Below are 63134 nucleotides of genomic sequence, written 5' to 3' on the forward strand. Positions count from 1 at the left end.
CTCGGTGAGACCCTGTCTCTAAATAAAATACAAAATAGGGCTGGGGATGTGGCTCAGTGGTCGAGTGCCCTGGAGTTCAATCGCCAGTACTAAATAAATAAATAAAAGTAAGTTTGTATTGCTAGTGGCAATTTGAATTCTAGCAAAAAAACTTTACTTTTTATTATGAATTCACCCAACATATACAACATCCTCTTTTACATGGTCTGTTACCATGTCAAACTGCATTCTGAAAACATTAAATGGAAAATATCAGAAATAATTTTCATTAAATTTTAAATTGCAAGCAACTCTGATTAGCAATGGTGAAATTTTATACCCAAGACTGGACTCATGCTTTGTCCAGTGTATCCACAGTGTATAATTCCTATTATTCTTAGTTATCTGTTATATCATACAACTGTCACAATGCTTATGTCCAAATAACCCTTATTTTCTCAATGGCCCCTAAGTGCCAGAGAAAATCTTGGTAATTTTATTACAGTGTTAACTGATAAGAGGACTGGAGGTTAAGGGAATAATTCTATAAAATGGGCCCACTGTGCTGACTCCCACATGCTTTCTTTTCCAAGGAATAATTTACCTGCAGCCCTACCTGGCTTTAAGTGGTCAGGATATATCATATTCGTTAGCAAAGTTACCTGTTACCTGCAGTATGTCATATACTGCAGAAATGAGGGCCCAAAATAATGTCCGTAAGAGTAATTCAAGCTACCCTGAAGGGGGAGATTATGTGACCCTTTTCATAGGCCAGATCCTGAAACTCAGGAAGAATTCCTCTATCTGTAATGATCTATAATTAAGAATTATATATAAGTCAGCATGGGCCAAAGTGTAGTTTCATGGCAATGGGGGGAAGGGGGACTTGAAAATCTGATATCATCCTAATGCCAGTCAAAAGTGATGAGGTGGACCTGGTCAGGACTCTTATGGAAGTCCCCAATAAAACTGGAGTATAGGAGGGCTGGTGTTGTAGCTCAGTTGGTATAGCATCTGTCTTGCATGTGTGAGGTACTGGGTTTAATCTTCAGCACCACATAAAAACAAAGGTATTGTGTTTGTTTTAAACTTAAACTGGAGTATAGAAGCACACTGTCCCTTTCCTCTGAAAACCCACTTTCTCCCTTGAGTGTATCCCTTCTAATAAATTATTCCTGTTACTCTGAGCAATACATCTGAAATCTGACTTTGTCATGAGCATCAGGGTTCTAAGGGAGTTCTTGCTGCCTCAGTTTCCTGGTAGGCCTCAACCCTGTAAACACAATCATAATTTTTATTCTTACTATTATGCCAAACTTTTGAATTAAGCTTCATCCTCTATATATGAATGAAAAAAAACTTTGGTTTCAGTACTATAAGAGTACCAGAGATCTTGTAAGTAACCCCAATTGATAATGGATGGCTACTGTATATGTGAATTGACCAGAAACAAAGAAGGAAATAGTACTCTGTGCATTTTCCCCTAAGACATGACTTATGTCTATAACCTGGTTGTAAAATTCAAGGCAGGATTTTCTTATAAACACAAAATTCCAATTCATAGAACTAATTTTAAATAGAATTTCAGAAGAGGATAAACCTTAATTCACTTTCAAAGAATTTAAATTAAGAACCACATTCTAAAGTGATAACTACATTAAACATGCAATTCTGAGTAAACACACACACACACACACAAAAGGTTTAGGTATGATTATATAATTGTCATTTATTTCCCTATAGGTAATTTTTCTAGTTTCAGTATTTTCGAATCAAAATTAAATGGGAAAAAAAAAATCAAAAAGTTTAAAACTGGATCACTTGGCCCTTTCTCTTCTTGTCTCCTCCCAGTTCGAAATGCTTGCATCTCTTGATGGCCAGCATCCTCTTGGATCTGCAGTTTGGTTCAACGCATTCAAGTCTTAGAACAATCTTCTTCGTGGTTTTAGCCTTCTTGCGGAAAATTGGCTTTGTCTGCCCACCATAGCCACTCTGCTTCCGATCATAACGCCTCTTTCCTTGGGCGTAAAGGGAATCCTTGCCCTTCTTATACTGGGTCACTTTGTGAGGCTGGTGCTTGCCACACTTTTTACAGAAAGTCCTTCGAGTTTTAGGTACATTGACCATCTTTACAGCAGAGGTGTCTACGCGATGAAAACTGTAATAAAGTATTTAATGTACCACACATTAAACATTTTGAAAAGTGAGACGTTTTATACAAATATTTACAGAAAAAAAACAGCATTCATAAATCAGTAATGTATAAATTTAACAAATACTCATTTTCTCCATGGATAACTGTACATACAAGTGCACACTTTTAGAATGTTTAAAATTATTGGACAAGGTTGGGAATGCAGCTTGGTGGAACAGCGCTTGCCAAACGTGCGAGCCCCTGGATTCAATGCCCAATACCTTATGCATAATTAAATTACTGGATTATTTATAGAGCTACTCACTAGTAACACACGAGCATCGGCACTGGGAGTAATCAGTACACACAGTTGTCTATAGAAAGTGTGCTGCCCAGAAAGAAAAATGCAGTGTTTACCCAATTTTCTTCCAAAGAGGGTAAAGACAAGAATTTCCTTACGACTCCCTCCCCCCCCCTTCCTCCATTTTCCAGCTCCCGGGTGACTGATGCAATGCGGGATATAGTAGCTTCTGCTACGATCCGCCCTGTTCCTTCTCCAAGAATCACACCGGTCTGGTTTCACGATTTCCCTCCTAAGCACCGTCACCCGTCAGCATCCCTCAGGGCTGACGTGTCCTTAGCCAGGCGGCGTGCCTCGAGGCCCAGTAGCCGCCATGCCTACACACCTTTCCTGACCAGAGAAACCAATTCTTAAACTCACCCAAGCCAAAGCAGCGGGTCTCGCCTTCCCTTTCTTACAAGGTCCTTCCCCGGGTTCTGAGCAATGGAGACTTGTGTTTAAACCGCTACAGTTCAGATGCTAACTTACCCGGAGATCTCGCGGCCGCGGACCTCGCCTCGCCACGCTCGCGCCTTACAGGAAAGGGAGGAATGGAGCGGAAGTAGGAACTGAACTTGAGCGACAGGACTGCGAGCCAATAGGCAGCTGGCTACTACGGCCAGTCGCCTCCGGACGCGTCTGGGAAGCGCCAACCAATGGCCTATGGGGAGGGCCCAAGGGGTGTGGGCCAAAGGGCCGTGGCGCTCCGCGGGCCAGTACCGGGTTGTCAGAACGATCGCCGCGGTAGTGGGGCGAGGCTGCGTCGTCGCTCAGTCTTGGTCGTCCGGGACCCGAGTGAGGATGAGAGCGCAGAGGACACAGGGCCGCTGGAGGCGCAGGTAACGAAGCTGGGGTGCGGTGGGCTTGCGGCTGGGCTTCTTCCGGGACCAGTGGTGCTGAATGGAGAGGACCGAGAAGACGCCGAGCCGCGGCTCCTAGCGGCGGGGCCGCTGCAGCTGCCGGGCGAAGATGTGCGGATCCCGGGTGGCTTGGGGCAGCTGAGAGCCTTCGAGCCCCAGGACCCCCGAGGCCCGAGATGAGTTAGCGGGGCAGCCGCGGGGGCCAGTTCCTACCACCACAGGCCGGGGCGATCGCCCTCCCGCCCCTTCCTTGCAGAGGCCGACAGCTCCTTTCCGCGCCCTCCCGCCCGTGCCCTCGGCTCTGGAGACCATGAGGTTCCGCATCTACAAACGGAAGGTGCTAATTCTGATGCTTGTGGTGGCAGCCTGCGGCTTCGTCCTCTGGAGCAGCAATGGGCGACAAAGGAAGAACGAAGCCCTTGCCCCGCCGTTGCTGGACGTCGAGCCCGCGCGGGGCGCGGGAGGCCGGGGTGGGGACCATCCCGCGGTGTCGGTGGGCATCCGCAGGGTTTCCAACGAGTCGGCGGCTCCACTGGTCCCCGCGGTCCCGCAGCCGGAGGCGGACAACCTTACGCTGCGATACCGGTCCCTCGTGTACCAGCTGAACTTTGATCAGACGCTGAGGAATGTAGATAAGGCTGGCACCTGGACTCCCCGTGAGCTGGTGCTGGTGGTCCAGGTGCATAACCGGCCGGAATACCTCAGACTGCTACTGGACTCACTTCGGAAAGCCCAGGGCATTGACAACGTCCTCGTCATTTTTAGCCATGACTTCTGGTCGACAGAGATCAATAATTTGATCGCTGGGGTGGATTTCTGCCCTGTTCTTCAGGTGTTCTTTCCTTTCAGCATTCAGTTGTACCCCAACGAGTTTCCGGGGAGTGATCCTAGAGATTGCCCTAGAGACCTGCAGAAGAATGCAGCTTTGAAATTGGGGTGTATTAATGCTGAGTATCCTGACTCCTTCGGCCATTACAGAGAGGCCAAATTCTCCCAAACCAAACATCATTGGTGGTGGAAGCTGCATTTCGTATGGGAAAGGGTCAAAGTTCTTCGAGATTATACTGGCCTTATACTCTTCCTAGAAGAGGACCACTACTTAGCTCCAGACTTTTACCATGTCTTCAAAAAAATGTGGAAATTGAAGGAGCAAGAGTGCCCTGAGTGTGATGTTATCTCACTGGGGACCTATACTGCCAGTCGTAATTTCCATGGCATTGCTGACAAGGTAGATGTGAAAACTTGGAAATCCACAGAGCACAATATGGGTTTAGCCTTGACCCGGGATGCATATCAGAAGCTGATTGAGTGCACAGACACTTTCTGTACCTATGATGATTATAACTGGGACTGGACTCTTCAATATTTGACTGTATCTTGTCTTCCAAAATTCTGGAAAGTACTGGTTCCTCAAGCTCCTAGGATTTTTCATGCTGGAGACTGTGGAATGCATCACAAGAAAACATGTAGGCCTTCCACCCAGAGTGCCCAAATTGAGTTACTCTTAAATAATAACAAACAGTACATGTTTCCAGAAACTTTAACTATCAGTGAAAAGTTTACTGTGGTAGCTATTTCCCCACCTAGGAAAAATGGAGGGTGGGGAGATATTAGGGACCATGAACTCTGTAAAAGTTATAGAAGGCTGCAGTGAAAAAAAAGTCAATACAAAAGCAAAAGTGACAGTCTTCTATTTTTGATATTTGTCTCAACAGGATATACAACTGAATAAAAGATTTAGGAACTGGTTTCTGCTTTAATACAAAAAAATTTTTTTTCTTGTAAAAGGTGTCCAAATATATAATAATCTTTTCCAGTTATATCTGATGAAGATGTAAAACAAGTTTTCATTTTGGGAGTTGAATTTTAAAGCTCAGTCTGTCTCTGTTAAAAGTAATGATTATTGTTAATTGATATGAGGGAAGAGGGAAAGTTTTATTTAAATTGCATCTGTTAATCTTTTTATCTGAAACTTTGTATACTTTTCCACTTTCAAAAACTTATTTTAAGTACAGCAAATTTAAAATTGATAGCAGTAAAAAAGTGTTACAATGAAATCACAAGAGTATTAATGGAACAACCCAGTTTCACTCTTGACACAGTTATTAGGAAGGGATTGCTTCACTGGTTGAATAATTCAAAAGTTATATTTGCTAAACACCCTGTCAGAACAGAAATTTTCAGTATTACTGATTCCTGTATATTGTGTTAAGATTTGCCTGTGCTTTGGAACCTTCATAGAACACACTTTCTTTTGGAATGTATTTGATTGATAAGCAAGTTTAAACATTGTTTTCACCTCAGTGTAGAAATACAATGGATTTGATTTTTTTTTCTTTTAGTGTACTAAAATAAAATACTCATTTTTGCATAAAAAGATTCCTAATCATTTTGCAGAACAAGTTTTGTTTACTCCTTACACCAAATTTAGTAAAGATATTTTAAAAGTTTTGAACTTTTAAAAGCATTACATCTTAATATTTACTATCTATACATTGTATAATAAGTTTGAAATAAAACCCTGCTCATGACAGTGCATTCGCTGTGGAAGAAACTATTTAGCTTTCAAATTAGGCAGGCATAGATAATAAACAAAAAAGCTGCTGTGTAAGAGAAATACAGCCTATATTGTTTTTTAAGGCCAGAAATGATACAAAGTTCAGTTGTGCCAAAGTGCAACACATTCTAGTGCCAGCTTTAACTCACCCGTCTCCAGTATTAGGGATTGAACTCAGGAGTACTCTACCACTGAGTTACACACATTTCCAATCCTTTTTATTTTTGTATTTTTAGACAGGGTCTCCCTAAGTTGCCTATGCTACCCTTGTGATTGAACTTGTGATTCTCATGTGTCAGCCTTCAGAGTAGGTAAGGTCACAGGCATGCACCACCATGCCTGGTAAGGTACTTTTTAAAAAAAAGATGGATACAGTAAATAATAGGTAACAGGCTTAAAATTTACTCCATATTTTGTGTACGTTTCCCTTATTACTACATTCAATAAAAAGTTACTCATCAAAAGCTATATTCTGTGTAGATAATACTATTGGTTGTTTCAACCTAAGAAAACTTTTTTTTTTTTGTTATCAGTACTGGGGGTTGAACCCAAGTACCTCATGTATGCTAAGCAAGTGCTCTATAACTGAGCTATATCCTCAGCCCTCAACCTAAGAAAACAGTCTCAAATTTTTATTGCATCAACTTAAGAATGTGGTTGAAAAATATATGTGCTGTGGCTGGGGATGTGGCTCAAGCGGTAGCGCACCCGCCTGGCATGCATACGGCCCTGGTTCCATCCTCAGCACCACATACAAAGATGTTGTGTCCGCCAAATACTAAAAAATAAATATTAAAATTTCTCTCTCTCTCTCTCTCTCTCTCACTCACACACACACACACACACACACACACACACACATTCTCTTTAAAAAAAAATATATATATATGTGCTCATCTAAGGTGAGACAGTTTTCTTCCTTTGTGAGCTGCCTTTTTACTACCTTCACATCCCAATCTAGTGCCAGTATTTTTCTTTTTTTGGTGGGGGGTGCGTAAGGGAGGTACCAGGGATTGAACTCAGGAGCATAAACCACTAAGCCACATCCCCAGCCCTATTTTGTATTTTATTTAGAGATGGGTCTGAGCTCTTTAGTGCCTCAATTTTGCTGAGGCTGGCTTTGAACTCTACATCCTCCTGCCTCAGCCTCCCGAACCTCTGGGATTACAGGTGTGCACCACTAGTGCCAGTTTTTGTCTGGAGATTATAATTACCAGGCTTTATACCAGTTTTTGATCCCTGACCTGACATCTCCAGTTTAAATGACTAAAGAAATTAGGCCATTTCCAGAATTGAGCTAAGACCAGAGTCTGAATTAGTAGCCATGTCTAGAACAGGACACATCAGCCAGTGGCCTTGTGTTTAGTGATTAGATCAAGTATTTTCCTGTTTTCATGGTATCATAATTTTTTTTTAATGGATACCTTTATTTATTTATTTTTATGTGTTGCTGAGGATCGAACTCAGGGCTTCACGCATGCTAGGCATTCTACCACTGAGCTACAACCCCAGCACCACTGTCCTAAAATTTTAGTTTTTTTTTAAAGAGAATTTTTTTTTTTTTTAATATTTATTTTAGTTTTTGGCGGACACATCTTTGTATGTGGTGCTGAGGATCGAACCGGGGCCGCAGGCATGCCAGGCAAGCGCGCTACCGCTTGAGCCACATCCCCAGCCCTCCTAAAATTTTTTGTGAGAAACACATTAGGATTTCCCCTTTGCCTCATATTTTAGTTGGGTTATTAAAAAATTGATTATAAAAGAGTAGATTTTGTTTTGATGTGATAATATAAGTAAAATAATTTTTCTTTTCAAAACAAATTGTCAGATTTTTAAAAATTAAACTGTTCTAAATTCTCAAATGTATTCTATAAAACCAAAAGATGTTTTAATACTTAACTTGCAAGAAATTGTTTTTAAAAACTGAATTTTGAAAATAATTAAAAACTAACCTCATGTAGTTTGTGCAACATATATTAGCAAAATATAGTTAAAATGCTAAAAATTCTATTTAGATATTTGTATTGTAATTATTTAGATTATCAATATGGGTAAGTTCTTTTCCCCTGCAAGCTCTTGTTTCAGCAACTACACCCTATAGTGAGACTTATAAAACAAACAGGTTTAGGATTCTACTCCCATACTTGGATTCATATTTCTAGTTAATTGCATTCTTGAGAATTACTTTGTGTGACAAACACAACTTGGTGAATATTTATTTTGAAATTTTAAAGGGAAGCAGAAGCAGCAAAAATCACACAGAAGTCTATACACACACACACACACACACACACACACACAGATTGTATTAAAACTGTTTTACATCTCTACTTCAAAAAATATACATCTGCTAGAGGAATTGTAAAACATCTCCAAAATTAAAACTATTTAAAGGCAAACAAAAACAAAACTACAGTTTACCCATTGGAATTAAAATTCCAAATTTTAATTGTATTCTTTATTGACTACCTTTTTTAATGTTTAACAGAAAGAAATTATTTTAGGTCCAAAATTTTTTTACTCAACATTTAAATTCCGAATAATATAGAATTAATCCAAATCATATAGCAAAGAATTCTGAAAAGTGAATGCACAATGAGTCACATGATCTTTAATAATCTGTACAGTACCATCTTGCATATTGGTTTCTTTTATGCTATCAAAATCAGGTATATTGTGAACTATAGTTTTGTTCAAATTGGGATGTCCATCCAATTCTTTTTCTTTGGTTATTACCGGTTCTTTTAAATTATCTTTGTCCTCATTTGAGTAAGTAGAACCTTTCTCTTTAATAAAAGTAGGTTCCATTTTTGCTTCAGGTTGCTTTGATTTTCCAGATAGCATTTGAGAAACATCAAGAGACTCTTGTTGAAATCCTGCTACTGAACCACAAGTATTTATTTCTAGTGCTTTAACTGCTATAGATGAATCAGAGTCAGTTGTAGAGGTGGTAAAATGTTCTACATTTTCTTTTTCAGTTAGTTGACATTCTTCATTGATTTTTTCCTTTCCTTGAAGCTGATCAGGATTACCACATTCTTGTAACTGTGTCAAGAGAAACAAAAAATTAATAATTATTTGAAATAACAGCAATTAAATTGCAGTAACCTGAAATTTGTTGCTGTTACTAAGGATTGAACCAATGTCACTTTGCCACCCTCAGCCCTTTTTATTTTGTATTTTGAGACAGAGTCTCACTAAATAGCTGAGGCTGGCCTTGAACTTGCAATCCTATTGCTTCAGCCTCCCAAGTAGTTGAGATTACAGGTGTGTGCTACCACAATGGAGAAAATAAAACTTTTTGTGTGTAGGGGAATTGAACTCAGGGCTTCACATGTGCTAGGCAAGCACTCTACCACTGAACTACATCCCCAGCTCTGAAAATCAGATTTTTTAAAAAATAGTGTAGCTGCCAAAGGAGAAGAAATGTCCCTGGAGAAGGGTACAAGGAGTTCCAAGAGGAAAGGGGGAACTCAACTCAGGACCAGCAGGGTTCTTGGCATACAAGGCAGCAAAGAATTTTGTGACAGAAAATAATTCAGCACAAGCCAAAGGTACAGACAGGTTTATTTAGGAAGACAGATACACATTAAAGGGAGAATGTGGGAGAATGTGGGCTATCTCAAGAGTGAGAAGACCTGTCCTGGGTTGGAGGTCCAATATTTATAGAAAGGCTATATCAGGGGCCAGGGTGGAGCTGCACATTTTTGTGCCAGTTTGCCCTACACTTGCATATTTCCTTCATATTACAAGGGCCTGGGCTAAGATTTACAGCTGTTTTCTCTGCATCTCAATGGCTTCTGGGTATTTCCCTTAAGATTCAGTACCTCTTCTCTTTATCCTAAATCCCTATCTCATTGTGATAACCCTTGCAAACCTGCACATATGCTTCCAGGCATCTCCCTTGACATCATCCTCCAAATACTGCCATTTTTTTTTAACTGGCTTTAACTTTCTGATTAAATCTTTTCAATCACTGTCTTCTCCTTCAGAACAAAATGATCCAAGCTTTTTTAACATTGCCTACAAAACCTTTTAACAGACATTCTTATAAGGGAATTGTTGAATTTCTTGAGTTTTCTTTAATTTCTATATTTATCAGTTACCCTTCCCCCAATTCACACATCACTCAGTGGTGTCAAGTTACTTTTGCATCCTATATTAAAAGACTGGGTTCAACTGGAAAGAATGAACAAATTCTATGACATTATCTCCACAACTTGGGAGGAAAAAAGACTTATATTCATCCCTGGGCAAACTCACACATCCTAAATATTTGATTTTAATTGGAGGATTATTTTGAGATTAAATAAGGTTTAGCACAATCATTCTGCCCAGTTATTATCTACATTTTATTCATAGTTATGAGATTAAGGAATAATAATTTCATCTATTAGGCTTCCACCTTTCCAGTAGTCACTTCTCTTAGAAAGCCCATTATAATCTTACCTCTGTGTGAATTTGAATCTTCTCATCAGTAACCTGAAGAACTTCAATTAATGGTGGGGACAGGGGCATTTTCTGTATGAACGTACAGCACAGGACCTCTTCAAGAAACTCATTAACATTTTCTTCATTAATAAACAACTTTTCCTAAAGGAAAAAGGAAAAAAATATTCCATCTTATAAGTCACAGTGGACAGTTATACTTAGGAAGGCAGCTCACAAAAATTTTCACACATATCAGGGTTACACTTTTGAAAATGTTTATCTTAACATTACTTCTAAGGGATATACTGAAAAAGAAAATTTACTACTGTACAAAATAATACAAACTGTACCAAAAGTGTATGTATAATTTATTTTTTAAAAAACCTGAAAAGGGGGGAATAAAGCCTTGGTAGTTTTTCTAGGTTTATTAAATCTGAAGTATATTTCCCTACTAGATAATACTACTTACACATTATGCTTTTTTCCTCCTAATATTTCTTAAGAATAACCTCACTTCTAGAGTTGTAAGTGCAAACTCCACTACAAATTACAATTTAGTTTTGCAATCTGTTCACATTCATGTTAAATGTTATAGTTAAGGTGTGGGAGGAATAACCATATTAACCATACTTAAAATTACTTAACTCATAAAATCAGTTTACTGCTGCCCCAAATAAAATTAATTTTCCTGACCTTTTTTAATAAACAAATTTTATAATTACAAAATAAACACAGTTCATTTTAAGTTCTTTTTTTTATATATTATATGTGTGTGTGTGTATGTATGTGTGTTTACTGGCAATTAAACCCAGGGGCACTTTACCACTGAGCTTCATCTCCAGCCCTTTTTGTTTTTTATTTTGAGACAGTGTCTTGCCAAGTTGCTGAGGCCTACTTCAGCCTTCAGAGTCAATGGGACAACAGGAGTATGCCATCATGCCAGGTTATATTAGACAATATTTAAATCTGTGAACACATACTATACAAAAGTGAACCTTGGACTGGGCACAGTGGCACACATCTGTAATCCCAGCAGCCTGGGAGGCTGAGGCCTAAAGATTGAAAGTTCAAAGCCATTCTCAGCAATTTAGCAAGGCCCTAAGCAATTTAACAATACCCTGTCTCTAAATAAAACATTTAAAAGGGTTAGGGATGTAGCTCAGTGGTTAAGCACCTCTAGGTTTAATCCGTGGTACCAAAAGAAAAAAAAAAGTGAACCTTGAAAACAAAATTTTACATTGAGCGGGGTTGGGTGCAGTTGCACTTCCCTGTAGTCCCAGTGGCTCAGGAGGCTGAGATAGGAGGCTCAAAAAGTTCAAAGCCAGCCTCAGCAAAAGGGAGGCACTAAGCAACTCAATGAGTCCCTGTCTCTAAATAAAATACAAAACAGGTCTGGGGATATGGCTCAGTGGTCAAGTGCCCCTGAGTTCAATCCCCAGTACCAAAAAAAAAAAAAAAGAAAGAAAATTTTACAGTTAGAGTAATTTGCCTTGCTATAATTTGAAGATCCAGAATAATACTGATTACAGAATTACCCTCATCAAAAGCATTTCTAAGGTTCATTTTTGTTGTTGTTGTTTTTTGCAGTATTAGGGATCCAAACCAGGACCTTCTACATGGTGGGCGAGTACTCTACCAATGACCTATATCTCCAGCACCTTCTAAGGTTCATGCTTCTGAAAAGGGGATTCATCTTTGCTTCACTGCAAAAAATGCACCAAATATTTTTAGATAACCCAAGGAAGATATTTATAATAGAACTGGTTATGATTAAAATGCAGAATACCTACACAAGTTTGACTTCTAATGATTGACTTCATTAAAAAGATAATGATTTCACTGGCCCTGAAGTTCTAGGAAAATTCTCAGTGAATATTTAAGATTTAAATAAACATATTTAGTTATTTGTATATGTGTAAAATAACAATACTGGTCTCGAAGCACAAAAGTTTCTAAATTATGGTTATTATACATAATATCCTTATATATGGCTCACTACTCATGATTTTTAAAATTAATGTACTTTAACACTTAAAGCCTGGTCCTGTAAACAAGCAAAGCAAAAGAACTGGACATCAGCATCATAACAAATATGATGACTAATGGAAGTAATTATTATAAATCTATTTCAAGCTTCAAAGAAATAATTCCATTTTGATTCAGTTTCCTTGCTAAAATGTTAGCATGCTAGAAAATCAGATTAAAACATATTCTTGAATATTCTTTTAACTGCTTGTCCATAAATTTCTTCCCACATCGAGTTATTTTTATTTGCTAAAACAATTACAGGAAAACCACTGCCCTTTCCTAAATTTCCCCCTTCTGCTGACATAAACAGATACTGAATTTCATATTTTATATTCTTACAAAATATCTTCCTCAACTATTTATTTTACCATTTTTGGAGGGCTTCAAGTTAACCACTGCTCAGATACCCAACTCATAAAATACAGAGCTAACTTATTAGCAGATTTATAGAAAAACAATAGGAAGAAGTGAAAATTTCTGACAGGTTAAAGGCCAAGGTCAAAAGCTTAATATTTAATATACAAGCTGTGCAATTAGTGTTTCTGAAAACTTGACTCTTGATACAAACCTTAATCAAAATCACCAATTGCTCATTTGAGGTTAAAGACTCTTTAGAATTTTAAGTATTCTTTTCAATATTTTTCGTAACAGTGGAGTATTAAATGTGAAATTCAAGAACTTAATAACCTAAAAAGCATAGAAGAACTACAACAGGACATAAGTTATTCATCAAAATTTATCCTCAGTAAACTAGATAATGCTCAGTCCAGTTCTAGTGTTCTGTGCTATTCAGCTCAACAAATACTACTTACACTTCATTAAATGCCAGCCATTGTGCCAAATACTAATAGGGTCCTAAAGATGATTAAAACAAAGGCAAAGAGAAACTTTGAACACAATATAGCACCCACCAGAGGTCCACCTCACCAAAATCAGTGACTAAAATTACTAAGAGCACCCTATAGAGAAAATTGTCTGGGATTTAGATTAATCCAACATCTGAGTTTGCTTTCTCACCTAAGAACTATGTGGCACTTGCCGAGTTACTTTTCTTCTCAGAAACAGATTTATTATTACTCACTTTCTAAGCTTGGAAAAAGTGATTTTCCTACTTGCCACTTTGGAGTGCTTCTTAAAGTTATTTGGGTCACAAACCCTTTGAGACTAAAGTTAGTCCTTTTCTCCAAGAGACATTACTCTCAACTTTTTGTATTTAATTTTAGAGTTCCAGGAATCACTGAAAATCCTTTCGGTCTCTTTCGGAGTCAATGGAGCCCAAGAAAACTTTATTACCAACAACTTTGAGGATTTGAAACCCATCCATCAGGGAGGATACGTGTAAACCTTCCTGAAAATACGTTTAACAAGTACCAGCATAACGTGAAAAGTTATAGAAAATGCTTTGTTTAGGCTAAATTGAGAGGGAGCCTGTAACAGTAAATTTTAGAAGAGAGATGGAATATTTCAAACATTAAGACTCTAGAAAGAACTGTTACCTCCAAAGAATCTTTGTTCAAACCATAGTACCACTCTCGCCAACGTCCATGGCTCTCTGGAGATTTGGCCAGTACTATCACTGCATTGTTTGAAGAAACGCTAATCTCGGGTTCTTTGGTACTTAATTTATTTTCTGGAGCAAACTGCAAGAAGAAGGAATAAACCGAGTCTTGTGTGGAGAAGCACAGTTTGTACCAGAGGGGGTTCAGATTCCACTGAAGACTTTGAGGCTGAATCCGCGGCACTTGAATTAGCAGAGTCAAGGATTCTTCATCCTGATTACACTGCATAGGAGGACACAAAGGTTCCCTGCTGTCGGTGTCGGGGCCACCCATTGCTGGGTCAGAAGGCTCGCCACCCGGGCCCTCCAGGTCCTCATGTGTCTCTACACTGATATCTCCGCACGCACTCCCTCTTCCTACAGGAGACTCCTGGTCAAGGGCCAGGGATGAAGTACTGGGGGAGCATACGCCACCATCCCCAGGTGAGCTCCCAGCTCCTGGGGACGACTTCTCCTCTAGGCCTGGCGGCGACACCGAGTGCCTACCCAAACCTCGCTCTTCCGGCTGGAGTTCTCTTTCCTCCCCAGCGCGCGCTGACAGAGACGCCACCTCAAGGGCACCTGGGGTGGCGATCCCAGCGTCTACCACCTGGATCCCGTTGGGATCCGGGCTGGATCTCAAGGGGCCCGCTTTCCCCACGCTAGCGGAAGCGCAGGCCACGCCATCAGTTCCGGACTGGCCCCCCGACTCTTCCGGCGCCGCAGGGGGCCCGCGGCGCGCGAATGGCGCCACTGGTAGCGTGACCACCAGCTGCCGCCGGGCCTTGTTGAACTGCGCCTTGCCACGGCTGTCGTCCACCGGGTAGGGGAGCGAGAACCGCAGCCGGTAGTCGGGGTTCCTCGAGTCAAGACACAACAGCTTTCCCGTCACTTCCAGCGCCGCCTGTTCAGCTGAGCGCAGCAGCGGCAGCTCGATGGTGACCACCAGCTCGTGCGGCACCGAGCTCGGGGCCGAGTCCCGGGAGCACCGGTAATCCTGAAGGTCCACGTGGTGGCGCTGCACCACGCTGCAGCGGGGCTCGGTGGGGGCGGGCTGCTGAGTCTCCGGCGCAGGTTTGGGAACCTGGGGCCCCGGGCCGACGGAGCTCTGGGCTGTCGCTGGGTACCGGTAGGGATAGGGAAAATCTGAGAGAGGATCCTCCTTCCTGTTGGGTGGGGCCCGGACGCTCCCCGGAAGGGGCGTGCGCAGCACGGCAGCCTCTGGGGTCCCCTTATATTTAGTCTTCAGGGTCTTGGCGTTCCTGCGGTCCAGCTTGACGCCGAACTGCTTCTCGACTGCCTCCAGGGCCGTGGCGTCCAGCATCTGACAGAAGCGCTTGTTGCGCCGGGCCAGCGCCAGCGTTTCTGGGTGGAACACCACATCGTAAACCTTGTAGCGGGTGCCGCTGCGCCCCGCGTACTCTCTGCCAGGCGCCAAGCTGTACGGCAGGGACCAGTGGCTACCCATCGCCGCGCCACCGCCGTCCCCCGGGCCTGGCCGGCTGCTGGGCGCGCCCACCAGGTCGTTGCTGCATACATTCACGAAGCAGCGCAGAGCCCCGTCCAGGCTGGTACGCAGCACGTGGCCTGGCTCCGGGTGCACGAACCGCACCTCCACTCCGCGCTCACGCTCCAGTGCGGTGATCTCTTCCTCGTAGCGCCTCCGGTTTTCTGGGTCATTGAGCTCCTCGGCGTACTCGGAGAACATTCGCCGGAACTCCGGATCCTGGAAGGCGGAGGTGAGCCGCTGGACCTCCTCTCCGCTCAGGTCCAAATCCTCCAGCGCCGAGGAGGCTGCCGCTTTGGCCATGCTGCCCCGCAGCTCCTCGCCCTCACCCCAGGGGTGATCAGTCCAAGACTGGTTGGGCAGGGTGCCCCGCAGAGTCTCTGGTACGCGGAGAGCGAAAGGGCTGAGGTCGGTAACGGCCGCAGGATTGAGCCTTGAGCAGCGCGTGCTGGTTGCCACGGTAACCCCCACTGACACCCGGAAGGAGCAGCAGCAATCAGCTGGAGGTGCCAGAAACGGCCTCATTATTTCTTCAAAACAAGCAACTACTTGCCGTTTTTTAGATGCTTATGCCAAGATGCATTTACTTCTGCTGTCTATGGTAAAATTGTCATAATTGCCAGTATTGTGTACAAGATCTCATTCATTGTTGACTTTTAAGTTAAAATTTTCACAAACGAGAGACATGAGAAGTTACCTGATCAAGGTTGCACAGCCAGTGTGTTCACAAGCTGTGATTTTTAACCTGACTTACATGTGTTTTTTCACTTTACTAAAACATTTCAATCTTAGTTTTCCTCCTTTTTATCTTCTGGATAATCTGCCATACAGTTTACCCAGTAAAAGCTCATTTAGAGCAAAAGATAAGGGCAGGGTATTCATAAACAAATATGCCAATGAATGTAAAATGTAAAGCTGTAGTTCAGTGGTAGAGCACTGGCCTAGGTTCTCACCCACTTTTATTTAAAAGTAAATAAAATAAAGATATTATGCCCATTTTTGGTAACAGGAATTGAACTCAGGGGCACTTGATCACTGAGTCACATCCCCAGCCCTAGCCCTTTGTTATTTGTTCTTTGAGACAGCGTCTTGCTAAATTGCTAGGGCTGGCTTTGAACTCTTGATCCTCCTGCCTCAGCCTTCCAAGCCGCTTGGATTACAGGCGTGGGTGTCATCGCAACCGGCTACAACTAAAGAAAATTTTTAAAATAATGCAAAATTTAAGATGCCATGTGTCACCTATCAAAATGGCAAAGCTTTCATGATTATTGTTCTCCTCAGGGTGGGAGTAGAATTTTAAGTGTGCTTTTTTTTTTTTTTAAGCCCATATACCCATGGAATAATTGACCCAATACTTATTAAAATAGTATGATTCTAAAAGTTTGGGAAGAATCTAATAGTTCAACAAATAACTGATGAAACAGATTTTGGCAGAGACATATAAGGGAGTTTATGTGGCCATTGTAAAGTATCTTGTAGAAATCCCTCCTCCCTCTTAGGTGCTGGAGATTGAACCAAGGGTCTCATCCCTATAGCATAGGATCTACCACTGAGCTACATACACTTCCAGCCTCAAAGTGTATTTATTGACGGGTAGTTATTTATTCATTGGTAGCTGGCCTATCATTTTTCTATTCTCGGCAACATTTAACACAACAGATGTTGGCATTACCCCAGTGATAAGACCCTTTCTAGATTTTTCTCCTACCTTATATGCTTTCATAGTCTGTTTTGCAAGTTTATTCTGTTCAGTTTCTAAGTAGAGATGCCCCAGGCTGGGACCCTATTTTTTCTCCACCTATACTTGCTCCACAAATATATGTATGCTTACAAATACCAAACTTATATTTCTGGTTCTAACTCTATAGACTCCTTTTATCCAGCTGCTCAAATTTGAGTTCTCCATTTGAACAAGTAATCCTTAGGTCTCTCAGGTTTGAAATGACCAAAAATAGAATTCCTAACTCCTTTTCTTTCCCAAACCTAGGCCTTGATCTCTCAGCAGCATTCAAAGCAGCTTACTATTCCCGTTTGGAACACATTTTTCTCTTGGTGTATAGAACTCCAAGCTCTCTATTTTCCTTCACTTGTCCCTCTTCTGCCAGTTCTCTAAATGTGCTTGTTTATCAGTCCTCTTATCTAGTCACATATCTTCCAAGATGATCTTATTGAGGCTCATGCTTTTAAATGGCATCTATGTTCAGATTAGTTCTTTGAACAGGTTATTTATGCAGTTATTGCACCTACTACATAGGAAAGTAAGTCACTGTTCTAGGCACTGGCACAAAAAAATCATTGTGCTGCAAGGATGTCATGCAACTAATAATCTTGGATGAGTATCACTAACATAATATATTGAAACAATGTAAAATAATACAGATGGCTTGACTCCATTATCTATTAGACAAAATTTGGCTAAACAAATCTCATTGTTAGAAGTCAGGCTACATAACTATGTCAATCAATAACATTAACAGAAAAAAATTTAAAAAGATCTAGTGAGTTCCCTTTTGAGGGGGATGGAGTGTTGTCACAAGAAGGAAAAAGGGGGAATTTCTGGGGTAGGACTGTATCAATCTTGTTATATTGTTAAATTGGCTGTGCAGTTTGTTAAAACTCATTGAGGTGTCCAATGATAATAGGGGACTTTGTGTATCTCATATATTAATTTAAAAGTTTAACAAATTGTTTATAAAAACAAAAATATTTGCCCTCATGGAACTTCAGTGACACCGACACATCTTCAGTCCTATCTGACCACTGATCCCTAAGAGATTTTTCTACCTGGATGTTCAGTAGGCATCTCAAATTAACATGAGCAGAACAAAACTTGATTTTCTCCTCTCAAACCTGTTATTCTCCCAGTCTCAGCAACTAATATTATCCTAGCTATTTAACACCAAAACCTAAGTAATCCTTGATTCTTCTTTAACCTCATCCTGTACTGCCATTCAGTTACAGTTGCCCACATTTTTTTAATCTTCACCATGGTTTTGTAGTTGGTGTTTTCTTCTAGGGTCTGGCTCTATTTATTTGAAGGTAAGCAAGATGAAATCTAGGACTTTGCCTTTCCGGTATTCCACTGGATTCTCTAGGACCTAGAACATGTTAGGTACTCATTTAATGAATAAATACAGCACAGTGAAGAAAAAAGCAAGTTTATTATATAGACAGTGATTCCCAAAATATCTCTGCAGGGAAAAAAAAATGCACAGAAAAAAAAAAAAACACATTAAGAAATTTGACAAGGAAGAGAGCCAGCGAAATGAGACTCCGATGAGAATTATGGACCCAACACATACACACAAGCCTGTCCCCACACATAATTTCACATAAAACTTTGAAGGAGCCAGAAACTCAAGGCTGTTATATCCAACAACCAGTTTGTAACTTGATGCATTTAAATAGTATGTTGTATTTATGTTTTAAAATACCTTTACTAAGGTCAGACTTGTCCAGAATTTTGATGTTTCAAAGGTGATTTAATTTAATTTGATTTACACTAAGTAATTCTTGGGTATGCTCACTGGTATCAAGGTAATAACAAAAGAGTGGGGAAAAAAAAATAGTGACTAATACCAAAATTAACTTCAGATGTTTTTTGTTTTGGTAAATTAAAAGTGCCTTTATTCCACTGATAAGCTAACGTTAGTTTTAGTTTTAGTTTTTAAATGCATGCTTAATTAGAAGGGCCTTTTTTTTGTACCAGGGATTGAACCCAGGGGTGCTTTACCATGGAACCACATCCTCACCTGCCCTTTTTTTTGAGACAGGGTCTTCTGGCTAATTGCTTAGGGCCTCCCTAAGTTGCTGGGGCTGGCTTTAAATTTGAGTTCCTGGCTTTGAACTTGCCTCAAGCTCTCAAGTTGCTGGGATTACAGGTATGCACCAGCTCAACCAGCTAGAATATATCTTTATACATATCTACATTTTGTTGTTTTGCAGTGCAGGGGATCAAACCCAGGGCCTCTTAAATCAGCATATTTTTTTTTAAAGAATGCTGGAAGTGTTTTTCCTATAAAAATTTTCAAATGTACCACTGTATTTGGTATAACAATATCAAAATTTCATAAAATACAAATTCAAGAATATTTTTAAAGTTTACCATAATTTAATAATAATATCAAAATCACTTAATACATAAAACCAAGCAGAAAACTGATGCTTTTTTTTTCATATGGTCTTTAAGACTCTCAGAAGCCTTGAAGTTTGCTGAAAATAGAAAAAAAAAAAATGAAATTAAACATTTTAGAAATCTGTTCTTGTACATTTCTTAATTTTTAGTTATAGCTAATTAGTTTTCAAAATAGATCAACATTGTTCCAAATTCAGAAGGCAACACTAAAAAAATTTCTGTTTTAAACCCTATCTCTGTTCCTCAGAAGCAAATGTACAGCTGGGTGTGATGGTGCTTGCCCGTAATCCCAGCAGCTGGAGAGGCTAGAGCAGGAGGATCACAAGTTCAAAGCCAGCCTAAGCAAAAGCAAGGCACTAAGCAACTCAGTGAGACCCTGACTCTAAATAAAATACAAAATAGGGCTGGGAATGTAGCTCAGTGGTCAAGTGCCCCTGAGTTCAATCCCCAGTACCAAAAAAAAAAAAAAAAGGAAATATATACCTTATAAAGGTATTCTAATAAAAAGGAAAATAAAGTCTAGTAATATACAGGCATGTATGTATGGGTTTGTGCTTTAAAAATATGTACATGGTGGTACATAACTGCATAGTGATACATATAATAATGTATACTATTCTAGGCCTTTTTCTTTTTTTTGTGGTGTTGGAGATCGAACCCAGGACCTTGTGCATGTAAGGCAAGCACTCTACCAACTGAGCTATAACCCCAGCCCTTCTAGGTCTTTTTCAGTTGGTATACACATCTGTAATTCCTCTATGGTTTTGAAATTTAAATAAATTCTGAGTAAGTACACATTTTGATAAATGTTTTCATTCAGACCAACTGTGAGAATGTGCATTTCCCCCACTGTATCACCAATACTGGTGAAACAGAGCTAACCTTATCTACTTTGCCTACATTCTGTGATTAACTCCACAATGTGATTTCACAAATATTCCAACAAATGGCCTCTTCTTAGGAGAAACTAAGCAGACAGACCAGAGAATTTCAGTCTGTCTTGATATTTTTTTTCCAGTTCTCTAAAAAAAATTAATGTACATCAATTTGTTTGATGCAGCACTCAAAAGAATTTTCAAGTTACCAATACCAAATTATAGTTTGGAAATTTTATGTGAAGGCTTTTCATTATCCGAAGCCAGACAAAATACAGAAACCAACTGTTTAAATTCAACAACAAATAAATCAAGTATTATGCTAGAAATCCCCACCCTCTCCCCACACTGGGATTTGTACTAACTAGGCAAACACTGACACCGACTATATCCCTAGCCCTTTCTCTTTTTAAATTTTTTAAAAATTTAATTAATTTTTTAAAAAAAAACTTTAGTTGTTGATGAACCTTTATTTTATTTATATGTAGTGCTGAGAATTGAACCCAGTACCTCACACATGCTAGGCCAAGTGCTCTACCACTGAGCCACAACCCCAGACCTAAAATTTAATTTTAATTTTAAGACAGGGTCTCACTAAGTTGCCCTGACTGGCTCTGAACTTGAGATCCTTCTGCCTCAGTCTCCCAAATCACTGCGGTTACAGATGTGCACTTCAGTGCCCAGCTTTTACTAGAAACTTAAGAATGACTGTACCGGGCTGGGGATGTGGCTCAGGGGTAGAGTGCTCGCCTAGCATGTGCAAGGTCCTGGGTTCAATCCTCAGCACCACATAAACAAAATAAAGATATTGTGTCCAACTACAACTAAAAAAAAAAAAAAAAAAAGAATGACTGTACCTAAGCAGTGTGGAGATTTCTTGGAAAACTTGGAATGGAACCACCATTTGACCTAGCTATTCCACTCCTCAGTCTATACCCAAAGGACTTAAAAACAGCATACTAAAGGGACACAGCCACATCAATGTTTACAGCAGCACAATTCATCAGCACAATTCATAATAGCTAAACTGTGGAACCAACCTAGATGCCCTTCAGTAGATGAATGGATAAAAAAAAAGTGTGGCATATATATACAATAGAATTTTACTCAGCAATAAAAGAGAATAAAATCATGGGGCTGGGGATGTGGCTCAAGCGGTAGCGTGCTTGCCTGGCATGCATGCAGCCTGGGTTCAATCCTCAGCACCACATACAAAACAATGATGTTGTGCCCGCCAAAAAATAAAAGTATTAAAAATTCTCTCTCTTTCTCTCTAATAAAAAAAAAAAAAAACAATGAGAATAAAATCATGGCATTTGCAGTTAAATGGATGGCACTGAGAAGTTAGTTAGCCAAACCAAAAAAAAAAAAAAAAGCCGAAAAATATTTTCTCTGATATAAGGAGGCTGATTCATAGTGGGGTAGGGAGGGGGAGCATGGGAGGAATAGATGAATTCTAGATAGGGCAAAGAGGTGGGAGGGGAAGGGAGGTGGGCAGGAGGTTAGCAAGGATGGTGGAATACAATGGACATCATTATCCAAAGTACATGTATGAAGACACGAATTGGTGTCAATATACTTTATACAACCAGATATGAAAAACTGCTGTATATGTGTAATAAGAATTGTAATGCATTCCACTGTCATTTATTTTTTAAAAAGCAATTAAAAATTAATAAGTAAATAATGACAGGTACTTAAAAGTATTAAGAACCAAATAGAAAAGAAAACAGTTCTTCATGGCAAATAAATGTAGCTGAAATGTCTTATGCTATCATAATAAATCAATTTCCAGCTGTAATTGTTTATATCCCAATTCATTTTTAAGAAATATATAAAATGATTTGCAGAGATAGATATAAAGATAAAAGTAAGCAATTGAGGAATTTCAGGAAAAGGGAAAATATAGAGAAGATATGAAGCCAGGGCTGACTCGTCTACAAATAAAGAGATGGGCTGCATATTTGGCTAGTGCTTCTCTAACAGTTAAAACAAAGGAAGACAGTCTTTCTAAAATAAAAATTGTGCTTGGGACAGACAGATTTGTCTTGAGAGCTGTTGAGATCCCAGTATTGGTTTTCATAACAGACTAAATTTTTTACATGTAAAATTTTTATACCAAATCTCAGTTTTAGTGAAAGTCAATCTAAAAAACTGTTGTAAGACAATATGCGGGCTAGGGATGTAGCTCAGTTGGTTTAGTGATTCCCTTGCATGCACAAAGCTCTGGGTTCAATTCCCAGAAACAAACACAAACACACACACACACACACACACACACACACACACACACAAATACAGACTATATGCTCCAGACTCACAGCCCTCTGTGATGACTTAATCTTGATGTGAGGAAGTCAGATGCCCTCATGGGTAGCCAGATATAGACAGACAAGAACTGGAGAAGAGCACATGTTCTTAACCTAAAGGCATTTCATCACTTTTTTTCCATATACAATGTGGGCTAGGTAAAGTCAAACACATATTAGACTTATGGAATTAGAGGCTAGAATATCTGTGCTCTTTTGAGAATCTGTCTGCCTATATTCCAAGAATTAAGAACTATCAGGAATATAGTAAAAACAAAACATGTCAAATAGGTGAATCCAAGAACAAAATTGAGAATATTTCATAGAATGAATATCCTTCATGAATACTAAGCAGTAAGAATATATGCATAAATTATTATTATTTTTAAAATTTTATTATGTGGTGCTGAGGCTCAAACCCAGCACCATCCGCACATGCTAGGCGAGCACTCTGCTGCTGAGTCACAACCCCCAGCCCTGCATAAATTATTTTTAAGAACTACATAAAGGTCTGGGGTTGTGCTCAGCGGTAGAGCGCTCATCTAGCACGTGCAAGGCCCTGGGTTCAATCCTCAGCACCACATAAAAATAAACAAATAAAGTAAAGGTATTGTATTCATTTTTATTTTAATAATTTGTTAATTACAAAAAAAAAAAAGCCACAGTTGGGCTGTATGTTCAAGGTTATACTTTGTGAAAAGAACCTAGAGGACAATTTAGTCACTTGTTCTTAAACAGAAGATGTATATGTGATTTGCTTTACCAAAATAGTTACCTGAGAAATCACACATTAGGATGCCTGAATCCAAGAGAAACTGTTAGAAATGCATATTCTTAGGACCTATAACTAGAGAGCCATTTGATAAGTTTGGAGAAAGATTTTTCAACCAGCCCACCACCACCACCACCACTGAATTCAGGGCACTCAACTAGTGAACTACCCCCAGTCCTTAATTTTTATTTGGGAACAGAGTCTCTCTAAATTGCTGAGGCTGGGCTGGCCTTGAACTTGTGATCCTCCTGCCTCAGCCTCCCAAGTAGCTGGGATGACATGCATGTGCTACTGCAGCTGGCTAGAATTTAACATTTTCAACAAGGACCCAAGAGGATTCTGATATGGGTGATTAAATCACTACTCACCAGATGATGATGATTCTTTCTTCTTTCCCAAGACCTTCTTTCAACTTCAGCCCTCACCATCACAACACTCACACCCAGCTCCTCACTATTTATTTGCTTTCAATTTAAGCTGATAAGGCTTTAAGAATCAACCATGCAGAGGTCAGGGCTGACCTCTACAAGAAGAGCATCCTTGGAAGTTGGCCTACAAGAACTAGCTCACTTCCACAGTTGGCTTAAGGTTGCACTTAGCAAACAGTTCTTGATCTATCTCAATACAAACATCCTACCCAGGTACACTGACTTCGGTGCCACCAGCGTGACCACAGTAAGTTCAGCCTAGAACATTTCCAATGGGCCAACTGTCAGCACTTAAAAATCTCAGCACACTTATAGAATATGTGGTTGCTAGCAATGTAACAGAGAAAGCCCCTTGGTGTGTGTGGGTTTTTTTTTTTTTTTTTTTTTTTTTTTTGTGAGTACACTTACCTGTCTTCTACTGTTTTGTTGGAAGGGTAAAAAACTTTGAATGAAAATCCACTTCTTGGAAAAGAGCCCTTAGGGGGAGAAAAATGCCTGTAAGTAACTAATCAAATTTTATAAAATAATCCCTATTTTTTAAGCAAATTCTTTTTCATGAAAGTTACAAGATGTGATTATAAAACAATGAGACAGATTTTAGCATCTTTGTGGAGAGAAGATTGTTACTATATCTCTACTTAAAGCAAGTCTTTCAAGTTGACTAGGCAGTCTTGTGCTAAAACAAGACTGGGAGTGCTTAGGAGTGACTACTTGGTTTAAGAAATAAATGATACTGTGTGATGTTAAATATGCATCTGGGACACTCATATATTCAAGAAGTCTTCCCTGCCTCTCTCCACAATGAAAATCTGGTGTGCCCCCAAGGCAACTGAGCAGCAATCACAAATATAACTCCCTACTATGAAACTCTTAAGGTTACTCAGCAGCGGCTCTGCCTTTTCAGTGTCTGTATCCCCACCCCTAAATAAATGTGTGGCCCATGGCAAGGATTCATTAATGTGAATAAGTATCAAGAGGAGATGAATCAGTGTCAAAAGCAAGTTGTGATGAAGGTGTGGGAGATAGTCATACACTCACTCACGGATACAAGGTACATTAACTATAAGAATTCACCATTCACCTCCCTGCCTTTTTTTTTTTTTTTTTTTTTGGTACCAGGAATTGAACCCAGAGGGGCTCAACCACTGAGCCATATTCTCAGCCTATTTTTTTTTCTTTTTACTTTATTTTATTTTGAGACAGCATATTGTTAAATTGCTTAGGACCTTGCTGCTAAGGCTAGCTTTGAACATGCAATCCTCCTTCCTTAGCCCCCCCAGCCACTGGAAAAGTTAACTTTAAATAAGGAAATAGCCTTGTTATGAAAGATATCTGTGAATAAAATTATACAAAAATTATGCTACAAATTTTAAGCAAGGCTGCCAAATTAGTTAACTGTGTTCATCCTTAGAACAGCAATTTTCAACCAGGGATGATTGTGAACCTCAGGAAACATTTTGGAAAATGTCTAGAGACATTTATGATTGTCACAAGTGGGGGATGCTACTGGCATCTAGTGGCTAGAGGTAAAGATGCTGCTAAACATCCTACAATGCACAGAACAGCCCTCATGACAAAGCATTATTTGGACCAACACATCAAAAGTGTCAAATTTAGAAGCTCTCTCATGGAGGAAACTATATAAAATGTGTGCCTTTTTTGTTGTAAATAAAAATGTGTATCTGACGAAAGTAGTATCCAATAGTAAGGCAAAATATTTCTAGAATTGATTATTAAACAAAAGTATTAAAATCTAAAAGCCATAAGAATCAAGGAAGCATGCAGACTGAAAAATCACTAATGAAGATAATTATTTGCTTAACAAACAACTTCAACATTGTGAACTAATTTGAAAAGTTCTACATAAAAATTAAACATAATGTATCTCAATTAAATTTCATTTATCAGGCTTGGGCTTTTGACACTTGGACAATTTCCCAAAAATCACAATTCTCCTCAAAGGACAAGAACCATTAATATTCTGTAATTCCAGCGGCTTGGGAGGCTGGAACTTAGCCTCCCAACTTAGCCTCCCAACTTAGCGAGGCTTTTAACAACTAAGTGAGACCCTGCCTCAATAAAATACAAAAAAGGGCTAGGGGTGCTGGGGTTATGGCTCAGCAGTAGAGCGCTCACCTAGTGCATGCGAGGCGCTGAGTTCTATCCTCAGCACCAAATAAAAATAAATAAATAAAATAAAGGTATTGTATCCAACTGCAACTAAAAAAAAAAAAATTAAAATTACCAAAAAAAAAAAAATAATAAAGGCTGGGGGTGTGGCTCAGTGGTTAAGTGCCCCTGGGTTCAATCCCCGGTACCAAAAAAAAGAACCATTAATATAATATGGCTAAAGGGAATAAGATACAGGCTCTAGGGCTGGGGTTGTGGCTCAGTGGTAGAGTGCTTGCCTAGCATGTGTGAGGCCCTGGGTTCGATCCTCAGCACCACATAAAAATAAATAAATAAAGATATTAAAAAAAAAAAAAGATACAGATTCTAAAAACAATTCCCAGAAAAGAAGTAGGTTACTTTGAAGGCAAAAATATTCATTTGGACTTACGTTTGGGTATGATTTTTTTTTAAATATCATCACTTTATACTCACATCCTGTACTGAAAGTTAAAGAACTTTGTGTATATCAAATTAATTCAATGCTTCATTAATAATATATTTTTACTCCAGTAATAATTAAATATACTAAATTTATAGAAATGTGCTCTAATCTTGTTAAATAATGACTATATAATGTTAACTCCATGCTTACAGGGTTAATGCAGAGGCATTCAGTATTGGTCACGGTGAAAGGATCGTATTTGTCTGCAATGACAAGCAGATCGGGCACAGGATACACTCTTAAAGTATAATCATATGCCCAATACACTGGGCAGATGTAAAGAGGTAGAGGAGTCAGATGTCCTTGAGACAGGATAGTCTTTATAAACTACAACAGAACATAACAGAACATAACATTCATTTCATTTGTAAAACTGAAAATAGCTACACAAATAATTATAAATTAAATACTAATGATCAAAAGGACCTAAAAAATTTGAGAAACAATTAGGGAAGAACTTAGGGAAATACTAACATAAAATCTAAGTAATTATTCTGAATCTTAGGAAAATATATAAGTTTTCATCTGATATCACGTACCATAATGGCAATTCTCACAAATAGTCACACTGTATTATTTTAATCCAAATTGCTACTAGGAAAACAGACACAGTTTCTACACATTTTATTCACTTATGTGTACTTATAACCATATAATAAACTCACTAATTCTTTTCTGTTGAGAGCCACAGCCAAAGGGGCCCCAGCAAACTTCCAGCTGCCGGCTGATGATTGGCTCACAGTGGCCCCAGCAACATCTAGCTGATTGGCTCCTCTGCGGTCATGTTCATTGGGCTGTTTCCCTGCCCTTCAGACTGCCAGCTGATGATTGGCTCACAGCGGCCCCAGCAACATCTAGCTGATTGGCTCCTCTGCGGTGGTGTTCATTGGGCTGTTTCCCTGCCCTTCAGACTACGGAACTGCTCATTGGGGGACTTCTTTGGCTCCGCCCACGCGACCTAGCCAATCGGCCTCAAGAGCAGGAGGATTGGGGGAGGTGGTGGTTGGTGTGGGGGTGAGAGGCTTGTGGAAGCCGGTGGTGGCAGTTGAGCTCTGAGGGTTTTTCCTGAGGAGCTGTTTTGCTTGGTGTTTGTAGTTCTAAAAATAAAGTTAGTTTCTTTTGACAAGTGGCTCCTGAATTGTGCCCAGCCAGACTGCGGCACTTTTCACCCCAAAATATCTCATAGCTTGAATAAAGCCAAGATCCAGTATTTAGCTTGCATAACATTAAATATTATAAAATAAAATTTAAAACTGTTCAGTAGAATCTACTGCCATACTTCTCAAACGAGGGTACATGTAACCATGTAACCCTTGACAACTCCATGTCAGGGAACCTGGAAGCTACAAGACTAAAAATTACTCATCCTTCTGGTGTGCACACACCATAGGAAATATGTAATAAGTATGATAAATATGTACATATATTTTGTAGCACAATTTAATAATTTTAAAGGAAAGCAGAAAGCTTCAAAGAAATCTGCTTATTCTGGGCTCTCCTCTGACTCATTAGGGAATTATTCAGTAGAAAGCTGAGAAGTAATGACTAACAAAAATTAACTTACTGACAAAAGTATATTCAAATTATTTTGAACCACAAGTAAACTTCAACATATAAAGAAAAATTATTAAGTGGCTTACCAACATTTTGTATAATATAACATAAGATAGTTTAATAAAGAAAAGTACTCTTTACTTACATGATTAGGAATATCCAAATTGCTACTAGGAAAACGGACACAGTTTCTACACATTTTATTCACTAAGTCTTCACGAAAGATGATAATTTCTTGTGTACAATACTGAATTCTAAAAAAATAAGTTGAAATGGAACAAATTATGTCATATACATTTATGAATATCAAAATGATTCCCAATAGTATGTATAATGCAATAATAAAACATTTAAGAATGAAAACAAGTTGAATTTGACTTCCTCAGAAAAAAATATATGATAAAAAAAGAAAGGGGGAATACGGGCTGGGGCTGTAGCTCAGTGGCAGAGCGCTTGCCTAGCATGCATGAGGCAATGGGTTTGATCCTCAGCACCACCTAAAAATAAACAAATAAAGACATTCTGTCCATCTACAACTACAAAAAAATTTAATAGAAAAAGAAAAAGAAAGGGAAATGGGGGTACAGCACAGACCCTAAGATTGGAGCATGCCTGGCATGCTTGAAGAATAGAGTAAGGCTGGTTTGAAGGGAGTAAAATGGGAAAGAGAAAGTCAGAGAAATAATAGGGAGTCAGATTATGCCTGTAGGACCTTGATTACCACTGTAAGGATATATGAGGGGCCCCATTTGTCATGATCAGGAAGGTGGACATGATATGCCTTACTCACTTTGAGACAGTGTTAAGAATAGATGGAATATTACTCAGCACTAAAAAATAACAAAATCATGGCATTTGCAGGGAAATGAATGGCATTAGAGCAGATTATGCTAATCGAAGTTAGCCAATCCATAAAAAACAAATGCCAAATGTCTTCTCTATATAAGAGAGGTGACTCAAAACAGAGTAGGGAGGAAGAGCATGACAAGAAGATTACCATGAAACAAGGAAAAGAGGTGGGAGGGAATGGGAGGGAGAAGGGGAATTTCACGGAAGATGGAAGGAGACCCTCATGGTTTCACAAAATATATATACGATGGTGTGAGAGGGAAGGGAAGAAAAAAAAGAGAGACAAGTGTCACAGTAGAATGGGTAGACAGAAGTGATGGGAGGGAGGGGGGGGGATAGGGAGGGCAGCAGAATACAACTGACACTAGGATTGCTGTATGTATACACATGGATGTATAACCAATGTGATCCTGCAGTGTGTACACGTGGAAAAATGAGAATTCATACCCTATTGGAATCAAATGTATGATATGTCAAGATGATTGTATTGTCTTGAGCAACTAAAAAAAAAAGAATAGACCATAGAGTGGAAATGGTAGAAACCAGAGACCAATTAAGAGGCAATTATAGTATCCCAGGCTAGAGAAGATTAGTAGAGAGTCATACAGGAGGGATAGAGAGGTGATAAAATTCTGGATGTATTTTGAAGTTTACAGGACTAGCTGAAAACTGTGTGATTTGGCCTGAACAACTAGAAGGTTAAGTGTGCCATCAACGAGGATAGGGGAAGGCTGCAGAAGAGATAAGGGGGTGGTGGCAGGGAGGAAGATCAGAGTTCACTTGTCTCCTGATAACCAAGGAGAGAGAATAAGTAGGAAACTGGATCCATGAGTCTGGGAGAAAGATGTGAGCTAGAGACAAAATATGAGAGTTGCCAATACAGAAATGATATTTATCTATTTTTAAAAATCCATCTATTATTTAAGTTCCTAAATTTACTATTGGAAAAATTTTTAAATGTACTTAAAATATTTTCAATGTTTTGAGTAATACAAAATAAAAGCAAAATTTCTTTTCATATTATTCCTTAACAGTCAAAATACATAAACAAATTTGAAGATTTTTTTTTTTTTTTTGGTGGTGCTAGGGATTGAACCCAAGCTCTTGTGCATCCGAGGCTAGCACTCCAACAACTGAGCTTTATCCCCAGCTGCACCAGAAGCTAATTTTTAAAAAAATGTATATATTTTTAGTTTAGTTGACACAACTTTATTTATTTATTTATTTGTTTGTGGTGCTGAGGATCGAATCCAGGGCCTCACAAGTACTAGGAGAGTGCTCTACTACTAAGCCACAACCCCAGCCCCCAGAAGTTAATTTCTAATGAAAGGAAAAATGTATAAGAGTAATAACTATTATTTACCTGCAAGGATTTGTAGTAAAAACTGAAAATGGTACCCTTTGTCTAAATTCATTAGTGATGCTTTCAGCAAGTGGTGGCCTACAAAAAAAAATTGATCTGATAAAGTATATATTTTTAAGTTTTGCAGAATTTTCTTGACTGTTGTAAAAATATAAATAAAAGTTACCTGGGTAAGATGGAACCAAACCCAGGATCCTCCGGACCAGGTACAAACACAAAACGACTACTGCAGTGAAATTCAACATAATTCATTTTAAAGCATAATAATATAGCATCACCAACCAGCAGTCTAAAAACAGTCACTGCCTTTAAATCACTCCTGGGGTTTTTAATCTTTAAAATTTTATGCATTGTAATAAACTGCTAAATGTCTCTAGCCCAACACTGTCTAGTAGCGTGATGATAGAATGTCCTGTATTTAAACTGTCTAATTATAGAGTGCTGGCACTGTAGATAGTATGGCTGGTAGAATGAATTTCAGATCTTATTCAACTTTAATTTAACTTTATATTTAAAGAGACACATGTGACCAGTGATTATCATATTGAGAGGCAGAGTTCTGGACCAGTAATGCCATCAAAAAATATGACTGAAATTATAATTCTCCTTTTCAATACTTTTCACTATGAATCTATAGAAGTATAACATATTATGATGTAAGGATAATTTTATCTCTTAATTCTTTCAATTTCCTCAACTTTTTCTTGGTTTCTTAATAATTACTGGTATAAACCTTAAGACTCTTTTTTTTTTAAATAAAATTATTTCAATAAAAAATACAGCAGTAGAAATCATTACCTTTGGTGAATATTTGGGTATTCACATATTATGTCTGCCAAAGTTTTTAGAGAATCTAAAATTTTAAAAGGATATTAAATTTAAGTTATATATAATACAAATAAAAATCAAATTATATATATTACATATATATTTGGGGTATGTGTGCCCACATTGAACCAAGAGTCACTTAACCACTGAACCACATTCCTCAGCCCTTTTTATATGTTTTATTTTAAGACAGGGTCTTGCTAAGTCCTTAGGGCCTCGCTAAATTGCTGAGGTTGGTCTTATCAATCCTCCTGCCTCAGCTTCCCAAGTCACTGGAATAGGCATGCACCGCTATAACCACCTCAAGTTATATTTGATTAAATGTAACCCTACATCTTTTGAGTGAAATTAAAATATGGATAATTTTTTCATCAATTTAGTTTATACTATATATAAACACTTATTAATAATCAATACCTTTCAAAGCTTGAACTTGATTTTTTCCATATGGTGCTGATGAAAAGTTACCACACAAAATAAAGCAGGTTGGGGGTGCTGGTGAATAGCCTGAAGAATAAAAGAACATCACTTTTCTACTCTGGAAATCAAATTTAAAGCCTTTTAGCTCATGGGCAAGCAATTCGCCTGCCTTATCCTCCCAAGTAGCTGGGCCTACAGGCATGCCACTGCACCTGGCTTTTCAAGACTCCTTTTTTTATTTAACAATGTTGGGGAACAAACCCAAGGCCTCACATGTGCTAGATAAGTAATTTATCACTGAGCTATACACCCAGCCCCTTACCATAAGTTTTTAATTAAGAAAAATCTATCTTAATAATACCTTATTTTATTCAAACAATAATAATAATAATGATAATAATAACAATTTACTGAGAACTCAGTATGTGCCAGCCCTGCTATGGCTTATTTAATCCTCAGAAATTTCCTCCAAACTGAGACTTATGGTGAGATTACATAATCTGCCCAAGGTATTAGGCTGGCATTTATACTCAGTTCTGTTAGATTTCAAAGCCCTAGATTTTATCCATTTTCTTTAGTTATACTAATGACTAATTCTAATTTATTATGAACATACACACATATAACTTTATTTTCATTCCTTTTTTTTTTTAAAATTGAACACAAGGGCACTCCACCACTGAACTATATCCCTATCCCTTTTTATTTTAAGATAGGGTCTGGCTAAGTTGCCAAGGCTGGCTTCAAATTTGCAATCCTTTGGCCTGAGTCTCCCAAGTAGCTGGGATTACAGTCATGCACATGCCTGGCATATAGTTATTTTTCAAACGTAAAAATATAAATCTTTAAAATAAAATTTTATTTAAAATATCTTTCCTGATACAGGGTTTTTTTTTTTTTAAACAAAGTACTCAAAAATGTACAATTTTTAAAAAGAATGTATCATTTTGTTTTTGTTTTTCTGCTTTTTGAGACCAGATCTCAGTATGTTGCCTAGGGTGTTCTCAAACTGATAGTCTCAAGCAATCTTCCTACTCAAGCCTCTTGGATAGCTAGAACTTGGCAAGAATTTAGTTTTAATACATGAACTCTCATAGCAGTTCAAAAAAGAATAGAAAAAAATAACCCCCTACCAGAAAACATTGTGTGAAGTTTTTCCAATACTTCCATTTGGTCCAACCAAACATCAGATACAAATACAAACATGGCATCTTTGTTCTCATCTTCCAGTTGTTTCAGCTTTGTAGAAGTCTTCACAGATGTATTAGAAGGTCCTCCAAAAAAATTAATATTTCCATAGTATGCCCTATGTAATTATAACAATTAAAAATATGCTAAATGTCACAAATCCTGCAATAATACAATAATTCACAGTTAACAGAAAAGGTTGACTACATAGTATTAAATTTTAAAAAACAGGTTACAAAGGAATGCCCAGTATGCATCCTTTTATAGTGCCAAAAAAGGGACCAGATACAGACTCCTACTTCCACCAGACATACCATAGAGGAGCTGGAGCTGGTTGCACTGCCCTGCACTGCCCATTTCAGTCTCTTTCCTCAGGTCATCTTCTAATGTCACCTTGTTCCACCTCTGCTGGGATCATGAATGCCTGGCCAACTCAAATTTTCCACTGTTCTAACCTTACAAATATCTTCCTTTCTTGGTTCATGTTCTTGGAACCACCATGGCGACAGTAGTATTAGTTTATAGTCAGATTTTAATGAGAAAGCTAGATCCATGAATAATGAGAATTTATTTGATGTATGCTATATATGCATATATTATATGTAGTATTGTAAATTTATGAACACAAATAATATATACATTATGTATAAATATAAACAATATTCTAAGTATTATATATACATAATACCTACATTATATATAAGTAATATACTTAATTTGTTAAGTATAATACATATTATACTTAATGTATAATATCCTTAACATGTAATATATATATTAAGTAATCTTAATAGAATTCCAGATAATACTTTTCTTTTTTATGCCTTTATATATTTTCTAATTAATTTCTGCAATCATGTACTTCATTTGTAATATGAAGAAAACCTTGTGTGCAGGGGATTGAACTCACGGCCTGACACATACTCACCACTGAGCAAACCCTTAGCCCCCCATGCCCTGAAACTGTTTTAATGATTCAATTACTTATCTAATGTAGCATAATGTTTGGAGTCAGAAATTTGGGGATCAAAGCACATCTCTGTTACTAACAAGTGTGACATGTGACAAATTAATCAGTCCTTTAAAACCCCTATTCCTCAAATGCAATATGGCTAAACTCATACCTATTGCTCATGGTTACTAGAGGGAATAAAAGATAGAATTTGCAGAAAGCCCTTAGAGCACAGTGCTTACTATAATGTGAGTATTCAGACATAATAACTGTTACTACCGCCACCAACTGACTATGGCATTTTCAGAGGTCTGATGTTAATGAAAATCTTGCAGTGATTAGAGGAATGTGGTAAGTAGATATAATTGTATGATGATTTGAATTAAATTTACACCAAACATAAACCAGAGCATCACAAAAAGACACTGATTAAGATGATTTTTGAGAAATTAAAGGTGAAAAAAAGCCTTACAAATAACTTCCTTCCTTGGTTCATGAAATATAAGGTGTAAAAATGGGAGCAAGAGGAATATTCAAATGCTTATAGGCTCCATGAACATAACACTAAATATCAAAGCATTAGTCAGCTAAGGCCAACTAGCACACACATACATGCCTTGCCCATGGTAGGCAGTCACTATAGTTTAAGTTTTGCCCCGTGAGAATTCAGATGCCATAATCGTCAGATCTGAAAGTTCAAGAGAATTCAGAAACCAAGACTTTTTATGAGAAATCTAATTAATATACCTTGGAAACTAGCTTTAAAAAAACTTTTTAACACTGTAGGGCCGGGAGAGGAGGTCTCCAAATCACATTCAACTCTTAGGTCCCAGCTAAACTTCTACCATCATTCAGCCTCTGCTCAAATACCATGAGTGAAAGGGAACTGACCCTCCTCAGAGAGGCCCTTTTGGAGTAGCTCCAATGTTAGGATGCTTTTGTTTATATTAAGGTGCTATGATCTGCATCTTGGAACTTTCATTCATTTGTAGAATACAAATAAATAAATAAACCTTTATATTAATATAGGAATCATATTCTAAGTATTTTCCTATTTCTCTGACCTCACTTAAACTTCTCATCAATCTTTATGGACAGGTAAGAAAAGCAGACTGGAAATCTTTTCCAGTTAAAGCCAACAATCAGATATGCTACAGCAACTAATATCCAGCCAAAATGCTAATTCCACAGTTATGTTATTATAAAACCTAATTTTCTCACATTTCCATTGCTCTTTCCATCTTGACACAAAGCCTCAGACCTGTAATAACTGCGGTATGATATATACCTTATATTTACTACTGCCAGTATAATAAAATCCCTGTAGAGTTGAAGTCAAACATTTTTATACCTTGTAGTACTAGAAGGTTCAGTGGGTGGAAATCCAAAGGCGTTGACATGAAATACTTGATCTTCAAACCAACCTGAAAAAAGATAGGCAACAAATCACTTCTATTTGTCAATTTTCCCTGTGCGAAAGGACAAAACTATTACACAAGATAGTAATCCTAGGCTATAACCTCACGGCTATTAACTAACTACAAAAGGTACCACCAATCCAACTGAGCTGCATAACAATTTCAGAGTCACAGAAAGTCTAAATTGAATAAATAAGAGCACCTTAAATAAAAACAGACTTCTCATTGTGCTGGGGATCCTATTTTTTTTAAATTTTCAGTCATGCTGAAATATGGAGATTAGATACATAGATAAGGAAATATTTCATTTTATGACCCCTACGTATAATCTGAGTTTTTTTAACTTTATTGAGATAAAATTCACATATCATACACCCTTTATAAGTACACAATCCAGCAATTTCTAGTATACTTGAATATCACACTACTATCTCTACTAATTTTAAATATTTTTATTACCAAAAGGTTTCTATTAGCCTGTTATCAGTCTAAGATTTACTTTATGGTCTCAAGAATATACTTTCCAGAGCAGGCGTGGTAGCACATGCCTGTAATCCAAGCAACTCAGGAGGTTGAGGCAGGAGGATTATAAATTCAAGGCCAGCCTCAGCAATTTAACAAGGATCTAAGCAACTTAGTGAGACACTATATCTCAAAATAAGGAAAAAAAAAAAAAAGAGCTGGAGATCTGCCCCTGGGTTCAATCTCCAGTACCAAAAAAACCAAAGAATATACTCTCAAAAAAAAAAAAAAAAAAAAGATAATCTCAGGAAATTTAATAACAGAGAAAGAAGTTCTCATCATCAATGTTTTCCCAAACTATATCATGTCAACTTCAACGTAACTTACCCAATGTAGAAATGGTTTTTACTATAGAACAAAGAGGAAGACAAGAAAAAAAGTATACTGACTTACCCTCTGCTAAAACGAAGCATGCCTCTGTATATAAACCACTGTGGAACTGGTGCACGACCATTGAGGAAAACAATTGTTTCTCCCTTTACGGTGGTAATAAAGCCAACATACATTTTGAGCCCAGACAGACTTCTAAATAATAAATTCAAAAATTTTGCACTTGACAGGGAAGGGGGAAAGTGATATTGGCCAAATTATAGTTATATTGTATGCATGTGTGAGTATGTAACAACAAATCCCATCATTATGTATAACTATAATGCACCAATAAAAAATGTGGAAGGAGAAAAAATAAATAAAAAGTTGATTTAAAACGGGGGGACGGGAACAGAAGAGCTCTCTCCTCCTGCCATGTCTAGACACAGCAATGAGACAACTGTCTAGAAGCCAGGAAGAAGGTCCTGACCAGGAACCAAATCAGCCTGTGCACTTCCCAGAAGTCAGAACTGTGAGAAATAAATTTCTGTTTATCAAGCAAAAAAAAGAAGAAACAAAAAAAATTTAAACTATGAATATAGTCTACAGCTTAGATCACAGCTTAGGTTTTTTAGATTTAAATGCCCTAAAAAATAATGTAAATAATTTTAATTTAAATAATTTAAATAACTAATTTAAATAATTTAATTTAAATTAAATAATAATTCGATTTAAATAATTTTTAATAATTTAAGATGTAGAAGCTTGGTATACTGACAATTGAAATCATTCTTAATGTGTTATAAACTTCTTCAGTGATTGTCTAGACTCCAAATAAAAAGGAATTAAAGTAGTTTTGTCTGTGTTTAGAATTCTGTCTATATTCCTATGCTACTAATATATAAAAATAAGTTACAATTAGTTACATTTCACCATTAATTTCTTTCTTTCTTTGTTTCTTTTTTTTTTTTTTCCTGCAGTGCTAAGAATTGAACACAAGGCCTCATGTATGCTAGGAGAACATTTTACCACTGAGCTATACCTCCAGTCCTGTAATGTAGATTATTATTTTTTTTATAGATGGACATAATACCCATATTTTACTTACTTATTTTTATGTGGTGCTGAGGATTAAACCCAGTGCCTCACACATCTGGTAGGCAAGTTCTCTACCACTGAGCTACAATTTTTTTTTTTTTTTAAAGAGAGAGTGAGAGAGGAGAGAGAGAGAGAGAGAGAGAGAGAGAGAGAGAGAGAGAGAATTTTTAATATTTATTCTTTAGTTCTCGGCGGACACATCTTTGTTGGCATGTGGTGCTGAGGATCGAACCCGGGCTGCACACATTCCAGGCGAGCGCGCTACCACCTGAGCCACATCCCAGCCCAGAGCTACAATTTTTTAACTTGATTTTTAAAATTGAAGGATATAGCTTTACTAAGATCCAATTGTACTGTTCCAGTAGGATCTTCAAGAAAAAATTTTCCCTAAAACAGAATGAAATGGAAATATATTCACAATTATGCAAAAATGAAATTGAAATGAAATATATTCATACTTATGCAAAAATCAATACTACAACCAAATAATTAAAATACTGACAAATTTGACAACTGAATGTAGTAGAGAGAACATGGATTCTTACATATTGGCAATTCCTAGTTGAGGCTTTAACATTTACTATACTAGTTTGGCCACCTCAGATTAATCACTAAATTGAGACTCAGATTCCTCACAGGTACCCTGAGGAATGACTGCTACAGACTGAAAGGTCACAAGAGGGACTCCAGCCTCACTGGGTGCCTTCATCTATGGGAGCCACTAGCATCTTGAGGGGACCGGGATATGGTGTGCAGTTTGCTTGTACAGAAACCCAGAATTTCAGTTCAACTAGAGGACACTGGGGCCTAATTTCAGGCTATGCAAATTGAGCACCTAGAATAGATAGATACTCCTTCCTGATGTCTGCTCAGGAAACCAAGCACAGATAAAAATGCTAACTTGGTGAATGAGGTAAGAGTTTTCAGTGAAGAAGATGATCTTGTACTCTTCAGAAATGCTCTATGGCACCAACATTTCAATATCAGTTTGAAAATAAGTCTGATGCCTACTAAGTTTAACTTACCTCTTTTAATTGGGTTATCATTCCAAGAACAATCACATCTCCAATTTTGGTTGTACTACCCAATAAGGTTTCTATTGTTTTAAGCTAAAATAAAAACAATACAAATTCTTAAAGATTGAAAATATATTCTTTTAAAAACCAATCATTTTATAAATAAGTAAATTTGAGGTTCACATTTTATTATTGACAGCTACATCACAGTATAAAATTTTAAAAATAACTTAGGGGCGGTGGTTGTGGCTAAGTAGAAGAGCGCTTGCCTACCATGTGTGAGGCACTGGGTTCAATTCTCAGCACCACATAACGTAAGTAAAATAAAGGTCCATCGACAACTAAAAAATATTAAAAAAATAAAATGAAACTTAAAAAGTTAAATTTTATCTTACAAAGATATACTATCAAGTATATGATGGATCAGAAAAACTATGCTTAAGGAAATATATCAGTTCAGGTCTTGATGAATGATTGAAGCTCCATGACTACTTATTCTAAAAAATAAGAACATTTATTTTTTTTAATATAGAAAAGAATATTGATTTTATTTATTTGATTGGTACTTATCAAAACTTAGCTTTTTAAAGTTATATTCTGATTCAATTTAGTATTTTGAAAGGTTATGATTTATATGCTCAATCTGACCATTATAATTTTAATCAGAAAGTTTATTCAGGCATTATTTTTAAATCATTCTTTTATGTTTTTTTCCTATGCATAATCTTTTTTTTTTTTAAGAATTTAACCTTTATTTTATTTATTTGTTTTTATGTGGTGCTGAGGATTGAAACCAGTGCCTCACGTGTGCTAGGTAAGTATGCTACCACCATGGAGCGTTACAACCCTAACCCCTATACATACTGTTTATTATTATTATTATTTTAGATTGGTACAACATCTTTATTTATTTTTATGTGGTGCTGAAGATCAAACCCAGTGCATCACGTGTGTTAGGCAAGTGTCCTACCACTGAGCTACAACCCAGCCCCCTACACATATTCTTACATATGCATAAATACACATATAGTCCTTCATGTCTATGAATCCCACTTCTGTGGATTCAACCAACTCTGGATCAAAAATATTTGAAAAAAAAATTGTGCCTCCACTGAACATGTACCTATGCAATACATTATAATAATTATTTATATAGCACTTACATTGTATTAGGTGTTATAAGTAATCTAGAGATGATATGAAGTATAAAGGAGGAGCTGTCTAGGCTATATGCAGATACTATGCCATCTTACTACATAAAGAACTTGAGCATCCTCAGATTTCAGTGTCCTCAGGGGAGCAGTCCCATAAACAACCCCTCTCAGATACCAACAGACTACTGCACATCCAACATTTTATGAAAAGCTTATTAAAGAACAGTTCAGTTGTTCCCAGTTTTCTGCAATGAAAATAATGCTTAATATTTCTAAGTTCCTTCCTTGGCCTGCTGTATGGATAACTCTTGAAGGACTTCTACAAATTCCAAATGGAATCACTGGATAAAAAGATATATAATTTCTCATTCCTATACCATTCTTTTATCTTTGCCATATTTTTATTGTAAATAATCCATGTTTACTATTTAAAAATTTTTGAATATAGATAAGGAAGGCACATAGACATGCATAACCCCATCATTCACATTTACTACTGGAGTTCACTTAAAAACATGAGCTTAGGGCTGGAATGTAGCTCAGTGGTAGAGCACTTGCCTTCCATGCTTAAAGCCCTGGGTTCAATTCCCAGTGCTATCAAAAAAAGAAAGAAGGAGAGAGACTAAAACAACATAAGAATACAAAGATATGACAATATATTTCTGAATACAGTTTCTGTAGTCTATAAAGGCAGTTTTACTGTTCAGGTATTATAAATGTAGTTTAAATAGGAAATGTACCTGCACAGATATAGAATTAAACAGAAAGATTGAAAAGAGCAATGAATCATTTAGCTAAGCTAAGAAAAGATTAAAAATGCTTCTGGGCTGTGGGCATCTGACTTATCACAGAAAAGTTAATATGTAGAAGGAAAACATAGAGACAGAACAGTCTTCAGTAACGAAATATAAATCATGTCAACTTCTAAAACATAACAGGATGTATACTTAATAAAAGTTAAAAGCAGAAACTGTCAAACACTGTGTTATCTCTTTGCAGTGCTGCCATTGAACATTTCTTTGAATGTTATCCAGTATCACTATTTTCACTTCTAACAGACTACTCATGAGTTCTGATCTAATATGAACATTAAAATCTCTTCAAAGCCTCATGGCAATGAAACCTACATGGAAGTAGAAGCTAAGAACTAGTCCCTAGCAGGGTCCTGCATGCTAGAGAAATGAGACAGAGCCACAGATGGACTGACAGTGGCCGGGTAAATTGCTGAAATGAAGTGACAGTGCTGTTTGGTACCTGCTTTCCAAAATACAAGAGTATAGAAATAGAAGGAGCTCAAACTCAACAGAAAACATCTTCTCTTTCTTCAAGTTTCACCAACTCTAGAGCCAGTCTGTATTCTCATTCGTTCTGTAAGTGTTGCTTCCTTCGAATCTGTGTGTGTGTGTATGTGTGTGTGTGTTGGTGATTGAAGCCAGTGTTTCCTTAAGTATTCACTCCAACTGACATAGCGTATCAGGTTTAGTTGACCAAGTATGTGGTGGTCATGACAGGGATGGGCAGGGGCCAGAATTTCACAGATGAGTAAGGGCAGGAAGGGTAATGTTGAAAAGTTGGTCAGAAAGCCTGTACAGTATCCAGCACTGGGATACTGTACTGGACTGGGAGGTCTAAGAACTGTCTTTGAGGCCAGAGAGTACCCAGGGTCTACCCTGGTATTCAGTCTTGCTCCAAAGAAGAAGTACAACTTCCAATGGACATCTACAGGACCCAGGATAGTAGGCGTGGACTTTATCAACAGCAGGCACACAGCCAGACCAGCTAGTTAAACATTTACGGTAGTTCACTTTCATATAAAATACAGTGAATTAAAATTAAGCAATCAAAATTAAACTCTTATGCTTATACCCCCCTAAATAATTAGAATAATATTCTAACCTGGAATTTGCTTCCGCTTTCATCAGGTTGAGAACCTATCACTGGAGGAGTGAACAATTCATGCCTGTGGGTCCTCTAGGGAAAAAAAAAAAAAAAAAGATTCCCTTGAGTTATAGAAGCAGACATTCAAAACTAAGATTCAAATCAGGTATAGTAGTGCACAACTGTAATCCCAGCCCTTGAGGAGGTTGAGGCAGGATGATTCCAAAGTTGAAACCAGCCTCAGCAAGTTAGTGAGATCCTATCTCAAAATAAAATCTAAGAAGGGCTAGGGGTATAGCTCAGTGATAAAGCACCCCTAGGTTCAGCCCCCAGTACTGGGAGGCAGGGATCTAAGATGCATTTGAGTAGTGTGATGATGAAACACTGTCACTTAACTGTTACCTATTTTTTTTTTTTTTTTTTTTTTGGCACTGGGGATTTAACCCAGGAGCGACTTCCACAACTAGCCTCAAACTTGCAATCCTCCTGCCTCAACCTCCCAAGTTGCTGGAATTACAGGTATGCACCATGAACCCAGCCTGTTACCTATTCTCAAACAAAATTGAAAACCCATATAATTTATCAATATACAAATATCTACTAACTTTTTTAAAAAAATTTTTTAGACATTGATAGACCTTTATTTTGTTCATTTATTTATATGCTGAGAATCAAACCTAGTGTCTCACATATGCAAGGCAAGCACTCTACCACTGAGCTACAATACCAGCTCCTCTAGTAGCTTTTAAAACAAGAAAAATATTAAAAAGCTAAGCACTGAAGTCAGTGAAAAAGCTATGCCACTGTACAACAAAGTACTGTGGGAATTGACTATGCAATGGGTCAAAGGTGTCTTTTTTTTTTTTTTAAAGAGAGAGTGAGAGAGAGAGAGAGAGAGAGAGAGAGAGAGAGAGAGAGAGAAGAGAGAGAGAGAGAAGAGAGAGAGAGAGAGAGAGAGAGAGAGAGAGAGAGAATTTTTAATATTTATTTTTTAGTTCTCAGCGGACACAACATCTTTGTTGGTATGTGGTGCTGAGGATCGAACCCGGGCCGCACGCATGCCAGGCGAGCGCGCTACTGCTTGAGCCACATCCCCAGCCCAAAGGTGTCATTTAACAAGATGCTAAATAAATTTAAAAAAAGGAATAAAAGCAGGCTGCAACACTATAGGGAGAGAGATAGGCATGTCCAAAGAAAGAAGCATAAGAATAAAGGAGAGTGTGGGAAGCTATGTAGAGTTTGGTACAGCCTGTCACACGGTGCACAAGGCAGAATGTCAGACAAGGCAAGAGATTAGTAAGAGCAACTATTTGATGATCAGTACTCCCCTCCTTCCCCCCTCATTCATACAGCATAGGTAGGGCTGCTCTCCCTTCTCCCCTTTTATGGACGAGCTACCAAGGCCTAGAAAATCAAAGTACTCTGTCTTCTTAACTAGTGACTGATCCAGGGATGATCTAGTGCCTCAAGCTAAGCCAACAGGAGAAATATTCATGATTTTTGTTACAACTATTAGAAATGAGAGAGTTGAGACTTTTGTTAAGACTATTGGAAAGAGAGAGTTGCTAAGGCTACTAGTGGCCATCTTCGTCACTTCAAAGAGAAAACTTGTTTGAAAGTATAATCAATTTATAGAAAGAGAACATAGGAAAAGACAGATGCCTCATGACATTGTGTGAGCACCTGGATCTAGCCATGCTTGAAACCAGCAAACCTCTAGACTTCTTTGTTTGTTTGTTGTTGGTACCAGGGATTGAACCCAGGGGCACTTAACCACTAAGTCATATCTCCAGCCTTTTGTTATATTTTTTTTAGAGACAGGGTCTCACTGAGTTGCTCAGGGCCTTTCTAAGTTGCTGAGGTTGGCTTTGAACTTGGGATCCTCCTCCTTCAGCCTCCCAAACTGCTGGGACTATAGGCACTGGGATTATAGGCATGTGCACCCAGCCTGTATTTATCTTTGATTCTTCACCTCTCCCTTCTCCTTCATATTCAATCAGTCACAATGAATGATGTTTTCTGCAGCTCCAGAGCTGTTACTTCTTTCTACCCCACTTGCTACTTTCTTTTATCCAGACAATAATTTATGCCAGGAGTAATTCCACAGATTCCCTTGTCTTCTCTCACACTCTAATTCATTCTCAAATCTGCTGATAGAGGAAGCACTCACAAGACCCAGCTGTGACCGATTCTGTCTGGTATTCCAAGGCTCTCTGTACCAAAAGAACAGAGTCCCAACTTCCAAGAATGGCATCCAAAGTGCTCCCATGATTTGGTTCCCACTTGCCTTTCCAAACACCTTAAGCTACTCCTGACTGCTCAACATTTACTCTACAGAATCCATTTTTTTGCTTTGCTGGTCTTTGTTCACTGTTACGGCCACATTTGTGTTTTGGTACTGGGGATTGAACTCAGGGATACTTGACTGCGGAGCAACATCCCCAGCCCTATTTTTATTTTATTTAGAGACAGGGTCTCACTGAGTTGCTTAGTGCCTTACTTTTGCTGAGGCTGGCTTTGAACTCTCGATCCTCCTGCCTCAGTCTTCCAAGCTCCTGGGATTACAGGTGTATACCACCACACCGGGCTATGACTACCTTTCCTCCATTTACACACAACCCATGTAAAATGCTATCACTCCTTGAAGCTTTCCCTGACTTTTCCACTGAATGCATCTTCTTTTAAAACACATACAAAATTCTACTTTGTTTGAAGGTAGGATATAGTACAGTAGGCAAAGACTGGGCTCCAGAGTCAGGCAGACTATATTAAAATCCTAACTCTACTTACTTATTAGACAAGGGGACAAGTTACTAAACTTCTCTAGGCCTCATTTTCTACATCTGTAAAAAGGGATAGTGATAAAATTTATACATACCTAGTAGCATGAGAGAATTATGTATGGTAAAGTACTAAACACAGTGCCTGGCCTATCAAAATCATTTATTAAAAGTTAGCCACTACTTTTATCATAATTGCTAAGAGGAATATAGTCCCAATCTCAGTGAGCCCAATAATATTTTATTAAAAGACTAACTTTGCACTACAAAATTCCATCCTTAAAAAATTCCTGAGATTTTTCTGAAAGCAAAATTGGTCTTTTTTCTCCTCACATTACCAATGCTTCCACCCTCCAACTTACCTGGTGCAAAATGGTGTATCGTTCACGATATAGCTCTGCTTTATCTCTTGCAGTTCCAAATAAATTTGGCGTAGGGTGGTTGGTCATTAATAGACTAGGAAAAAAAAAGAATGACTTCTTTTACTGTCACAAAGATAGGCCAAAAGTGAAACATGAGATCACATACCTTTTGGAAAAAAAATGCACATCCTAAATTAACTTAAAATCAATAGATGATATACTTACGGAAGAAATTTTTTTCTTTCCGAATTGTACAGAAAACGTGGAACATCAAAAGCTCCTATGATATTGAAAATATGCTCTCTGAAAAACATCCCACAAAACACAGAGCTCATTTACTAAAACATAAATATTCTAGGTAAACATAACTTGCATTATAATCCTGTATCATATATAGCAGATCTTTCACATTTTCTCAGTCCATATACACAATTTCTTATAGTGTCACAAATAACATGCTAGGGCTGGGGTTGTAGCTCAGTGGTGTAGAGCACTTGCCCAGTACATGTGAAGCACTGGGTTTAAGCTTTAGCACCACATAAAAATAAATTAATTAAATAAAGGTTTATGTCCATCTACAGATAAAAAAAAATTTTTTTTATATAACATGGAGGATAGACATGTACAAATATGTCACAATGAATCCCACTATTATGTATAATTATAATGAACGAATAAAAATATTTAGAAAAAAGAAAAAGTTAACAGGGGTAAAGTTTTTAACTTGTACATTCTCCTTGGAAGAGACAAGGAAACATTCTCAATTCTCTCAAGAAAAAAAAATTATCAAGTTAATTTCTAATTAAGAATGTCATCTGGGCTGAGGTTGTAGCTCAGTGGTAGAGCACTTGCCTAGCACATGTGAGGCACTAGGTTTGATCCTTAGCACCACATAAAAATTAACAAATAAAATAAAGGCATGCTGTCCATACACAACTACAAAAAATTAAAAAAAAAAAAGAATGTCATCCATTGAAAGAACATTTGTACATAATAGACACATTTAAAATCTCTCCCTGTATCTACTTCTTTTATAAGCCACAATATATGAAGCATAAAAGAAGCATATGATTCACTTCCAACAATTTTTTAAATTTAGAAGATTATGTGGAAAGTGTCTAAGGAAGTTTTATAATAGAAAAATAACCCCCCCACACTGGCCATATCTTGAAATTTATATAGTGTTAGATAGAAAACCAATGAAATAACTTAATTTCAGACTCTGTTAATAATACAATGATGTTTAAATGAGGTTAAAAAAATTTATACCACCATTTTGTAAGTGTTCCCATCTAAAACATTATGTTTATCTCCCAAATTGAAAATGGTCAAACAAGGTTCACACCACCCTGGTATTAACAAGAGTAGCAAAAAATCAGTAGAATTGAAGAAAATCTAAATTCCAAAAACAGCTCCACTATTTTCTCCACTATTTTCTATCATTCTTGGCACATTAGTTTCTTAATCTATGAAACTGAGAGCCTCTCTCATGCTTTGATATGATGACTTTCTGACAACTGCAGCTACAAAGACCTTTCACTCTTCAGTTTCCACTGGACTTCTAAACTGGTTGGTGACAGTACATAAAAAGCCTGATAGAAACAACAGATAACTTTATCGTAAACAATGGGTAATACCCATTTTAGATTGTAACCCTTGAACTTCAGTGTAATCATTTTTAATTTCTTTTTTCTTTCTTTCTCACTGTGGTACTAGGGGATAAACCCAGAGCCTCAAGCATGGTAGGCAAGCGCTCTACCACTGAGCCACATCCTCAGCCTTTATTATTTTGTTTGAAATAGGGTCATGCTAAATTGCCTAGGCAAGCACTCTACCACTGAGCCACAATCCCAGCCCAGCCTTATCTCTTAAAAAAAATAGAATTAACAGCAGCTACCACTGTAAAATGTTGGCCACTAATTATTTCCCCAAGAAAGTGGTAAACTCAACAATAAATAAATACCTGTTGAACAAATTAAAAAAAAAAAAAAGCACTCAAAAACACTTCCATTAGGGAGCAAAGTTCATTGTACCCACATACATAGTTTCATCAACAGATTGACTGCATTCCTGGACTGCGGTTTCCACTACAGATCGTTCAATCATGTTGGATGACACTGAAAAGAGAAATTCAAAATCAATTTATATTTTTCACTTTTTTTTTTTTTATTTGTGATACTAAGTACTGAACCCTGGGGTGCTCTACAACTGTACTAAAACCCCAGAACACAACTTTTCTTTTTTTTCTTTTTAATTTTGAGATAGGGTCTCATAAGTTGCCAAGACCTGGAACTTGCAATGCTCCTACCTCAGCCTACCAAGTTGCTGGATTAGAGGCATATGCCACCATGCCAGGCTTCAATGTCAAATTTTAAGAAACAAGGAAGTATTTCTTCCTAGATAGCTGTTTAGCTAAAAATAACATCAAATACTACTAATACAGGAATTCTCATCATAGCTTTAGTATACCTTATCCAAAATACTTGGGACCAGAAGTGTTTCAGATTTCTAATTTGGGGGGTTTTAGTATATCTGCATACACATAATGAGCCATATTGGGGATGGGATCTAAGTCTAAACATGAAATTCTTATACACCTTATACACATAGCTTGTGATTATGACCTGTCACATGCAGGCATGAAATTTTCCTCTTAGGGTATCCTGTTGAACTCAAATAGTCTTAGATTTTGGAGCATTTCTGACTTGGATTAGTAATATAAGCTTACTTATAAAAACCATTTATGTAAGCCCCCAATTTTAAAAAGGTTACATTAGTATAACTTTATCACAATTTCTATTTCAGTAAGTATAATAGTAATAATAATGGCTGCTATTACTTAAGCAACTAGTTAATATATGCTTAGAACTTTACAAGCATTACTCTATTAGACAGATATTCTGTAGCACTAATGTTAATATGCCTGCATATTATAGATGAAGAAAGTACAACTTTGAAAAGTTGAGTAACCACCCAAGAATATAAACTAGAGGGATAGAGAACAATGCAAACTCAGGCCTAATTCCAAAATGGGCAGCCTTAACTATTACGGTATGTCTTCAGACAACATGCCATGTGTTATCTTAGGTTAATGAATTAATGCATGCCCTTTTTTATTTCTTATTTTGAGACAGGGTTGTGCTAAGTTGCTTGGACCTCACTAAGTTGCTGAGGCTGGTATAGAACTTGCAATCCTCCTGTCTCAGCCTCCCACAGGGATTACAGGCGTGCACCACCACGCTGGCTATAAAGAATTTTTTAAAGCAAAGGTATATTTAAAATCCTGCTTTTAGAAGTAAAAAAGCAGAAAATAACATTATTATAGGATTATTTTTATAGAATATAACATCATTATAGAATATGTAACTTGCTACATAATTAAAAAGTCTCACTTCTTAACAACATGAAAATGAGTCACACTTACTTCTATCCTTTAGGGCAATAAAACTGAACAATTTTTTTTTCCCAAAGAGAAGGGCATTAATTTTTCCTTTATAGGCCCAGGCTAATGGTATCAGATAAAGAATTCAATCGAAAGATCTCTGAAAAAAGCAAGGGAGAGTTAGCCCTGCTTTACTTTTCTTTTTCCCCATTTAGGAGTACTTAACCTAAAAAGAAAAGATGGCCATGATAACTCCACCATGGGGGTGGCGGGTGGTGGTGGTGGTAGGGTGTCTGTAAAGGATCCTAGGGAATATCTTGAGGTTACAACTGAACTAATTTGGGAAGAAATACCACCATGCATATCTCATAACACTGGAGAGTCTTACTACAGAATCCTCAACTATTTAAATCTAAAAATCTAATTGATAATATATAGCTATATTAACAATTTAGGAGTTATAAGAAAATGTTACTTACAGGGCTGCTTTTCAACTGCATCGATGATCTTTTCCAAGATATCTTCAAGTTCCAATTCATTGGTTGATTGAAGAGCTTCTGTGAGGTACTTAATAGCTTCACTAAGAGAAGGAAAGAAGAGGCAGGTCACTGGTAATGAAAGGGTAAAAATGCTATACCAAAAAGCGGCACACATTCATCAATCTGGCATTAAATTAAGATTCACTCACTCCTCCCTTCAAGCAATACTTACCTTTCCTGCACTTTCTGAACAAAACTATCCTTCTATCCCTTGCTAACAACAGTTCTTTTTTAAGAAAATTTTTTTAGTTGTACATGAACACAATACTTTTATTTATTTATTTATTATTTTACTTATTTTTATTTTATTTATTATTTTTTTTAATTTCATTTTTTTATTTTATATGGTGCTAAAGATCTAACCCAGTACCTAACACAGGCTAGACAAGCACTCTACCACTCAGCCTAGTTTTTTTTTTTTTGGGAGGGGGGGATCAGGAATTGAACCCAGAGATGCTTAACCACTGAGCAACATCCCCAGTCCTTTTTAATTTTTCTTTTGAGATAGGGTCTCACTAAGTTGCTTAGGGCCTCACTAAGTTGCTGAAGCTGACTTTGAACTTGTGATCCTCCTGCATCAGCCTCCCAAATCACTGACATAGATATGTGCCACCATACCTGGCAACATAACAGTTCTTAAAACCCCAAATCACATCCTTCCTCTAAAGCCTTTCTAGATCAGTCCACCCTACTGCAATCTCCCCTTCCTTTTGAAATTGTTAAAAATCACATGTATATACCCTTTAAGTTTGATATATCACAATAGCCTCATATTATTTATTACCTTACCTTTTTTTTTTTTTTAGTTGTAGTTGGATACAGTACCTTTATTTTATTTATTTATTTTTATGTGGTACTGAGGTTCTAACCTAGGGCCACACGTGCTAGGTGAGCGCTCTACCACTGGGCCACAACCCCAGCCCTTATTACCTTACTTTTAAGGCAGGAATTTGTTTGCCTCAATTCAAATATCAGACACCATATCTGGAACATAATGAACATTTATATATGTAATTGATAATGCATTTTTTCAAAGTAAATTCCAATAATTTCATCATTGTTTTTAATTGTAAAATTATTTTAAAAAATAGGCTCCAAAAACTTTGGGTAAAACTTTATCACTCGTACTGAGTGGTAAAGCACTTGCCTAGCATGTGCCAGGCCCTGAGTCGATCCCTAGCACTGCAAAAATAAGCAAATTTATATTTAAATTTATATTATATCTAAAATTTATATTATATACAAAAATTATATTTGAATATAATCACAGAAGCAACTCCCATATTAAAATCATTGAATTCCTGATTTAAATACTAATCATGCTCAGCACCACCTGCTTAAACAATTAGCTAATTAAATACTATTCTGTATTTGTAGCACACGACTTAATACTTTACATCAATATTATTGTTATAATCATAACATTAATTGTTCTATGTTGGGTTGCTTATTGTTTCAAATGTGGATATCACATCTCTCCAATTATAGATAACTGATAATTGAGTTATAGATAACTTGAGAACTGAAACTGTCATCCTTTACCAGTACTAAGCACACTTGAAGGTGGCCCATAAATATTTGCTGACTGAATCCCTAAAATCACAAACATTTTAAGGTGACAGCTCTTAAGGTAGACCAAAACCTGTAAAGTCATAGAGGATCTGGCCCCTGCCATAGCTCATCAAGCTCTCTGTAGTTATTTTTGGCCTTCCTGGTGCTCTCCTGCTTCAGGGTTTTTATACAGCCATTTCCTCATTCTCTCTCTCCATCTAGTCAAATCCTGCCCATTCTTTAACACTCAACCCAAACCATTTCTTCAATGAAGCCCTTCCTTGATTCTAGAGCAATTTAAACACCTTGTCATACATTTGCATAGCACTTCTTTCCTGGAATCCTTTCACAAAGGAAATTAAATAAATTTAATGAAAGTAAAATTAAAATTAATTTAATGAAACTAAATACTAAGCCATACCTGTGTTCCTGGCCCCCAGGAAATGTAGAGCACTTATTTGTTTTGGCCTCTAAGTTTTAAGGTAACTTGTTATGCAGCAATAGGTAATATACTCTCTTCCTCCACCCTAAAGCTCCACAATGTTTTACCCCAGTTGCTCCAGCACAGTGCTTTGCAGCTAAAAGATTTAAGTGTATTTCTAACCTAATGAATGAAAAACAGCTTAATTTTAGGTCAAATTCCAAGTAAAAGAAAAGTTAATCGACCAATTGCTCATATTGATCAATTGTCAGAAAATGTTGTAAATCAACTGAACAGAATTCATTATTTTCTTGGAGGGTATATTCACACTGGCTTTTGTTCACCACTAACACAAAACAATGTTATAAGTTCCACAAAACTGGGCTGGGATGTTGCTCAGGGGCAGAGTGCTTGCTAGCATGCATGAGACCCTGGAGTCCATACCTGAAACCGCTAAAAATAAATAAACATACAAACAAAAATCCAAAACAGAACAAAAAACTCTACATACTTAACAGAAATCAAAACCTGATTCAGCAAGCATTTAAATATGTATAAAATTGTATTATAAAAACACAACGCAGATTTAATGAGCGCTATCTTGGATATAGTCATTCGATATGTTCTAAAAAACACATAAGGTCAGGAAACCTGACTTTCTGAGACGTTATAAAGGGAATCTTACAAAGAATCCAAGTGGACACCTAAAAAATCCATTTAATTATACTGGAAATAATAAATAATCCAAAACTCCCATCCCGGGAGGGTTGAGAGGCCCACAGTTTCTGCAACAATATAAATTAGCAACTCCTGACATGCATGGTAGAGACCTCCCAGGTCTTTTTTTTTTTTCTGATTTGTTATACATTATGGCATAATGCAATTCATTTCATATTACACATATAGAGTACAATTTTTCAAGACAATGGTTGTACACAAAGTATTTTCACACCATTCGTGTCTTATACATGCACATGATGTCTATCTCATTCCACCATCATTCCTACCTCCCAGGTCTCAGAATTTGATGTCTCAGTAACTACGTGAAGTTGCTTTGTTATGATTCGCCTCGGGCAGAGGCGGATACTTCCGCAGACTGAGAGGTGCCCAAGTCCCAGTGCTAAAGGACTTCTCGGAGACAGATCGCTGCTTCTCAGGCTCAAGTGTGCAGGAACTCCTGGCCCCGCCAAGAAGAAACATTTGACTGCCCACGAACGTCGGGGAAACCTAGGAAAGCACTGCAGCCTCAAGATCATGCCAGATTGATCTAGCTTTTTTAAGGGTCTGTCATTTTAAGGTCAAACCTCCTCTTTGAGCGCTGGGGGCGCCGCGGCGTGTCCCGCTCCCCGGCGCCGCAGCCGAGCCCTGGATCTACCTTCTCACCAGGTCAGTTGCCCTGACAGACTCACCCTCGGAGCAGCAAGCCACGCAGCTTAAAGGCTGAGAGCACCCGGCTCCGCACCCGTTCAGGCGCCATGATTAGGATTTGGCGCCACGGACGTGGCTCCGCCCCTTCCCCTGCGCGCCCCGCCCCCGGCGCACTTGGAGTAAATTTTTGCAACCTCTGCGGGCTGACTTGTGGTTCCAGGCAGGCAGCAGCTTCAGATCTGTGGACTGACAATGGAGACCACTCTGCCCTCAACTACCGGGAGACCGAAGGGCTTGAGTGTCTGTTTGGGAACGTGCTTCCCTGTTGGCAGTACTGCAGCATTGAGCTGCTCAGCACACTCGTTGGAGTCCTCCACCTTCCCTAATGGCGAAGCTTCCCGGACCCAAGGCTGTGAGAACTTCAGGGCAGGCCTGTGTCCTTTTCCCTACGTCACACAGGCCCTAGAAATATTCTGTGATGTCCGCAGTTTTTCCCAGCAAACTGTACAAGTCTCCATCACTCCCACCCACCCAGCTTTTTAGTCAAGGACTTCCTCTATGCTATGCCTTGAGCTCTCATAAGCACTTTAAGTGTATTAATTGATGTGCTGCTCACAACAGCAAATGAGCTGTGGGTTATTTATCCCACAACAGCCTCATTTTACGCACGAAATAACTGAGACACAAAGATTATAAATGGCTGGCTCAAGATGCAACATCCAACAAGTTGTGGAGCCATGATTGCATTGTTAAATCTGATTCCTGCAAGTGGGCTGCCTGTCTGACACTTCAAAATGCTTGCTTTAATGAGCTGAATAAACTGCAGTGCTTATAAGTGAACACGCAGCCTAATAAAACATGATGGTTTCTAAATAGCTGTATACAGTGATTTCCAGGGCATGTAGTTAAAAATCAATATATAAATATATGTACACGCATATATGAAAAGAAATGTGTGTGTTTATTTATACACACACACACACACACATACATAGATGTTTTGCATTTCAAAACCTCTGAAAAGTTAAACTAGACTCTGAAAATAAAAGATTAACTGAAAACGGATGAAAGTGAAACCTTTCTTTATAGGGAGACTTTTGATTCATGTATGTGTTTTATATAGTCAAAAAAATAAAAATAAAAAAAAGTAAATTTAAAATCGAGGGGCTGGGGATGTGGCTTGGGGCTGGGGATGTGGCTCAAGCGGTAGCGCGCTCGCCTGGCGTCCGTGCGGCCCGGGTTCGATCCTCAGCACCACATACAAAGGAAGATGTTGTGTCCGCCGAGAACTAAGAAAAAATAAATAAATGTTAGAATTCTCTCTCTCTCTCTGTCCCCCTCTCTCTCTCACTCTCTCTTTAAAAAAAATAAAAATAAAAAAAAATAAAATCGAAAACATACTAAAACCCAAAAATATGCCCCAAAGTTCTTATATGTGTATTGGGGATTGAACCCAGGGCCTCAACCATGGTAGGCAAGTGTTGCACGACTGAGCTAAACCTTAAGCCCTGGAAAAAGTGATTTTTATACATAGTATTCTCTGCATCTTTTGTGTGTGAGTATGCTACTAGGGATAAAACACTGGGTCTCACTTATGCTAGACAAGTGCTCCACTACTGAGCTATATCACCAGCCCTTTTTTATTTTGAGACAGGTTCTTAGCAAGTTACTTGGTCTGGTCTCCAACTTGTGATCCTCGGACCTCAGTTTTCCTAGTCACTAGGATTACAGGTGTGCTCCACTGCACCCCATCTATGTATTTGTAACAAATAATAATAACATAAATAATAACAAAAAAGTTTCAAAAAATGCAAAACAACTGGAACTTTTATGTAAAAAAGGATATTTAATATTTAATTGCCGGGGTCCTGCCCTAGCGGGGTCCAGGGAGTCCTGAAGGATGAGTGGCGTCGGCGAAAAGATGAGACAGGAGTCGTTCCGTTGGAGCAATCTCCAGAGAGAGAGCTAATGCAGCTTTCTCTGGGTCATCTTTTATTACAATTTTTCTCGTCATTATAGATTCAGAATACATCATTGATTATATAATTTAAAACTTTACCAAGACATGACATTTCCTTAACCATGATTGGGGGTACAAAAAAATGTAACATTAATTTACATTTTTCCAGGATATGACCTTTAGTTATTTAATTATTAAAAGTACAGAATCATTAATAAAATACGTCACTAATTTACATTTTTCAGATTTTCCCAAGATTTACTATTTTCCCCAAGATATGCTATTTTCTTATTAACTAATGCCAAACTACGTAACCAGACTCTAAGTCTCCTAACCAATCATTAACCTTTAAGTTTAAAGTACACTTGTACTTTATTTCTAATCTAAAATTCCCATCTAAAAATGTCCCCTTAAATCTTTTTTTTTTTGTTCCCCCTCCCATATTCTCCCTCCCCTTAAATCTTATACTTAAAACATCCTAAAGTTTATAAATCATTCTTAAAACATATCAGAAACCCATACAACTAAAAACTTAAGAATTTCTAAACTTAAGAATCTAGGGCTGGGGATGTGGCTCAAGCAGTAGCACGCTCGCCTGACGTACGTTTGGCCCGGGTTCGATCCTCAGCACCACATACAAAGATGTTGTGTCCGCCAAAAACTAAAAAATAAATATTAAAAAAAAAATTCTCTCTCTCTCTCTCTCTCACTCACTCTCTCTTTAAAAAAAATTAGTTAAAAAAAAGAATCTAAATAAACTAATATTTCTAACATTATTCTAAAACTGTGTCTTATAAAGCTATTTTAATTAATTCCTAAATTTATTCTCATAAAACTGGTTGAGCTGCTTTCTGAAAGAGTTTCTTTGTTTCTCAGTCAAGGTGCACTAGTTCTCATATCTTTATAATCTTTCTCAATAGAAAGTAAGTTCTAAACATCAATCCACTTTCCACCAATATTAACTATTCTCATCATATATCCCTATGTAAAGTAAAAAAGGGTTTATAAAAAGAAAAGAATATATCTTTATATTCCTAAGTGTATAATATAACTTTCCTTAATCAAAAATGAGACTGCATGTGGTGAACTTTGTAAAATAAGCATAATGATTAGATTTTCTAAGAGGCCGGAAATATGGGCTTGGGTTCGAGTTGATATGATCAATGTGGTGCCTAAAATTCTCATGAGAGAATGATTGTTGTTCATTATCAGTTTTGTCCTCAATGTACTGAGATAGAAGAACAGCCTTCTACTTTGTCCTTGATATGCTGAGGGGTAGTAGAACAGCCTTCAAGGCATGAACTACCTGTTATGTTCTAGCCACCTGAAATTTAATTTGTTTGGCATTTAACATACTCATGCCTCCTGTCAGAAACATAAGCATGAAAATGAAAAGTCCCAATTACATAAAAAAGGGTCTCATGGTTTCGATTTCCCACCAGCCAGCGTAGCTTTGCCAGCATTCATCCTCACTGTGACCCTGTCAAGACAGTGAGTGGGGGATCGCCTTCACCATTTAATAAAGGATATTTAATAAAAACAATGTTAATTCTTATTATTTGCCATAATTAGATTATGTTTTATAAAGTAGCCATCAATAACAAATTAGGGAATGCTGATTCATTGCTGCTAGAGAAAAAACAGGATTCTTTGAGCCTCTGGAGACATTTCATCCATTGATCCATACAGAGCCTTATTTTATGTGAGTTTGATTTAAAGACATCTTTAATATATATTATTGATTCATTAACATTGAGCTAAGTGCCAACAACACTATAACTCATACCTAAGGATGCTTATCTATCCCATACATTGTTTCCATAAGGCATATCACAGTCTTCTTGTAATTGTAATACAAGACAGTATTTCAGCACTACACTGGGAAGCCATTTTAGCAGCAATATCACCTATAAAAATCACAAAAATGCAGAAACTCTGGCACTAAATACACTTCAAAAGGCTCAGTTGCTTATGGTAAAAGAAATGAAAAAAGAAAGCCAGAGCTGGGGCCTGGCTCAATGGCAAAGTACTTGCCTAGCATGTATGAGGCACTGAGTTCAATCCTTAGAACCACAAAACAAATAAAATAAAGGCATTCTGTCTATCTACAGATACAAACAGAAGAAAGAAAAAGAAAGTCATGCTGCCTTGTTCAGCCTCCAGTTAGGAACGTGCATGATAGACAACTCAAAAATTTTTTTTTTTCTGCTCTGAGAATGTTCTCAAATGACCATTAAATAGTATTTATCAAAATAAATTATCTGAAACCAACATAAATATAGTTATCTCATACTAGACAAAGGTGCCAAAAACATACATTAGAGAAAAGATAGCCTCTTCAACAAATGGTGCTGGGAGAACTGCAAATCCATATGCAATAAAATGAAAATAAACCCCTATATCTCACCCTGCACCTAAGAGAGGAAAAAGTAGGCCCAAATCTTCATCACATCAGATTAGGCCCCGACTTCCATAACAAGACTCCTAAAGCACAAGAAATAAAATCAAGAATTAATAAATGGTATGGACTCAAACTAAAAAGCTAAAGAAACAATCAAGGAGGTGAACAGAGAGCCTACATTTTGGGAGCAAATTTTTGCCACACATACATCAGTCAGATACAGTCAGATACAGGATATATAAAGAACTCAAAAAACTTAAAACCCTCAAAACAAGCAACCCAATTAATAAATAGTTATTAAGTGTCTATTAGACACTTCTCAGAAGATACATATTCCATCAACAAATATATGAAAAAATGTTCAACATCTCTAGTAATTAGAGAAATGCAAATCAAAAGTACTCTAAGGTTTCATCTCACGCCAGTCAGAATGGCAGTTATCAAGAATACAGACAACAATAAATGTTGGTATGGAGGTGGGGGAAAAGGCACACTCATACATTGTTAGTGGGATTGCAAATTGGTGCAACCAATCTGGAAAGCAGTATGGAGATTCCTTTAAAAACTTGGAAGTGCAACCACCATTTGACCCACTCCTTGGTCTATACCCAAAAGATTTAAAATCAGCTTACTATAGTAATGCAGCCTCCATCAATGTTCATAGCACCTCAATTCACAATTGGAAACTAAAACTGTGGAAGCAACCTAGATGCCCTCAGTAGATGAATGGATAAAGAAACTGTGGTATATATTCACAATGGAATATTACTCAGCATTAAAAGAGAATAAAATCATGGCATTTGCAGTTAAATGGATGGAGAATATCATGCTAAGTGAAGTAAGCCAATCCTTAAAAGCCAAAGGCCGAATGTTCTCTCTGATAAGTGGATGCTGATGCAAAATGGGGAGGTGGGAGGCATGGGGAAAATGGAGGAACTTTATTGGGCAAAGGGGAGAGGTCATGGGGGCAGGGAAAATAGTGGAATGAGATGGGTACACGTAAGACTGCACATAGGGTGTGACGCTATATCATGTACAACCAGAGAAATGAAAAGTTATGCTGCAATTGTGTACCAGAATCAAAATGCATTTTGCTGTCATATATACCTAATTAAAATAAATTTTAAAAATAATTTAAGAGTTACAAATAAATTTCAGTGAATCGGTGAATTTGCAAATGTTGAGTGTACAAATAAGGAAAATTGGCTTTATTTGCTTAGCCACTAGAAGGATAAACAAGAATCAAATGGTTACCAGTAGGCAGGAAGGTGGAGGAAACAGAGATATAAAAGATAAAACCATTAGGTTAAATGTTTCAGGAACAGGACATTTGCACAGTCCCAAGGTATCACCCTATAGATTACTTGATAGTCACAATGGGGAAACAATACTATCACAATGGAATGTTAATCAAGGTGTTACCACCTTAACCAAGTGTGAAACTTGGCATCAAACACAGTGGAATAATTTGACATCATGCCCCTACTATAATGCAATATGACACATACAGAATCACCTGTAAAATATTCTTGCCAAAATTATTAACTCAATGGAATCAAGGCCAGATCTAACTTCTAGTTTAAGGAAATACAGAGGAGAATGGAACAAGCCAAATTACACCAAGAGGAAACAATCAGACACATCCAAAAAGTAGAATAATCTAAAAGTACTGGTTTGTTCTCCTCTAAGTTAGTGTCATGGGAGGAACCAGGCGGAAGAACTGACCCAGACTGTGCTAGCCACCCTCTTAAGACAGCCCCCAGTGATTTTCACTTTCTGATATTCAGATCTTGTGCACTCCCTCCCACAGGGGCCTGACCTATGCAACCAATAGGATTTTGTGGACAAGATAGATAAAACTTCCAAAGTCAGGTCACAGAAGATGCAACTACTTCAGCTTTGCTCCCTCTTAGGTCACTATCTTGGGGAAGCAGTTGCCTTTAAGCAAGTCGGTGAATAGATCCATGTTAAGAAATCAAGAGATACCGCTTAAGTATCTCTAAACCAGTCTATGTCTCTCTTTCTCTCCATGGCCAACAGCCAGCACCAAATTGTCATCTGTATGCCAGTGTGCATGAGCAAGTTTGGAAGCTTATCTTCCAGCCTGAGTGAAGTTTTCAGATGACCACTGACTTGAGCAGTTAATAAATCATTGCTTTGAGCTGAATGTTCTCTCTGCCAAGTGGATGCTGATCCATAATGGGGGGGGGGTGGCGTATGGGAAAAATGGAGAAACTTTGATTGGGCAAAGCGGGGGAGGGGAGGGAGCATGGGGGCAGGAAAGATGGTGGAATGAGATGGACATCATTACCCCAGGTGTGTGTATGACTGCACATATGGTGGGATGCTACACCGTGTACAACCAGAGAAATGAAAAGTTGTGCATCAATTGTGTACAAAGAATCAAAATGCATTTTGCTGTCCTGTATACCTAATTAGAATAAATAAATTAATTAATTTTAAAAATCAATCAATCATTGCTTTGAACTAAGTGAAACCTGGACAGTGAGCCCGCTTTGGGGAACACCGTGGTACAAGGATGCCAGGGGAACGCCCATTTGCAGCTTGACTCCTGTTGATAGAAAAGTTCTGCGCTTGTCATGCAATTCTCTAGTTCAAAAGCCTTGATCTCAAATCCCAGCTGCCAGTAGATAGAAGAGATGGGTGTGGGTGTAACCTGCTGAGCCCCAACTGTGTTGTTTTTCTTAACTTCATCCTGTTTACCTCAAGAAGTTTTTCACACTGAAACCCTTTAAGGCCCATACTTATGAATTAAACTTGTGGGTTTTCATTCCCCTGGTTAGATCCAGTCTGAATCAGAGCTGGATTATCCTACCAGCCCCAGACCCTCACCCCTTGCTTTTCACTTGTTTCCATGTATTTGTCTTTATTTCTTAAATTTCTCATTCCTTTAATATTTCTAATCCAACTCACCACCCTAGTTCAGGGAAACTGAGTAAACATCGCACCGGTTGTGATAGACTACAACAAACCTTGCCAAAATTGTGACTACAACCTTTGTGGGAGAGGAGAGATTAAAACCAGCCACATTGTTTCCAAATTCCTGACCCACAGAAATTGTGTGAGATAATAAAGTTCTATTGTTTAAGTCTCTAAATTTTAGGCTAATGTGTAACACAGCAATAGATAATACATGATTTTAAAAATACTTAATAATCAAATGCACTATATAAACTATGACTGGAACCCAGTTTGAAATTAAAAAAAAAAAAAACAGCTCTAAAAGTTGTTTTATAGTGCAATTCAGGAACCTTGTCTATGAACTGGATATCAGATTATATTAAGGAATATAATCTGATATCCAGTTAATTTTGTTAGCTATGATATGTAAGTGAAGATCCCTGTTTTTAGAAAATGCATATTGAAGTATAATATCATACCTACCACTCTCAAATAATTCAACAAAATGAAAAATATGGACACACCTAAAGCTAGTATGGCAATATTAGCAATCATTTCAGTGGAGGATACATAGGTATTCCTTGAACAGTTTTTTCAACTTTTCTGTATGTTTGATAGGTTTCATGGGTTTTATTTGTTTAGATGGACATCTTCCTGTATTGCTCAGACTAACCTTGAACTGGAGATCCTTTTGCCTCAGCCCTCTTAGTAGATGGAATTACATACATGTGCTACCATGCCTGGCTGATAGATTTCATATAAAAAATTGAAGAGGAAAAAAAATGATCACAATTGCCCAACGTCTTATCACAATCTGACAGTGATTCCATTTGTCCCATAAATTTTCAGCTTCTTCCTATGGTTCCTTCACATACAAGTTCACAAAGTCCCAATACTTCAATAAACAACCATATGCTGATGATTTCAAAATTCCCATATCTAATCCTCATCCCTTGACTTCAAAACTAACTCTTTATGTCCCCATGAACTCACTGGCTGTCATCACTCCCAAACCTGTTCCTCTTCCGTGTTCAGTAGCCTAGTGAAGTGTTCCACCCAGCTTCTACCCAGTGACCAATCTAGTATATAAGGTACCACCTTTCACTCCTTTCTGTTCTTCCTCCTTCATAAACCAATAGGTGACCGGGTCCCTGCAGTTCTACCTTTTAAGTATCTCTCAAACCCATCCATGTCTTTCTCGGAATTTCTAGGGTGAGGGCCTTCACTTGAGACATCACCCTCTCTAGCCAGACACAACTGACCCACTAACTTGCCTCTTTGCCTCCAATATTGCCATTAGAATAAATTTCTAAAATGTATTTTTTAACCATGTCATTTCCCAACTTAAAATGCTTTAAAGTCTCACTATATTGGAATAAGGTGAACAAGTCATCCCTCTCTTCCTCTCCTATTCCTTTTCTAGGAGCACTTCTCTCCCTCTTTCTTCCACTATCCTGAACAACATCCATTCATTCTTTACTTCTTAGCTTAGATTTTATTTCTTCTCAGGAACTCCCCAAAATATGAGTTAAGAGTCCTCTACTGTAGCCCCAAGCCACCCTGGACGTTTGGGGGGGTGTACTTACTGCACAGTTTGGTAACAGTCTGTTTATAATTTACATCCTTCACTACAGACTTTAAGGTCCAGGAGGACAAGTGCTCCATTTCAAAAATGCAATACTTAGGCTAGGGGCAGTGGTATGTGCATGTAGTCCTGCTGTGGTGTGAAATGACAAATACAATCAATAAGAGTGTAAGTTATAGGTTAGTAAAAAATATAGATTATTGATATAGAATTTGATAAGTGAGTTAAGATAATCATAAAGCAAGAACTGTCATAGACAGGCCTAGGACTCCATTCTGCTGCCTTCTATAAAAAAAACTGTTACAAGAGCTGTTTCTGAGAAACTGAAATGAAAGCTGTTTTCTTATAATAGATTGATTTCTGTACTTTGTACCCCACAAAGTGTACTCAATCCAGGATATGGTGGTCTTGGTGACTCAAGACTTTGAAGTTGATTCTTGCCCCTACTAACCACCTGCTCAAACTCAGGATACAATTGTTTAACACCTGCTCAAACCCAAGATGTGATTGTGAGTTGCTGTGCTAATTGCTGTCTTTAAAATTCTATGATTGACTTGCTTGAATGATGCTAAGGAAAGTCCCTGAGCTGTGGTTTTTGTCCTTAAATTTCCAAGCCAGGAAATGGCTGTTCTCCCATAGAGCTCAGTCTCTACGGGTGGGCGACAGTCCCTGGCCAGGTAAATAAAGCTCTGTTTGATTTGAATTCAGACATAGAGTATTTTCTGAAGTGGATTCTCATAATAGTCCTAGCTACTTAGGAGGCTGACACAGGAGGATTGCTTGGGCCCAGGGGTTCACCATCAGCCTGTGTAACATAAGCAAGACCCTGCTTCTTAAGAAACAAGAATGCAATACCAATATTACTAGTAACAATAAATGATGGAATGAGGAGATATATATACATGTTACATATATATGTGTGATTGTATCTATCTGAGTTATAGTTGATATTAAGAAAAATGTACAAATCTGAAGTATCAAATTCAATCATTTTGATAAAAATATACATCTATGTAACTATTACCATCTCAATCAAGATATAGAACATCCCTCCAGAATGTCCCTTGTAGTCTTTTCTATCAATTTAAAGTCTGTATCCCCAAATAACCACTTTTCTGCTATTACTTTAGACTAGTTTTATGTATTTTAGATTTCATATAAGTCACATAGCAAATAGTCTTTTGTGTCTGGTTTCTTTCACTAACTTAATATATATTAGTTGTATTAGTTCCTCCCTGTTATTACATGCATGTTTCAGTAGATTTTCTTCCTTTTTATTTTTGAGCTGCATAACATTGTATAAATATATACAATTTGTTTATCTATTCACCTAAACAATGAAAATATAGGGTCTTTCCACTTTGGGGCTATTATTTGTATAAGTCATTTTGTGGATACATATGATTTTAATTTTCTTTTTTAAAAATATTTTTAGCTATAGATAGACACAATATCTTTGTTTATTTTTTTATGTGGTCCTGAGAATCAAACCCAGTGCCTGACATATGCTAGACAAGCATCAACCACTGAGTCACAACCACAGCCCTAAATTTTCTTGAGTAAATTGTAGTAGTAAAATATCTGGGTCATGGAGTACATATGACAAATTATACATATATTTTTACCTTATAATATTTAGTTATATACTTTAAGAAACTCAAACATTTTCTCATTTTTACTCCATTAGCAGTGTATGAGAGTTCTAGTTGTTCTGTATCCTCACCCATATTTGGTGTTGTCAATCTTTTTAGTCATTCTAATAAAAGTATACAGGTATCTCATTGTGGTTTCATCAATTACCTTTCACTTGTGAAATTAATGGTAAATTCTCAGTTCTCATCTTATTTGATCTCTGCAAGGTTGCTGACCCTCTTGATCTTATTACAACAGTCTCTTTCCTCATTTCAATAGTACTATATTTTCCTGACTGTCCATCACTGTGGTTGATTCTTCTCATCTTCTTTTCTTCTTTCTTCCACTGAAATGTTGGAATTCCCAGTCATCTCACTCAACATACTCTTTGGGAAATCTTATCCATGTTCACAGCTCCCACAAACTTGTCTGTACAATGATAAACCCAACATCTCCATCTCTAAGCAAAACTGCTAAAAAGCTCCAGACCAACATACCTATCTACCGGGTAGACATTTCCACGTATACATTCCAAAACTAAAGCCAGTATTTTATGTATGCTAAGAATAGCACTGCTACCCACCAGGGACCAAATTGAAAAACCAAAAATACCCTGACTTCATCCACTCTCTTGCTCTAGAAGACAGAGCTAATGAAAGCCATAGATCTCCTCTCTGAAAGCTAGATAAAAGCTATGAATCTTTAAACACACACACACACACACACACACATACACACACACTTTATTTACTGGTTCTGAAGCCTCTCTATGGAGTTTCAAAGTCCATACATCAGGGTAAGAGATGCTGCTCTATCGATAGCCTGTAGATGCTGATCCTCCACATTCTTATAACCAGCTACTATTTTCATCTACAGTGTTATAACCTTTGGTTCAAAATTTCTTCTGAGAAACTGATATGACTCTATTTTTGAGAAACCAGCCTCTGCCTCAGATCAAAGCCTGTCCAAGGAAGGGGGTGTGACCCTTGTCCTTGGAAAAACCTAGGCAGATAGCCACCCTGCTGAGTTGTTTGTCTGCAAATAACAGAAGAAGTGACTCAGGCTAGGTGAGGACCCATAGCAACCCCCTAGCAACCACCAATCAGCATGAGACAGAGAAAATACCTGGGATGCCAGATGACCCCCCACTAGTTTATGATGGTTAACATGTTGGGA

General features: G+C 37.7%; 4 protein-coding genes across 7 annotated transcripts; 1 reads left to right on the forward strand and 3 right to left on the reverse strand.

Moving 5' to 3' along the window:
• Window positions 1–1680: 1680 nt before the first annotated feature.
• On the reverse strand, window positions 1681–3040 carry Rpl36al (ribosomal protein L36a like). 2 transcript variants are annotated; one of them, XM_026391043.2, is made up of 2 exons: window positions 2943–3040; window positions 1681–2137 (listed from the first exon to the last, which is right to left on the reverse strand). In XM_026391043.2, the coding sequence occupies exon 2, from the start codon at window positions 2104–2106 to the stop codon at window positions 1786–1788; it is 321 nt and encodes a 106-aa protein (XP_026246828.1). In that variant the 5' UTR covers window positions 2107–2137; window positions 2943–3040; the 3' UTR covers window positions 1681–1785. The 2 variants fall into 2 exon arrangements, with proteins under 2 accessions (XP_026246828.1, XP_077656084.1); XM_077799958.1 differs by lacking the exon at window positions 2943–3040 and adding an exon at window positions 2835–2936.
• A 108-nt stretch (window positions 3041–3148) lies between these two features.
• On the forward strand, window positions 3149–5727 carry Mgat2 (alpha-1,6-mannosyl-glycoprotein 2-beta-N-acetylglucosaminyltransferase). Its single transcript, XM_026391077.2, has one exon. The coding sequence runs from the start codon at window positions 3624–3626 to the stop codon at window positions 4965–4967; it is 1344 nt and encodes a 447-aa protein (XP_026246862.2). The 5' UTR covers window positions 3149–3623; the 3' UTR covers window positions 4968–5727.
• A 2420-nt stretch (window positions 5728–8147) lies between these two features.
• Dnaaf2 (dynein axonemal assembly factor 2) lies at window positions 8148–16667 on the reverse strand. The gene is made up of 3 exons (XM_026391088.2): window positions 13826–16667; window positions 10320–10463; window positions 8148–8915 (listed from the first exon to the last, which is right to left on the reverse strand). The coding sequence occupies exons 1-3, from the start codon at window positions 15896–15898 to the stop codon at window positions 8421–8423; spliced, it is 2712 nt and encodes a 903-aa protein (XP_026246873.2). The 5' UTR covers window positions 15899–16667; the 3' UTR covers window positions 8148–8420.
• Window positions 16668–19527: 2860 nt separating this feature from the next.
• On the reverse strand, window positions 19528–51567 carry Pole2 (DNA polymerase epsilon 2, accessory subunit). Of its 3 annotated transcripts, none has more exons than XM_026391047.2 (19): window positions 51500–51567; window positions 48059–48159; window positions 46239–46314; window positions 44423–44500; window positions 44198–44291; window positions 41074–41148; window positions 38033–38116; window positions 37338–37394; window positions 35994–36042; window positions 35012–35084; window positions 32654–32826; window positions 31518–31607; window positions 31071–31125; window positions 30439–30495; window positions 30273–30350; window positions 28206–28314; window positions 26657–26833; window positions 24301–24368; window positions 19528–19585 (listed from the first exon to the last, which is right to left on the reverse strand). In XM_026391047.2, exons 1-19 carry the CDS (start codon window positions 51565–51567, stop codon window positions 19567–19569), a joined length of 1581 nt encoding a protein of 526 aa, XP_026246832.1. In that variant the 3' UTR covers window positions 19528–19566. The 3 variants fall into 3 exon arrangements, with proteins under 3 accessions (XP_026246832.1, XP_026246831.1, XP_026246833.1); XM_026391046.2 differs by having other exon boundaries at window positions 30439–30498; XM_026391048.2 differs by lacking the exon at window positions 44423–44500 and having other exon boundaries at window positions 30439–30498.
• Between the last annotated feature and the right edge of the window lie 11567 nt (window positions 51568–63134).

The sequence above is a fragment of the Urocitellus parryii genome, chromosome 6 (genome assembly GCF_045843805.1).
Source record: "Urocitellus parryii isolate mUroPar1 chromosome 6, mUroPar1.hap1, whole genome shotgun sequence".
Taxonomy (NCBI): Eukaryota; Metazoa; Chordata; class Mammalia; order Rodentia; family Sciuridae; genus Urocitellus; species Urocitellus parryii.

Excerpts from the sequence above, each read along its gene's own strand:
- Rpl36al (XM_026391043.2), bottom strand. The coding sequence starts at position 2,106 with ATGGTCAATGTACCTAAAACTCGAAGGACTTTCTGTAAAAAGTGTGGC.
- Mgat2 (XM_026391077.2), top strand. The coding sequence starts at position 3,624 with ATGAGGTTCCGCATCTACAAACGGAAGGTGCTAATTCTGATGCTTGTG.
- Dnaaf2 (XM_026391088.2), bottom strand. The coding sequence starts at position 15,898 with ATGAGGCCGTTTCTGGCACCTCCAGCTGATTGCTGCTGCTCCTTCCGG. Across the intron at positions 10,464-13,825 it reads TGAACAAAGATTCTTTGGAG|GAAAAGTTGTTTATTAATGA; the intron begins GTAACAGTTCTT and ends TTTTTCCTTTAG. Across the intron at positions 8,916-10,319 it reads AGATTCAAATTCACACAGAG|TTACAAGAATGTGGTAATCC; the intron begins GTAAGATTATAA and ends CTCTTGACACAG.
- Pole2 (XM_026391046.2), bottom strand. The coding sequence starts at position 51,567 with ATGGCGCCTGAACGGGTGCGGAGCCGGGTGCTCTCAGCCTTTAAGCTG. Across the intron at positions 44,292-44,422 it reads GAAAGAAAAAAATTTCTTCC|TCTATTAATGACCAACCACC; the intron begins GTAAGTATATCA and ends TTTTTTTCCTAG. Across the intron at positions 28,315-30,272 it reads TTTACTACAAATCCTTGCAG|AATTCAGTATTGTACACAAG; the intron begins GTAAATAATAGT and ends TTATTTTTTTAG.